Source organism: Brachyhypopomus gauderio, chromosome 7 (genome assembly GCF_052324685.1).
Source record: "Brachyhypopomus gauderio isolate BG-103 chromosome 7, BGAUD_0.2, whole genome shotgun sequence".
Taxonomy (NCBI): Eukaryota; Metazoa; Chordata; class Actinopteri; order Gymnotiformes; family Hypopomidae; genus Brachyhypopomus; species Brachyhypopomus gauderio.
In genome coordinates, this window is record NC_135217.1 from 9,983,695 (window position 1) to 10,055,783 (window position 72,089).

At 42.4% G+C, this 72,089-nt stretch overlaps 3 protein-coding genes across 6 annotated transcripts; 2 read left to right on the forward strand and 1 right to left on the reverse strand.

Moving 5' to 3' along the window:
* Positions 1–3,557: 3,557 nt before the first annotated feature.
* LOC143518772 (V-type proton ATPase catalytic subunit A-like) lies at positions 3,558–11,239 on the reverse strand. 3 transcript variants are annotated; one of them, XM_077011528.1, is made up of 15 exons: positions 11,085–11,239; positions 10,259–10,357; positions 9,930–10,058; positions 9,310–9,524; positions 9,009–9,146; positions 8,624–8,775; positions 8,001–8,163; positions 7,228–7,336; positions 6,661–6,783; positions 6,433–6,547; positions 6,035–6,098; positions 5,480–5,683; positions 5,137–5,231; positions 4,689–4,860; positions 3,558–4,380 (listed from the first exon to the last, which is right to left on the reverse strand). In XM_077011528.1, the coding sequence occupies exons 2-15, from the start codon at positions 10,338–10,340 to the stop codon at positions 4,288–4,290; spliced, it is 1,854 nt and encodes a 617-aa protein (XP_076867643.1). In that variant the 5' UTR covers positions 10,341–10,357; positions 11,085–11,239; the 3' UTR covers positions 3,558–4,287. The 3 variants fall into 3 exon arrangements, with proteins under 3 accessions (XP_076867643.1, XP_076867644.1, XP_076867645.1); XM_077011529.1 differs by having other exon boundaries at positions 11,012–11,091; XM_077011530.1 differs by lacking the exon at positions 11,085–11,239 and adding an exon at positions 10,857–11,001.
* A 230-nt stretch (positions 11,240–11,469) lies between these two features.
* On the forward strand, positions 11,470–25,256 carry srrt (serrate RNA effector molecule homolog (Arabidopsis)). 2 transcript variants are annotated; one of them, XM_077011527.1, is made up of 19 exons: positions 11,470–11,628; positions 12,201–12,337; positions 12,590–12,733; positions 12,969–13,112; positions 13,335–13,523; positions 15,501–15,670; positions 16,147–16,313; positions 16,486–16,599; positions 16,721–16,895; positions 20,270–20,436; positions 20,603–20,664; positions 20,749–20,827; positions 21,913–22,104; positions 22,240–22,410; positions 23,522–23,675; positions 23,840–24,033; positions 24,279–24,435; positions 24,564–24,765; positions 24,879–25,256. In XM_077011527.1, exons 2-19 carry the CDS (start codon positions 12,219–12,221, stop codon positions 24,952–24,954), a joined length of 2,676 nt encoding a protein of 891 aa, XP_076867642.1. In that variant the 5' UTR covers positions 11,470–11,628; positions 12,201–12,218; the 3' UTR covers positions 24,955–25,256. The 2 variants fall into 2 exon arrangements, with proteins under 2 accessions (XP_076867642.1, XP_076867641.1); XM_077011526.1 differs by lacking the exon at positions 11,470–11,628 and adding an exon at positions 11,640–11,718.
* A 1,578-nt stretch (positions 25,257–26,834) lies between these two features.
* On the forward strand, positions 26,835–58,127 carry LOC143518774 (uncharacterized). Its single transcript, XM_077011531.1, has 16 exons — positions 26,835–26,993; positions 27,225–27,311; positions 27,455–27,562; positions 27,802–27,906; positions 28,403–28,507; positions 28,946–29,041; positions 29,220–29,327; positions 29,594–29,686; positions 30,033–30,098; positions 30,632–30,703; positions 30,930–30,995; positions 31,089–31,246; positions 31,457–31,566; positions 31,923–34,562; positions 57,272–57,352; positions 57,497–58,127. The coding sequence occupies exons 1-14, from the start codon at positions 26,927–26,929 to the stop codon at positions 32,062–32,064; spliced, it is 1,383 nt and encodes a 460-aa protein (XP_076867646.1). The 5' UTR covers positions 26,835–26,926; the 3' UTR covers positions 32,065–34,562; positions 57,272–57,352; positions 57,497–58,127.
* The last annotated feature ends 13,962 nt before the right edge of the window (positions 58,128–72,089 follow it).

The window sequence follows — 72,089 nt, forward strand, 5'->3', positions numbered from 1 at the left end:
TTGATGATGCGATAGATTGTTGACTGAGGTGCAATCTTTCTAGCTGCGATACTCTTCCCTGTTAGGCCATTTTTGTGCAGTGCAATGATGACTGCACATGTTTCTTTAGCAATAACCATGGTTAACAGAAGAGAAACAATGATGCCAAGCACCAGCCTCCTTTTAAAGTGTCCAGTGGTAATTCTTACTTAATCATGACAGATTGATCTCCAGCCCTGTCCTCATTAACACCCACACCTGTGTTAATGGAGCAATCACTGAAATGATATTAGCTGGTCCTTTTAAGGCAGGGCTGCAATGAAGTTGAAATGTGTTTTGGGGGATAAAGTTCATTTTCTAGGCAAATATTGACTTTGCAATTAATTGCTGTTAAGCTGATCACTCTTTATAACATTCTGGAGTATATGCAAACTGCCATTATAAAAACCGAAGCAGTAGACTTTGTAAAAATTAATATTTGTATCATTCTCATGTATCATTTTGGCCATGATTGTAGATGTTTAAACCATAGCATTCATTCCATTGACTTCTCTATTTCCAAGAGCATAGAGCAGTTCTTTTTTTCTTTGAGTTTTTCTAACTTAACTGCTACCAATAGAAGCAACTGCTAATGCAACCATATATCATTAATACTAATGTTCATTTGCATTAAGATGCCTTGCCGCTGGAAACAAATCCTTTGAAGGTGTTAAAAAAAACTTCATTGTAAATTCAGTAAAAGAAAATGGCTGCAGTATTGTATAAGAAGTAGGCCTGTGTTGAAAAAATCGATTTTCCGATTCAGAATCGATTCGCATATGATGATCTGATTATCGATTCGTACGTCCAAAGATCGATTTTTTAGTGAACTTTTACCCCCGCCTCGTCACTGAATTCACGCAGGCGTGCTCGGTCTAACTAACTGTAAAACAACATGGCGACGGACAGTGCCGGTAACGACGATAGTCAAATCGGCAATCTAAAAACAGAAGGACAGTTTATCCAGTGTCAGTGACTATTTACATTTAGTCCATGTCACTGACAGTTTACCCAGTGTTTTTACAGTTTAAAAAAGTTAAAAATGCTCTTGTAACGTTGGGCGCAAGGCGATGGACGAGACAGAATCCTTTGCACTTTCCAAATCGTTACGTTTATTACATTTACCGAAGCGCAGACAGCGCACATAAAGTTTATTACATTTACCGAAGCGCAGACAGCGCACATAAAACACGTTTACATAGAACATGTGTGACTCAAACAACGACGAGCACAGGACGCTGCGCGAACGCACATTAAATGGACAAACCCCACGTGATGACGAGAGAGCCACAGGTGAGGATTATCACAAGACGCACCCGCACCCGCAGAGATACGCAGACGAGTAGCCGCAGACAACGTTAACACACGCCCAACAGGGAGGGGTCGGGGACCGTAACGTGACAGTTCTGTTATTATATTCTTACTTTAAAGAAAAATACACGTTTACATTTTATACTTTCAGTTTATTAAGTGTGAGCACTTTTAAAATAAAAATGCATTTGGTAGCAACAGCTTTTGGGTGACTTCTTAATTATTTCAATCATAATAATAATGCACTGGTTAGTGTCCCAGTAGGAGTCCACTGTTGCAGATATAGACACCTCAAAGATGTCCTCTGTTTATTGTCCTGGATTACCTTTCTTGAAGGTAGATTTATGATTACCCTTTTCACCAGTCTTCCAGCCATCAGTAACTACCAACTAGCAGTAACTATTTGCTGATTAATATTGATATAATACTAGTTTTAACATGTTGCTTCTGTACATAGTCAGGAAACAGCTCAAATAAATACATTTTTAATAACACTAAACCCCGAATTGGATCGAATCGGATCGAATCGATTAAATCGGATTAAATCGAAATAAATCGATTCTTAATCTTCAGAATCGGAATCGGATCAATTCTTGGAATTTGAATCGATACCCAGCCCTAATAAGAAGTAATGGGTGATGTTGATCATTTATTTTGGTTGTATGAATATTCATATAACAGCTCTGGGAAAATGTTGCTTCAAATCACTTCAAATCAGCATCTCTACATGTATAGTAGTCATTCCATTCCTGACTCACCTACTTAGAGGTAGTGATTAGGTGATCACCCAAACCAAATCTCAATGAACAATGTTAAGAGTGCTGGAGGACATGCCAACACTTAGCTATAGTAAAACCAAGGAAGCTGATTTTGCAGTAATTGTTTCCAGCACCATAGTTAGTGCATCTGCAGTGATACATGAGATATTGAGGAAAGAGGATCTCTGAAAAGCTGTTTCTTTGGAAACCCTGTGTACTTAGGGAATACACACACACACACACACACACACACATATATATTTGCCAAGTATGCTCACACATACAAGGAATTTGTTTTTGGTCACAACATTACACAAAACAACCTAGACACACACGCACATACGCACACCAGTAAACTTAACATGTGTAGAGTTATGTTGCAAGAAAATGCTAAGTGCATCCATAAAGGACACAGTGCAGACTGCATTAAAGAAGGCGTATAAATATAAATATGGAGTGCAGAAGAGTCACTGGTTGAGAGCGTAGCTACAGATATATACAGATACACATACTGTGAAGTCATTGACGGAGCAAAAGCAGCAGGAGGCGGTGTCAGAGCTGCAAAGTGCTTATTGTCCATAACGAAAGTAAAGCAATCAATACAGCAGCTCTAGATAACCGAGAAAGGCATAAAACACCAGAACAGTAGCCTACTGGGTTATACAAAGGCAAGGCATAAAGCCAAGCCAAAGTCTCCCGCTCTCAAACTCCTTTGGGAACAGACAGCATCCAGAGATCACCACCCCTCGAGAGGATCAAGCAGCACTAGACGCTTGAACCTGCAGATCGTTTTTTTTTAAGGGCAGTGGCAGATTGGACACAGTTAAAAAACGGGTGATTGTGAACGAGGGAGTGACGTGAGATGGTTGCGTCCCCAGAGGATCTGAGCCGGCCTACCACTCACACACACAGATTATGTATATATATATATATATATATATATATATATATATATATATATATATATATATATATATATAATGTGTCTACAACCGCGGACAGGTTGGAAACTATGTCAAGACCATCAAACTCCTCCAGAAAATGTAGGATGTCGCTCCTCCATAATAAGACCCATCATGCAAAGGCTGCACACCAGCCAGAACAGTAGGATGCAAGATGTTGGCAAAGAATGCATACGTCAAGAAACACAACCACGTGGCAGGGCTCATATACAGGAACATGTGATGCGAGGACCTAGACATGCCCCAAGAAGCACAGAAAGAGGTGGAGAACAAGGCTGGAGATTCTTTGGGGCAATCAGATCCAAGCAGATAAAGACTGAACTGTCCTGGTTTAAGTGTACTGCTATTCGGTTATGGTTTGCTGTGTCCAGGTAGGGCTCCGGTCACCCCATCACAGACCAGCTGGAGGGTTTCCCACTTCAGAAACAAACTGAACTGACACATGCACATCTGTCTAAAGACATTATTCTCATTACTGCTGACAAAACTCGAGTCACCAAACTTTATTTTCATTAATTTAATTATTTGGGAGTCAACACATCACTTACAGAACATCTAACATGGAAGCAACCATAATGAAATAAACATGATGAAACGCAAATGGTGCCCAAACAAATGAAACAAAACTTTCAGACGCACACAAATGAACAGACGGAGACTACAGATTGGAAATAAATAGGGGTGCACTGATGGTCCCTTTCTGACCGCAACACTTCTTATTCACTTGATTGTTTTTAAACAGTCTTTCTGTCGGTCGCCGCATGAGACGCTCTGAGCCGTAAACAGTGGACCCCTTTGCGCTCCTCACACCCATGCACGTAGACACACACACACACACACACACACACACACACACACACACACACGGTGTATCTATATATCATATTTCGGAGCTTAAAGTAGGCATGGTTTGTGTGTGAGAAATACAGTACAATCCTAAGGGCCGGGAGGAAAACAAACTTACTGTTTATATCATCGGCCTAAATATAGAGCATGCACGCACGCACGCACGCACGCACGGCCGTAAATGCCGCCCTTACAGTAATCCTACATATACTGAATATGTCCATCCTTCAGCTCATTGTATAGCTGTCTTACCGTAATGTAAATCAGTACACTACAGGCTGCATAATACACACACACACACACACACACACACACACATACACACAAGGGACCACTGGAATGTCCACTGCACACTACAGGAGTGTGAAAGGTTTTCAGTCAAAGGTCACAGTCTAGTCCTCTAGGGCACGGAAGCCATTCTGCATATCCTCTAGCAGCTGAGCATAGTCGGCTTTGATCTTTGCTTCACCCTCTTTCACAGGGTCCTAAAATACACACACATACACACACAACAAACATTTTGTGAAAAGATGTTTCTTTGTCTTTTCAATATAATTACCATCAACAGCATCTGTAGCATACAAGTCATGACTTTGTTGTTTCCCTGCAAAATACGGACTTGAAAATACACATTGGTTTCCCTTCTAAGTGTGCTCAGTGAAAGTGGGTTTTCATTCATGAGTGTCTTGTGCAACTTGGTTGTTCTCATGCTACTCTCATGTACTGCTCTGCAGGAGGGGGCAGTGCTACTCTGCAGGAGGGGGCGGTGCTACTCTGCAGGAGGGGGCGGTACCTTGAACTTCATAGATGAGATTCGGTACAGGATTTCCCCCATGTTTTCCCGGATGATGGCCCAGGTGATCTTATTGTCACTCTGGGCTGTCGTCTCCACCGCGTGACGTGCAAGGTCATAGAACGCTATCATATTAGAGAGAATCCCTACTGTCTTATAGAATGGACAAAACCTTTCAGGGGAGAATGGGAGGGAGGGAGGGAGGGAGGGAGAGAGAGAGAGAGAGAGAGAGAGAGAGAGAGAGAGAGAGAGAGAGAGAGAGAGAGAGAGAGAGAGAGAGAGAGAGAGAGAGAGAGAAAGAGAGAGAGAGAGAAAATAAAATATATAACATTGCATAAACATTGCAAATCTTCAAAACATCTTCAGAAATTTTACATTAGTCATTAGCCATACAAAAAGACTACATATGTAAAAGTGTGTGCCTGTGTGTGAATTCCTAATGTGCTACCTGTCATAGGGAGTGTATCCGTTTTGTTGCAGAAAGTCGTCTTTGATGAGCTTGGCCACTTCTAGTGTGATCTTATCTGTTTCTGCCAGAGACGCCTGGAGGAGAGAACAGAGCACAAGAGACGGGAGCGGTGTGAACACAGGGGGCTTGGGACACCAGGCCTTCTGCACAAGAGCAGCTACACTATATGACCAACAGCTTATCTTAGCAGAGAAAAACTGTCAATCACACAAACATACTTAAACACGTTATTCTAATAAAGATGATCTCAAGAATGAATAATTGATCAAATAAACCTTCCCTATGTGGTTTACACTTACACACACCCCTCCCTCTCCCCTACCTTGCCTACAAGCTGGACGATCTCGGCCAGGTCCTCTTCCTCCTGCAGGATCTCCTTGGCTTTGGTACGCAGTGGCACGAATTCTGGGAAGTGCTTGTCGTAGTACTCGTCTAGCGCCCGAGTGTACTTACTGTAGCTGATCAGCCAGTTCACTGAGGGGAAGTGCTTCCTTTGGGCCAGCTTTTTATCCAAGCCCCAAAACACCTGGGATAGAGGGGGATGGGGTGTGTGAGTGAGTGAGTGAGTGAGTGAGTGAGTGAGTGAGTGAGTGAGTGAGTGAGAATGTGGGTGGAGGTGAGATACCTCCACCCATTAGAGAGACTCATTAGTTAATAACCATTAGATCATAGTTCCCAAATGACTTCTCAGCAACCCCCAGATGTTTTAGATCTGTCCCTGCTCCCAGTTTAATTCAGATGTCAGGAGCAAAAACAAGGGAGTGTTTGAAGAGCCTGAAGTATTGGTTGAAAGAACACTTTAACCTTAACAAACATGATCACAAACTATGACGAGACAGCCAGAGATGTAGAGGGATAGTCAGAATGATGCACCTACCTGCACAATCCCCAGTGTAGCTGATGTAACAGGGTCTGAGAAGTCACCACCAGGGGGAGACACACTGCCAAACCGACAAACCTACAGTCACGTTATTCTGTTGCTACATACAGGATACTACCAGACAATAAAACATGAGACCCTGTGTTGCAAAACCAAGGATTTTTTCAGGAGAGCTAAAAAGTTTATCAGACTTCTCAAATTTTCTTTTGTTGGTAATACTCTGAGCATCTAGTAACACCAATAAACATACTGAGCTTTAAGCACTTCTGATTTACTGCAGTTGTGATTTTGCTTTATGTGCATAACTTTTTTATCCTCAGCCTTTTGGTTTTTTCATGCTGCTCACAGCACTTTTGTGACAAGATCTCCCCCTGTTGTGGGACAGGTGCACTTACGCCCCAACAATGCTGACACTGCCTTCTCTTTCTGGGTTGCCAAGGCATTTGACACGACCTGCTCTCTCATAGAACGATGCCAAGCGGGCGCCGAGATAAGCTGGATATCCGCTATCTGTTAGATAACAAACAGAAAACTGTAACTTGCCAATAAAAAACAAGCCAGTTTGAGTCTAGGATTTAAGGGATACAGTATGTCTTAATCCTCATTGGTTGACCTATGTTTACCGGCAGGCATTTCAGCCAATCGTCCAGAGATCTCCCTGAGAGCCTCGGCCCATCGAGAACTGGAGTCTGCCATCATGCTCACGTTGTAGCCCATGTCTCTGAAGTACTCAGACAGAGTGATACCTGAATGTGTCCGTGCACACACACACACACACACACACACACACACACACACACACACACACACACACACACACACACACACACACACACACAATCTACATAAGTCCCAAATCACAATGAGTTTAAATGTCAACAGAGCAGATCAAGCATAGCTGAAAAAAGCTAATTTGTACTGCTCTATCCAAACACAGGTTTCTTATTCTTAGGTCATGCACTCAGAACTTGTGAGAACGGTGGCAGATTTAGGAGAGAGTTCCTCTTTTAATCACAACAAACCCACCCTCCCCCACCACAGTGTTGCTCTCAGAGCCCCCACCCCACATCAACTGAGCTTCACAGAATACGGACTGATCATCAAATTAGTGTATTGGACTGTGGTCACTAAATATTGTAAATGATGGTGGACACATAGTGGCTTGGCTGAGGCCTGGTGCCGGTCCGTACCGGTGTAGATGGAGGCCTCTCGGGCTGCCACAGGCATGTTGGAGGTGTTGGCCACCAGTGCCGTCCTCTTCATGATGCTCTCCACCTTCCCGTCCACCTCCATGGTCAGCTGTTGGAGAAACGTGCGGTCAGTCAAGAGCGGCCCTCATGTTTTAGGCTTACAGCTGAAAATAGTGTGAAAGAAGCTTCATGTAGATTTATTATTGTGTTTCACAAGTGAGTCCAGTTATTAAAAAAATTAAGCAGATTGAAGTCAATTTTAAAACATTTATAAGGCATTTATAAGCTTTCTGGAAACTAGGGATTATGGATGAAAAATCTACTGAAATTTAAAGCAGATTTAATATATTATTATTAAATATATTTATTAAGGTCAAATTCTGCAAATACTTGACTGACAGTGGCCAAACTCCTCATAGGCTGAATGACGTCTACTCACAGCAGAAGAGAGGGAGAGCTAACAACACAGGAGCTAACAACACAGGAGCTAACAACACAGACAACACACAGCTGTGGCCTACTGGGGCTCACGCAACCCGGCCATTACCCATCTGACAGTGCACAAATCCCTCTGACACACTCACATGCATGCACGCACACATGTATGCATACGTGAACACACACTCATGCATACGTACACACACACTCGTACATGCATATACACACACACACACACACACACACACACACACACACACACACACACACACACACACACACACACACACACACACACACACACACACACACACAGGCATTTCTGCTCCACCAACCTCTGGGAAATCTCGCAATACTTCTGACATCTCATTACCGCGCTCCCCACAACCCACATAGATGATAACATCACTGTTGGAGTATTTAGAGAGCGACTGTGAAATGACCGTCTTTCCACACCCAAAGGCTCCTGGGATAGCAGTGGTTCCACCCTGGACACACCTGGACACACACAGGTATAAAGTTAGGAATTTCAACATGAATCTGCCTTTAGAGCTCTGCGCTGTTCACTAACTGGGTTATATACCGGGGTGCCAGTGTATTCACAGGTTTCATGTATACAGAACTGATCAATCAACTAATAAATAGCACGTTCTCTTGTCACAGATGACACAGTGCGTATGTATGTGTGTGTGTGTGTGTGTGTGTGTGTGTGTGTGTGTGTGTGTGTGTGTGTGCGTGTGTGATTGTGTGTGTGTGATTGTATGTGTGTGTGTGTGTGTGTGTGTGTGTGTATGTGTGTGTGTGTGTGTGTATGATTGTATGTGTGTGTGTGTGTGTGTGTGTGTGTGTGTGTGTGTGTGTGTGTGTGTGTATGTGCGTGTGTGATTGTATGTGTGTGTGTGTGTGTGTGTGTGTGTGTGTGTGTGTGTGTGTGTGTGTGTGTGTGTGTTACACTCACGGGAAGAGCGCATCCAGCACTCTCTGGCCCGTCAGCAAGGGATGATTGGCTTGCAGTTTCTCAGTAACAGGGCGGACCTGACGCACAGGCCACACCTGCATCATGCTGAACTTCTCCTTCAACCCCTCAAACTCCAGCTCCAACACCACGTCCTGACACACACGCACACATACATGAACACACGTGTGTGCATGGACACGTGCACAAATGCTTTGCTTTTCTTAAATCTCCTATTAATGCTTTTGAAATGTGTGAAACTTTTATATGGACGTACTTGTTTGCTATGTATTGACAGTTGAAGTTTCATGTGAAAGTGAGTAAGTGCATGAGTGATAAAGCATGTGTGTGTGTGTCTGTGTGGTGTGTGTGTGTGTGTGTGACTCACAGACACATCGTATTTGCCTGGCGGAGCGACGTATGTCACTGTACCCCTACTGCGGGGGGGCAGCATGATCTTGTGCTTGATGAGGGAGTTCTCAAACACTATACCATAGATATCACCTCCTGTTATGTGACTGCCAACCTGAAGACAGAGAAACAAACACACACAAACAAACGGTGTCTCCTTTATATTCAGTCAGTCTTTGTCAACTCCAGTATGTCAGATTACACTGACATTGTGTGAGCGTGTGATTCACAAATGTGCGCATACACACACGCATGCACACACACATGTCTGTGTCTACCTTCAAGCTCTGTGAGGGTGAAAAGTCCCATTTGAGGTCTCTGTTGAGGGCTCCGATGTTGACTCCAAGGGGGATGTATATGCTATTGGTCAGATCGTTGATGTCTTTGAGGGGCCTCTGGATTCCATCAAAGATAGATCCCATGATTCCTGGGCCCAGCTCCACAGAGAGGGGTTTCCCTGTCCGCAAAACAGGGTCTCCCACACACACTCCAGCTGTACCATGCTGAGGAAAACGTTTTGTACTGTGAGACACACTCTCGTCAAAAACACACACTCTCACAACAATGGCAAAGCAATCCGACTTAGTGTACTATGTTTATCTAACATTCCAAAGCTGAGACAGGCCTTTAAGAGTGTGAGTCTGAGTGGGACGAATGTCTGTGAGACAGGAACCCCTTGAGCGGGTGAGACACCCCTGGAAACTTGTGGAACCTTAGCACCACAAGCAAGAAAAACACACGACTCCTCCACTCCAGTGGATCATTAAGCAACCCTGCTCCCCTGGGATTTCCTAAGAGGAAGTGTTTTTGGGAAGTGAGAGCTGGCCTTATGTGCACGAACTGCAACCGAGTGTATGGCCATGAGGTTAGGGTGGGGCTGGCTGGTGCTGAAGGATACAGGTCTCCTCGTACACCTGGATGGTTGCCATGTCTCCCTCCAGCCGAATGATCTCTCCCACCAGCTCACTGTGACCCACACGCACCAGCTCATACATAGCAGCACCTGCCATGCTGGAGGCCGTCACCACTGTGACAGACACACACACACACACACACACACATACACACTTACTTTGCAACTCAAATAAACAGTCACATGATTTTCACCTGCTCACTTTTAGAACATCACAGCTTGCTAATCAAACCTGGGTCCTGCCACATGCTGAAAAATCTTCCAAATACAAATTCACAATGTTCTAAATAATGATATCCACCATGGTCACATACCAGGACCAGAGACGCCATGCACAAAGCCGAACTGTCCCTCACGGTCCTCATCACGAGTCTTAGGCAGCTTGGAAAAATCCATCCTGAGTCAGAGTGTGCCTGACAGAGAGACAAGAGAATTGTGCTTTTTAAGACAGTCCCAAAAAGACGTTTATGACAAACTTTGTACTAAGTGAAATAGGAAGGAACACAGAGCAGATGTGGTACTGCAACATGATGGCAGAACATAAGCTATCTAGAAAAACTGGAGGCATTTCAACACAGTCTCATCATATCTAGATAACAATTAAGTCTGTTAATACGTGACCTATAATCAGATATTTGGGATATGCACACACAGAATCAATGAATGAAAAAGAAATCAGCATACACATTGTATGCAACACAAACTCTAGCAGATGTGCATTACATACATACATACTTTAGTACATACATTGTTAAGATTTTGATACTAAAACTATAACTAGCCATCAAATGTATATATATATATATCAAAAGTATATATATATCAAAAGTATATATAATATATATAATCAATTATATTATAATCAAAATATATATATATATATATCAAAAGTATATATATATATATACTTACGGATTGCTGGGTAGTAAACGTTAGACAGCTAGCTAGGAAGCTCTCCAGGTGTAACGCTAGCTAGACTCCCCCCCAAAGTCAGGTGACAGATGGATTGAAAGCTGACAAGACAATCTTTAGCAGTAGTGCCTGCTGTGTACACAACAGCTACTTACAGTCAATGCAATCGGTTGTCGGTGTCACTTAAAGAAATTAGTAACTTATGGCGCCGTCCAAGCTAGGTCTTACCTTTTTGTCATCAAATGAAAGACAATCCTTGGTCTGCTTCAGTGATCACGCGACGGAACAGTCACGACAAATGTCAGCTGACACGACGAGGATCCTGTCAAAGTGGTGAGGAACTGCACGCCATTACGGCTCAATGCAGGGCAGTCCGTACCTTAAAAAAACATGAAACAGATCCAGAATGGCGGTTTAGCGAACCTCAGTTTCTCACTGCCTGGACATAGCGCTTGGTAGGGGGCGCACACGAAACACGGGGAACTCGGCGCTAACATTTCACATATTGCATATTTCAAACTTGTCTTGTTATCTAACGCGATAATTAAATATGAAAATGTAATTATATTTATAGCATCGTTTCCAGTGCAAATTAATAAACGAACTGTGTGTTCCTGAAGGAATCGGCATTTAACGGTAGTTCGTCCTGTTGGCCACACGGTGGCGCTGTCGCGATCATTCCGGACACTTTACAGTAACGCAATAACGGAAATCCGGAGACTGTCGTGGGACCGTTCATCGTGGGTGGCGGGATATCAGAGCATATTTACCGGTAAGAGCACTAATACGTGGGTCGTTATTGTCTGGATTGGGTTTCCTGTTCGGATCGGTTCTGTAAATGTTCGTGTGGTAATAAATGAAGGTGAAGTGTTGGTTTAAATCGCCTCGTTTCGCCGTTTGTGTGATATTAGCTGGCTGGGATTAGCCTAGCGTACATAATAGGCTAGCAAGGTCGGTTGGGCTAGTTTATCCGCCCAGCGGAGGGTGTCCGGTCCCCACTCCTGTTATGTGTGTGGTGAAGTCTGTTCCGTGTAACTAGATAACTAAATAACCTGGAAAGTTTTACTTAAATGGTGATCCCTGGCTAGCTAACTTGTTTCCACTGTCCCTCACATGACGGCGTTAGCTCGCTAACTTGGCCATCTGAATAGGCCCAAGTCCACGCGCGCGCGGGCCACGGATGTGGCTCCGGTTAGAGAAACACGTCTGTGGTACCGTTTAAAATACAGTGACTCGTGTGTAAGAGTCCTGCCCGTGTGCAGAGGTGTCTCGGCAAATGTATTATTCTCATTTTTCCAGTTTGTTGTTTTTACCGGTCGGTAAAATGTGGCATGTTCGTTGCAGCATCACCTGGTGAATACAATGGCAGACAGCGACGACGAGTACGACCGCCGGCGCAGGGACAAGTTCCGCAGAGAAAGAAGCGACTACGACCGCTCCAGAGAACGAGAAGAGCGCCGAAGAGATGACTGGAACGACAGGTGAGCAAGAGGGAACACTGTTAGGGAAAACTAATACACAGTACTGAAAAGTAATTTAAATTTGCGAAGTGTAACCATGTATTCGTGCACCATTGATCAGTGCACAGTGCCCTCCTTAGCCACGTAGTTAAGCCATCATGGTATTTGTATCAGTAGGTAAGAGTTTAGTAACAGACTTGTACATGTTTGAACTTTTTGGCTTGTTTCAGTGTGGTTTTCATTTATGTCGTGTGCTATGATTGTCGTCAACAGGAGGCCGTCGGCGAGGGAGTGGGACCGGGGCCGGGAGAGGCGCAGCCGTGGCGAGTACCGTGACTATGAGCGAGGCAGGCGGGAGAGGTTTTCCCCTCCTCGCCACGACATGAGCCCTCAGCCCAAACGCATGAGGCGGGACTGGTACGTGCGAGACGGACACAGATTAACACTTTCAAAGTTATGATTGCCCTTTTCTGTATTTCTACATTGCCTTAAGTAATATTCAGATTACACGTGACACATTCTGGTAAGAGAAGTGATTAATCAAATGTGGGCAGTTTCAGGTCTGACTTGGCCTTTTCCAATTGGTAGCAGTCTTCTTTGCAAATTCTATGTTGTCCCATTTTCATAACCCTTCTCCTGTCACTCCTTCCAGGGATGACCATGGTGGAGACCCCTACCACGGCTATGATCTGGCGTATGGGGGTGGAGGCGGACCCAGCTATGCCCCACCTCAGCCCTGGGGCCACCCTGACATGCACCTGATGCAGCCTCACCATGGCATTCCTATTCAAGCCAGGTGAGGGTGCTGACCAGTGTGTGTGTGTGTGTGTGTGTGACTTTTATGTCACGGGTAATGCAATATTTGTGTAACACATTTCATACAAATGTGCTGCTCCCCTAATCTTTACCAGGAAACAGAGGAAATCTGACATTCAGTGCTGCGGGCCTCTTGATACCGGGTCATGACCTCTGACCTGCATTAGCCTGATGCCTTTCTACACACTTCATCTTCCTCCAGGTTGGGTAACATACATGACATGGAGCTGGGCCCACCAGCACCTGTGATGAAGAGCTTCAAAGAGTTCCTGCTCTCCCTGGACGACTCTGTGGATGAGACGGAGTCGGTCAAGCGCTACAATGAGTACAAGATTGACTTCAGGCGCCAGCAGATGCAGGACTTCTTCCTGGCTCACAAAGATGAAGAGTGGTACGTCTGCCATTTTGGCTCTGTTTCTCCTACGCCCTCTAGTGTCAGGGTCAAAGTTGGTGTTATTGTTAGGCTCAGTGCAATGCTTAGGACTTTCTGCAGAGGAAACGGGTCCTTACACTGCAATTGATTACTTACTAGAAGCAGTCTCTGAAAGATTTAGTAAGTGGGCTTAGTTGTAACTATAATCAATAAACATAAATCTGACGTGGGTTTAGATAATGGAAATACCAGATGATCCTAATTGTGTATGTTACACATAGATTGTCCCTTTTAGCTATAATTATGATTTGTTACTTTTGTCTTTATGGTAGCCTTAAGTTTTTTTCAGGGAATGCAGTCATATGCACTTTAGAATCATTTCGTTTTGGGGAAATATTGTATAAGATGACCAAAACCTTTTGGGGGAGGGGGGGGGATCATCTCTGTAAATGGGAAGCAGTGTCATAGAAAGGTATCAAGTATTAATATTTCTTAATGTCATTGTTCAAGACAATCACTGGGTACCAACCAGCCTGGTATAAGCCATCCTGGCACTCGGCAGCTTTCCCCAGTCTACAGAGCTGCTCTGCCAGACCTTAAGTACTGCACCATGCCTGAATGCTGGTGTGATGTTCAGGATCGGGCTGCTGCTGCTTTCTCTGTCCTGGATTTGCTTCTTGCTATCATTGCGCATGTCGACTGGATAGAAGAGAAAAAAAAGACATGTAGAAAATGAGGTCATGTCAAACTAAATGTGGATAAAAATTAAGTCAAATTCTGAGATGGAATATACCAGGCTGTTTGCACCCTGTAATCACTAATGGTGCTAGTCCGTAAATTACAGCAAGACTTCTGTGCTAAATCCCGCCTGACAGTCTAGTCTGTATCTTCTGTCCTCTTTTCACTGTGAACATTTTTCTCCACAGGTTTTAAAATGGTGTCATTGATTTTTTTTTTTTTTTATTTCATCTTTTTCTTTTTGAATTAACAAACCAAAATGCTTCTTCCCTCCTTTTACGGCAAGGTTTTGGAAGACGAGTGAAACTCTCGGACCCTTCCCAGGATGCACTGGTAGCTAGTCAGGGCTCGCACTGCGCACAATGCAGGTGCTTTTAGAATTCAAGTTCTCAGGGCTCCTAGCTAGACAGTGGAACCGAGCACAACCCCAGACCCATCTGAGCGCGCTCGCGGGGGAAGAGGCCATGTTTTTCTTTAGTGTCTGATGCATTTTTCTCCCCCCCTTTTTTTTTGTTTTTGTTTTTCTCTTAAACCGTTTTTGGTATGCGGACCTAATTGAAATGCCAAGCGTGCAGAAATGGCGCGTGTTTTGCGCCCGTGCGCACACACACACACCCGAGGAGACCTCTCTGTCTGTATGTGTGGTAATACTGGGAGTACCGCAGGTAAATTTAGTTCACACCAAAATGCTTTAGCCAAATACTAAAATCACATGTCTCTTGAATAATTTATCAGTTTTTTTCTTTTTAAAAATGTGGTGAGAGGAACAGTGATTTATGGTGAATGCATAAGACACCTAAACAATAGGCAAGCTGTAGTTGGGAATATTGATAGCACCCAGGAAGAAAGGTTAAAGGTAGACCCAGCTACAGTATTGCAAGTACACACATACATATTTTTATTTATTTATTTTTTACTTGTATATGGTGTCTATAAGCAGGTAGTGGTGTAGGTGTAAGTGTGTCAGTGTTAATTAAGTATTTTGATTACAAAAAAATATCCTGGTTCTTGTGCCAGGAAAATCAGAACTCTAGCTATTTTAAAAACAAGTCAGTTTATAATATGAATAAGGAAAAACATGGATCATGGAAATATTCATCTAGGTAGGGAGAGGAGTAATGTTTTCTTCAGCACTGATAATTTTTTCCCCCGACCCCGTCTTTCGTCCGCTCCCACCCCTCTCCTCTGTTACCTGCTCTCTCTCTCTGCCTCTCTCTCTCTCTCTCCCCCTCTCTCTCTCTCTCTCTGCCTCTCTAGGTTCCGCTCTAAATACCACCCTGACGAAGCAGGGAAGCGGAAGGCAGATGCACATGCTGCCCTGCAGAACCGCCTGGGCGTCTTCATGTATCTCCTAGAGAATGGCTGGTTTGACTCCGTCTGCATGGACATCGATCGGGCGCCACAGATCATCAAGATCCTCGATGCAGGTGAGGACGAGGATGGACTGTTTGGACACGTGACCCCCCCCAACCCCATCACACTCCATCAGCCTCAGAGCAGCACATAAACACTGAAAAATATCAGAATTCTTAGTATGGAATTTAACACTAACTTAAGATTTTATTTGAATAGGAAGGTACACGCTCCTTGACTTCAGATATAGAATGTGACCATAAATACTAAAAAATTTACAATGAGTAAATGTAAACAAATTAATGCAACCTGTTGCATCATATGAATGTCGGGATTGATGGAATAATAGTGGTATTCCGCATCACTGACTTGCTTTGTTCAGGGTTGGGGTGCAGGCATGATTTCGGGGTAGACTACATGCACATCTGGGAGTTTTATTTGACCAACATGGTTTTATATAAGCTCCTAGTTAAATGGAGGGGTATTGGGGCTGGTGGTTTACAATGTAAGAGAATGTTGACAGGAAGACTTAATAATGGTTGTTGTTCAGCGGTAATTAAGATGGAGGGAGGCATGGAGAACGACCTGCGTATCCTGGAACAGCCGGCAGAAGACGAGGAGGAGAGGGAGAGACCACCGTCCGAGCCGCCAAAACGAGACGAGAACCGGCCCGTGGAGAGCGACCGCAAACCCTCCACTGAGAAAGCGGAGAAAGAGGTGCGAGGGCGGGGCCTGGCGTTAGGGCCTGGCTGGCGTGTGTCGGACAGGGCCTTCACCTCTGCCTTGAATTTGTCCTTTTTGAAAATGGTGTTTTCTTGCTGCAGCAGTGTGAGGGAGGCGGAGTCATAGCCGGTGTTTCTTTGCTTCTTTCTTTATCCTGCGTGGGCAGAGCGTGTCAGGGGATGCTGGGGTGAAGGAGGCAGGAGCTGCTGCAGGAGGCAGTGAAGCAGACGACAAACCTGAGAAAGAGACCCCAGCCGGGGAGACGAGCGAGACCAAGAAGGTAGGGCTGCGTGAGACTGACGTTTATGTTCACAGCCAACACGCGGCCGCTCGGGTCATTCATTAACACTCCCAACCAAGAAGGCCATGGCGTCCGTCAGAGCGTCTGTGTGTCTCTCTAGGTGAGTAAGAAGAGGAAGAGGAAGCACAGTGGGGACAGTGAAGATGAAGCCAGCGCGTCAGAAAGCGACTCGGACTCCGATTCCGACTCCAACTCCCATTGCTCAGAGAAGCCAGCAGAGCGTGAGCGGGAACGTGAAGAAGGAGAGGACAAGGAAGAGGAGGAGGAGGGTGAAGGTGGGTGCAATACTAAACTGTTCCCAAAGGAAGTGTACAATTGTCCACAATGTCTTGATCTGTTGAAGCAAGTAGATTTCCCTTCACTGGAACTAGGGGGCCTGGGCCAACCCCTGAAAAACAACCCCACACCCAACTTAACCCCACACCATCCACCCTCCTCCACCAAACTAAACAACCCCACACCATCCACCCTCCTCCACCAAACTAAACAACCCCACACCATCCACCCTCCTCCACCAAACTAAACAACCCCACACCATCCACCCTCCTCCACCAAACTAAACAACCCCACACCATCCACCCTCCTCCACCAAACTAAACAGCCCCACACCATCAACCCTCCACCAAACTAAACAACCCCACACCATCAACCCTCCACCACCAAACTAAACAACCCCACACCACCCACCCTCCACCACCAAACTAAACAACCCCACACCATCCACCCTCCTCCACCAAACTAAACAACCCCACACCATCCACCCTCCTCCACCAAACTAAACAACCCCACACCATCCACCCTCCTCCACCAAACTAAACAACCCCACACCATCCACCCTCCTCCACCAAACTAAACAACCCCACACCATCCACCCTCCTCCACCAAACTAAACAACCCCACACCATCCACCCTCCTCCACCAAACTAAACAACCCCACACCATCCACCCTCCTCCACCAAACTAAACAACCCCACACCATCAACCCTCCACCACCAAACTAAACAACCCCACACCATCAACCCTCCTCCACCAAACTAAACAACCCCACACCGTCAACCCTCCTCCACCAAACTAAACAACCCCACACCGTCAACCCTCCTCCACCAAACTAAACAACCCCACACCGTCAACCCTCCTCCACCAAACTAAACAACCCCACACCACCCACCCTCCTCCACCAAACTAAACAACCCCACACCATAATCCCTCCTCCACCAAACTAAACAACCCCACACCATCAACCCTCCTCCACCAAACTAAACAACCCCACACCACCCACCCTCCTCCACCAAACTAAACAACCCCACACCATAATCCCTCCTCCACCAAACTAAACAACCCCACACCATAATCCCTCCTCCACCAAACTAAACAACCCCACACCATCCACCCTCCTCCACCAAACTAAACAACCCCACACCATCCACCCTCCTCCACCAAACTAAACAACCCCACACCATCCACCCTCCTCCACCAAACTAAACAACCCCACACCATCCACCCTCCTCCACCAAACTAAACAGCCCCACACCATCCACCCTCCTCCACCAAACTAAACAACCCCACACCATCCACCCTCCTCCACCAAACTAAACAACCCCACACCATCCACCCTCCTCCACCAAACTAAACAACCCCACACCCAACTTAATAACCCCACACCACCCACCCTCCTCCACCAAACTAAACAACCCCACACCATCAACCCTCCTCCACCAAACTAAACAACCCCACACCATCCACCCTCCTCCACCAAACTAAACAACCCCACACCATCCACCCTCCTCCACCAAACTAAACAACCCCACACCATCCACCCTCCTCCACCAAACTAAACAACCCCACACCATCCACCCTCCTCCACCAAACTAAACAACCCCACACCACCCACCCTCCTCCACCAAACTAAACAACCCCACACCACCCACCCTCCTCCACCAAACTAAACAACCCCACACCACCCACCCTCCTCCACCAAACTAAACAACCCCACACCATCAACCCTCCTCCACCAAACTAAACAACCCCACACCATCCACCCTCCTCCACCAAACTAAACAACCCCACACCGTCAACCCTCCTCCACCAAACTAAACAACCCCACACCATCCACCCTCCTCCACCAAACTAAACAACCCCACACCATCAACCCACCTCCACCAAACTAAACAACCCCACACCATCAACCCTCCTCCACCAAACTAAACAACCCCACACCATCAACCCTCCTCCACCAAACTAAACAACCCCACACCATCAACCCACCTCCACCAAACTAAACAACCCCACACCATCCACCCTCCTCCACCAAACTAAACAACCCCACACCATCAACCCTCCACCAAACTAAACAACCCCATACCATCAATCCTCCTCCACCAAACTAAACAACCCCACACCACCCACCCTCCTCCACCAAACTAAACAACCCCACACCATCAACCCTCCTCCACCAAACTAAACAACCCCACACCATCCACCCTCCTCCACCAAACTAAACAACCCCACACCATCCACCCTCCTCCACCAAACTAAACAACCCCACACCATCCACCCTCCTCCACCAAACTAAACAACCCCACACCATCCACCCTCCTCCACCAAACTAAACAACCCCACACCATCCACCCTCCTCCACCAAACTAAACAACCCCACACCATCCACCCTCCTCCACCAAACTAAACAACCCCACACCATCCACCCTCCTCCACCAAACTAAACAACCCCACACCATCCACCCTCCTCCACCAAACTAAACAACCCCACACCATCCACCCTCCTCCACCAAACTAAACAACCCCACACCATCCACCCTCCTCCACCAAACTAAACAACCCCACACCATCCACCCTCCTCCACCAAACTAAACAACCCCACACCATCCACCCTCCTCCACCAAACTAAACAACCCCACACCATCCACCCTCCTCCACCAAACTAAACAACCCCACACCACCCACCCTCCTCCACCAAACTAAACAACCCCACACCATCCACCCTCCTCCACCAAACTAAACAACCCCACACCACCCACCCTCCTCCACCAAACTAAACAACCCCACACCACCCACCCTCCTCCACCAAACTAAACAACCCCACACCATCAACCCTCCTCCACCAAACTAAACAACCCCACACCACCCACCCTCCTCCACCAAACTAAACCCCACACCACCCACCCTCCTCCACCAAACTAAACAACCCCACACCATCCACCCTCCTCCACCAAACTAAACAACCCCACACCACCCACCCTCCTCCACCAAACTAAACAACCCCACACCACCCACCCTCCTCCACCAAACTAAACAACCCCACACCACCCACCCTCCTCCACCAAACTAAACACCACCCACCCTCCTCCACCAAACTAAACAACCCCACACCACCCACCCTCCTCCACCAAACTAAACAACCCCACACCACCCACCCTCCTCCACCAAACTAAACAACCCCACACCACCCACCCTCCTCCACCAAACTAAACAACCCCACACCACCCACCCTCCTCCACCAAACTAAACAACCCCACACCACCCACCCTCCTCCACCAAACGTTACAGCTGACACACAATGCAGTCAAGCAGGTACAGAGTCTCCAAAAGAAGTCATTTAATGGTGAAACTCCCTTCCCTTTTCCCCATGTAGCTGATGCGAAGGCACGAAAAGAGGAGAAACAGAAAGAGAGAGAGAAGGAAAAAGAGGAGAAGAAAGTGAAGGATGACCAGCCTCCAAGACCTCGGCCGCTCCACAAGACCTGCTCGCTGTTTATGAGGAGCATAGCGCCTTCTATCTCCAAAGCAGAGATCATCGCTGTAAGGGCGTGTGCAAACGTACACTTTCGCGCATACACTTGATCAACAGTTTCATCTCCCAGATTCAGATGTTCTCCTGTTAACATGCATGTGTTTGCTAACCCCTTGCTAAAAGTCCATAGTTGTGTAAATGCTTGTTTGGTGTAACGTTTTGTGTCCTCTGCAGCTGTGCCGGCGTTATCCTGGATTCATGCGCGTTTGTCTCTCTGAACCACAACCGGAGCGAAGGTAATAAGTGTGTGAACACGTCCTCACAAAGATTTGTGTCCGGTGAGCCACATTTTGTTTTTACAGTTCTTTTCTTTCTGACAGGTTCTTCAGACGCTGTTGGGTGACCTTTGACCGAGGGGTAAATATCAAGGAGATCTGCTGGAATCTGCAGAACATCCGGGTAAGTTCTAGAACCATTTGAGAGATCTTTTTAAAGTGGCTTGGGTGATTTTACTTTGTCCTCAGGAGTAGACTAGAATAACCCCTTGATATGCTTTCTGGTCCTGGAGTGATGTTTACACCCAGCTTCTGGTTAAACTATTATGTTGACTGAATAGCGGTGCAGTGATGATGAACCCCAACACGCAATATATATACACTGTATTGCCAAAAGTATTCGTTCACCTTCCTTGACTCACATATGAGCTTAAGTCACATCCCATTCCTAATCCTAGAGTTCAATATGATGTTGGTTCACCCTTTGCAGCTAGAACCGCTTCAACTCTTCTGGGAAGGCTGTCCACAAGGTTTAGGAGTGTGTTTACCGGGATTTTTTACCATTCTTCCAGAAGCGCATTTGTGAGGTCACATACTGATGTTGACCGAGGAGGCATGGCAATCTCAGTCTTCACTCTAATTCATCCCTAATTCACCCCCCCCCCCCCCCCCCCCCAAAAAGAGAAAGATTTACACTTGGCACAATACAGTCAGTCAAGTACCATTCTTCTGGCAACAGCCAAACCCAGACTCGTCCATCAGATTGCCAGATGGAGAGGAGAGATTCGTCACTCCGGAGAACGTGCAACCACTGCTCCGGTGGTGGCATGCTTTACACCACTGCATCTGACGCTTTGCATTGCACTTGATGTATGGCTTTTATGCAGCTGCTCGAACATGGAAACCCATTTCATGAAGTTCTCTGCGCACTGTTCTTGAGCTAATCTGAAGGCCACATGAAGTTTGAATGTTTGACTCACTTTTACGTGGCCTAGCACTTTGTGGCTGAGTTGCCGTCATTCCCAAAATACTTCCATTTTCTTATAATACAGTTGACTGTGGAATATTTAGGAGCGAGGAAATTTCAAGGCTGGATTTGTTGCACAGGTGGCATAATTGGATGGGCGAGCGAATCCTTTTGGCAAAATAGTATATATCTATTAGAGCAGCTAATTGTATCATAGTGATGGACATTTGCCCTGGTGAAACGGTTTGGAGCGTTATAGAAGTTATTCCTTCTGTCGTCACCCCTCTCCCTTCATCCTGCAGCTGCGGGACTGTGAGCTGGCTCCGGTGGTGAATCGGGACTTGGCCCGGCGGGTGCGGAACATTAACGGGATGACCCAGCACAAGCAGGTCCTGCGCAACGACATCAAGTTGGCGGCCAAGCTGATCCACGCCTTGGACGAGCGGGAGAAGCTGTGGAGTCACCGGCCACGCGGGGAGCCACAGGTCATGGAGGTAAGCGCACACACATGTCTGTTTTTGTGCTGTACTTAATCACAAAATGGGCTCAATATTATTAGAAAATAACAGATCAGAGACATTTGCACTGATCTTGGATCAAAGTGACTTCCTGTTTGTTTCTGCATTCAGCTCCCAGCTCAGAACCCCATTCTAAAGAACATCACAGACTACCTGATTGAAGAAGTCAGTGCGGAGGAGGAAGAGCTTCTGGGCAGTGTGGGCGGGGCTGACTCGGAGGAAGGAAATAAAGAAGGAAACCCCACAGAGATTACTGTGGAAAGGGATGACAAGCTTGTTAAGGCAAGAGCTTGCAGTTACATTTCATTAAAGAGAACAAAAGTGTGGAAGGCTAATCAACATTTGTGTATACACACACACACACACTGGCCACTTTATTAGGTACACCTGTCCAAGTGCTCATTGACGCAAATGTCGAATCAGCCAATCACATGGCAGCAACATAATGCATTTATGCATGTAGACATGGCCAAGACCGAACCGAACATCAGAATGGGGAAGAAAGGTGATTTAAGTTACTTTGAATACTGCTGATCTACTGGGATTTTCACGCATAACCATCAGAAAAAGAAAATATCCAGTGAGCGGCAGTTCTGTGGGCCCAAATGCCTTGTTGATGTCAGATGAGAATGGCCAGACTGGTTCGAGCTGATAGAACGGCAACAGTAACTCAAATAACTGGTCGTTACAACCGAAGCATGCAGAAGAGCATCTCTGAATGCACAACATGTTGAACCTTGAGGTGGATGGGCTACAGCAGCAGAAGACCATACAGGGTGCCACTCCTGTCGGCTAAGAACAGCTAGAATTCGCACAGGTTCACCAAAATTGGGCAATTGAAGACTGGAAAAATGTTGCCTGGTCTGAATCTCTATTTCTGCTGCCACGTTCAGATGGTGGGGTCAGAATTTGGAGTAAACAACATGAAAGCATGAATCCATCCTGCCTTTTATCAATGGTTTAGGCTGGTGGTGGTGGTGGTGGTGCAATATTGTGGGGGATATTTTCCTGGCACACTTTGGGCCCATTAGTACCAATTGAGCATCGTGTCAACGCCACAGCCTACCTGAGTATTGTTGCTAACCATGTCCATCCCTTTATGACCACAGTGTACCATCTTCTGATGGCTACTTCCAATGAGTTAGTTCACTAATCACTACAATGACTTTACTACTCGAATGGCCTCCACAATCACCAATATGGACCAGACTCTCTGAGGAATGTTTACAGTACCTTGTTGAATCTATGCCAGGAAAGATTAAGGCAGTTCTGAAGGCAAAAGGGGGTCCAACCCGGTACTAGCATGGTGTACCTAATAAAGTGGCATGTGAGTGTGTGCAAATGCATTTATGTAAATGTATAAAATGTCTGTGCATGGACGTGTGTACCTCAGGTGTTGGACCGTCTTCTATTCTACCTGCGTATTGTGCACTCCATCGACTATTACAACACTTGTGAGTACCCTAGTGAAGATGAGATGCCCAACCGCTGTGGAATCATCCATGTACGCGGACCCATCCCTCCCAACCGCATCACGCACAGAGAGGGTGAGAACACACACACACACTGTTGGACACCTGGTCTCTATGCACACGCGCCGTGGAGCTTGATACCTGCACTGATACCGGGCGCTGTATCTCCTCACCCAGTGTTGGTAAGGGTGATGTTTGTGCCGGTTCTGCCTCTCTGAGTCTGTGCCTGTGTTGCTCAGTGTCTGACTGGGAGAAGACATTTGAGGAGAAGCTAGGCCCCTTGTTCAGCGTGAAGGAAACGCTGTCTGATGATGAGGCGGTCAAGATGGGTCGGAAGGATCCGGAACAAGAAGTGGAGAAATTTGTGTCGGCCAACACACAAGAGCTGGGCAAAGACAAGTGGCTGTGTCCGCTCAGCGGCAAAAAGTTTAAGGTAGCGTTGTGTATGCGCATGGAGGTGTGTTTTTTGTTTTTGAGAGAAAAGGAAGTTTATCAGGAGATCTAAACTAATTTTAGGGGAGAAATTTCCTAATGCTGAGTTACTACATTGTAAGCTAAATTATTTGACTTCAGCATTTTATAGTTCAGAATCTCTTTCACTGTTTGCTTCCGTTTCCTCTTCCCTAAACATTGCAGTAGATTTTAGGTGTCGTTTATTAATTTAAAACTTTGATCCAGGGTCCAGAGTTTGTGAGGAAGCACATTTTGAACAAACATGGAGATAAGATTGAGGAGGTGAAGAAGGAGGTGGAGTTCTTCAACAACTTTCTGATGGATGCTAAAAGACCCTCACTCCCAGAGATGAAACCTCCACCACCCCCAGGCCCCGGGCAGGGTGAGGCACATGTCACTCATCTTAATGGTCATGCATGCCCGTAACAGGACAATTCCATCTGTAGCACAGAATTCTGATAAATTAGCTTTTCAGCGACATATTTAATGAGTTTCTATGTGTGTTTTTAGGAGTCCTGTCTCCTGGTGGTCCCCCATTCCCTCCTCAGGCCCCTCAGGGTCTCATGGGCTTTGGACAGCCCAGGCCTCCGGTTATGGGCTATGGAGGCGGTGGACCTCCTTACCCCCCAAACCAATACGGAGGGGGGGGTAGGGGCAACTATGACAACTTCCGTGGACAGGGGGGCTACCCTGGCAAACCCAGGAACAGCCGGTAAGGTCTGCCCCTCCGCAAACCCGCCGGGGCTGTGGGAGTCAACTGGGCTTCATCTCGCTTTAAAATACGTAATGCATGACTTATGCTTGGCTGGTTTAACTCTGTTTCAGGATGATGCGAGGGGACCCTCGCAACATTATTGAGTACCGTGATCTAGACGCACCTGATGACGTGGATTTCTTTTAGAAGATCCCTTTTATTTGCTTGTTTTATGACCTCGCTCTCGCTCGCTCTCTCATTTTAAACCTTTTTTGTTATTTTCTTTGATCGCTCATTCCTCAGTCTGGTCTGTGTGAGCACAGCCGCCCTTTGCTACTCACCTCAGGTGCAGTACTAATGAGTATTTGTCCTAAACTGAACTGCACCGCTTCCCCGTCCCTCCCGGTTCAAGGAGATGGTGTGTACAGTGCTCCTGGGTGGATCTGTACTCCTGTACCTTTAACCCTTGTTTTGTTCTCCAATAAACCTTAATGTGGAATACCTGCTCACATGGTTCTTCGTTTCATTCACTGTACACTTTTAGGCTTTTTCTGGAAAATTTACCCTAATTAATTTTTTTTCTCAGATTCAGTCAGTTTTGAAGCATTTTCAAAATGCAATTGTGATTGGTTGTGTAAGAGTTGTACCTGTATTAAAATTGTAAAGCGACCTTGGGTATCTAGAAAGGTACTATATAAGTTGAAACATTCATTCAAAATGCTGACCAAGCTATTTATTTGCTTAGCTTATGTTGATATCCTGACTTGCTGAATATTGTTTAGACTGTCCTCACGAGTTCTTCATCGTGTTCTGGCAACTTTTAAGTGTGTAGTGTGTTCATGTAGAACTGCAGCAAGATGTATTATAGTTATTACCTGGATAATGTAGTTGCACTGCTGAAAAACTGCAGCTCGTATGATTTAATGATGTCTGGTGTCACTTGGCTTTAACACACTGACCATGATTTAACTTACAGTATCAATTCAATTCACTTGAGAGAAAATTAGACTTTAAAGACCTTGTTTGTTTTATTGGAACACTAGAGCGTTTCATTGGAAGTGTTCCCAATTCATTTTGGTTGTTCCTCTTTTATTCCTGCATTTCCTTTTTCTGTGTTGTCATTTTAGGAACATGAGGAGCCGTGGTTTGACATAAAAATTCTAGAGTACCAGTTTCACAGGAAACACTGGTAGTTATTCCATTAAAACTTCATTCGGGGATTTCTGAATGATGGATATGCAATGTGGCATTAATATAGTTCAAAATAAATCTCTTGATGGACAGATGGAAAAATTACCAATTTTTGCTGTGCTGGTTATATTCAGAAGGGTTGTCCTCTTGGAAATGTACCTGCTTACATGTGTAAATGAATATGCTTCTGAAGAATTGTGAGGTCTGAACACCGAGGGAATGGATACACTGCGGACACTGAACCCATGTTCACTCTGGTGGTAGCACAGGACCAAGTGTTGTGTCAAATTAGGAACAATGAGCTCGTGTTTTCATTCAGAGGGCATTTGTAGTTCACAATGAGAATGTGTGAAGTAGGTTGAACGAATAGTAGCAGCCTTAAAGTAATCATCTTGAATGGATTGTGTGCTCAGTTCTACAGCTTTTTTTATATAAGCATGATGGCTGGCAAAAAAAGTGGTTTTGCCATATAGTAGAAGAATAAACCAAATACTTGTTAACAATGAATGCCACATGCGCAGCCTTGTATGCTTATTTAAACACTGGTCTTCATCCACTATCTGAGGTGTTCATATGAATGATACTAACACTGGCCTTCATCCACTATCTGAGGTGTTCATATGAATGATACTAACACTGGCCTTCATCCACTATCTGAGGTGTTTGTGTTAATCATACGAACACTGGCCTTCATCCACTATCTGAGGTGTTCATATGAATGATACTAACACTGGCCTTCATCCACTATCTGAGGTGTTTTGAGTTAATCATACTTCCAGAAATGTAAGGGAAAAAATGTCACTGACAGATCAGCAAATTACTAGGAAAGAGGAAGTGAAAATTCTTCCCATGCTGATCTGACAAAAGTGCCCTGCATCAGGATATTGTGACACTACTGAAGGAGCTTGAGTGCATTTGAACATCCCTCATAATGCAGCAGGCAGCCCACTGCTGTGTACAGTAACTTAATCCATAATCCCAGTGGACGATGGAGGAGTGCTCAACGCCGTACAGCAAAATGGACATGGACAAGGGATGGAGAACCTCATGGAAAGGTTTGATGTAGCATCTTGAACTATGGAGGTTCTTGGCATTGAGTATATAGTGGATTTGAGTATTTGTACGTTAATGCTGGGGGAAGTGGCTTAAGAATGTTGCACCTTTATACCTCAAACTTCAAACCTCAGACTGATGAAGTTTATGGACAAACGCATCAAGTGGTCTGACATTAATAAGTTAGTTTTTTGTAGTCTTTGAACTGTGTAACATTTCTTTGTTATCTGCAGATCATGTCCGAGGGAAATATAATCTCATCCTACTGGGGTTTGGCACTTTTGTCCTCTTTATCCTCTTTGTTATGGTGTTTGTTTTATGTGAGTCACTGGACCTTTATAACCAATTTTTTAATATTGTCATATCAAAAGGGTTTGGCTGCTGGACTTTATGATGTACAAGTTTTTCTGAGATTTCATTTGAAATTTAAAGCCTATTTAATAATTTATTCTTTATTTTAAAGTTGGCCATCAGGAGCGTAAATTTGCAGACTTGGACAATTTCATGATAAGTCACAGTTCCTCCGTTAACTCGATGAACTCTGACCTGAAGGACAAGCTGCAAAACACAGGTGGGTTCAAGCACTTCAAACCCAAAGCTTAATTTCTATTACACTGGGAGTAGAACCTATTTACCAAATCCATTGTTATTCACCCTGAATATTCAAATACTACTAATTTTACCCTCTTGCATAACATCATGATTGCTGAATTACAAAGCTCTTAAGGATCACATAATTGTTCATACTATTAAAGAGAGAACCAGGACTTGCTAGTATCAGTGCTGGTTATCCTCTTTGATACATTGTAGGTACTGAACTGGAATCTAAAGTGACAGAACTGAAGAAGTCTGTGTCCGGTCTGACCTCATACATCGACATGTACACGTCCAGAACTGACAGTCAGTTGAAGAATGGTGAGTCAATTCAACTCACAGTACAATTTCAAATGATCAAAGTATTAAATAAATTATATGTATATATTATATTTTTTATTATACTACATATTAGTGCTGTCAATTCCAGGTGCCGCAATTAAAAGTCCTCACCAGGATTTTGCTCAAGCTTGCTAGATTTTCTAATTAGCAATCCAGGTAAAATTAGTGGAATCAACACAATCCAGGAAGCCTGAGCAAAATCCTGGTGAGGACTTTTAATCGCGGCACCTGGAATTGACAGCACTACTATATATATATATATATATATATATATATATATATATATATATATATATATATATATATAGTTTGCAACTTGTTGAGAAATTGTGTTTTGGAACCCTTGGGAATGAAATTTATGTGCAGGGCACCCCTTTTTTTTAAAAAGGAAATGTATAGTAAAATACAAATAGACATCATTATTTTTATCTCTTGAATCTGACTGTGGGTAAGTTCTAACATGTCCTACTGATAGGACCCCAGATGAAGAAGCTCTCTGATATACAGACCTTAATTAACAATCTGGGATCCTCCCTTGGTTCCCTGTCATCTAAACTGGAGACCATGTTGCAGGATACAAGTAAGGCCTCCCAGTCACACCCCTCAGATTACATATAGATTAGTACAGATTATATATAGAGAATTGCAAGTGAACCTTTTTGGCAGTTAGTTTTTGTTGGCTTCCACAGGGTTGGCAGGATTGGTTGGTGTTAAAGCACGTTGGTATTAAATGAATAATGTGTGAACTTTGATTAATTTATTTGATTTTTATTAATATAAAATTGTACCTTAAATTTAGAAAGATATTTCTATAAACTAATCATGATTATTAAAATTGTACAATAGAAAGTGCATTTATACATATTAATATTATTTGAAATGTATCAAATGCATAATAATACAAAATGTCTTTGGTATAGATTCAAATGCAGACCATTTTTAGTGAATGGTAGCTCTGTAGCAATAAGAATGGAATGTCACACTTTTATCAACTCTAGCATGCACCTGATGTTTACAGCTAGCCAACAAGGAGTCCAGAACACACGAGTGAAAGACCTTCTAGAGAGTTTGAATTCTTCTGTGTCGGAACTGGCAACAAAACTACAGAATACCAGTCAGTAAACATTTTAACATTAAATAAATGCATTAAATAGATGTTGTATACACAGTATGCTTTAAGTATAATTGCATATTATATATTTTAGTGTGTTTGCAGGTTTAGTCTCAATGTTGCAATATTTATGAAGTTCATTTTATAGTTTGTCTGAAGGTTGACTGATTTTTGTTTGCAGTTGTACATGAGGAAAAGAAACTGACTGAAATTGATAGTTCGTTGGCTTCTGTGAATTCATATTTGAATTCTGTTGCCTCTCAACTAAAGAATCTAACTGAGGTATCGGGTAAGGCAATGGATTTGCTCAAGTCATCAGATTTCCATATGGACCCAGCTATTTACATTGGATATGGACAATATGATATTCAGCAAGTGATCAAAAGATGCATATTTGATTTAAAACCTAAATTCAAAATATTCAAGAACACAATCCATAAAAACCATGTTTAAAAAACTAACAAAATGTTCACAAACAATATTGTAATTATTTGTATTTAATATCTGTGTATATATTCAGAAATTCTTGCTGACTTTGGATATGTCTTACTGAAGGGTATCAAAATGGAAAGAACAGGATAGTGGAAAGTTCTATGTTGAATCTCACTACATCCCTCGAGACTCTGGCATCTATGATAAAGAGCAACGGTGAGGACCATTCCACATAAGAACTGTCAGACCACATAAGAACTGTCAGACATTGTGTGTTTCTTACATAAAAGCAAGAAACACACAATGTACATGATGCAGGTATATGAGCACCTGGGCAACAACATATGGCATATGAAAAACAAGTTAACAAATTAATCATTTAAGCTCTAAGGAAGGATAAAAGTTATGCGGCTCTATGTTCCAGCATTAAAACAAAATTTTCAGATGTAGGACATTTTACAGAGCAATGTAGTGATTGAACTACTCAAAGCTGACCAGGATCCAAGCATCCAAGCTACGATGCTGTTGGCTTGATTGCATTCATTCTTTCCCCCATTTTCAGGTGAGGGAGTGATGACTGTTCTAAGTGGTGTGAAGTCTGATCTCAAGAACACAAATCAGTTAGCAGGTAGGAGTTTTATTTTGCAGCAGACAAAGTGGATTTGCAAACATACTGGGCAATGCTAGAGAGTAGTGCATATGTTCAGAGGTCAGAAGAGCAGAATACGTCCTGAGTGCAGGCTGGAGACAGGGAAAGCAGGGTCAGCAAAGGTCAATACACAGATGGGGAATACGATTGAGACAACGCTTGGTAAGTAACATGAGTTAGCATTACTTTTAAAGGACAGGCAGGGGGTGTGGCTAACTGGGGACAGGTGTAAGCATCAGTATTCAGCAGAATCGCAGTGGGAATTTCGGGACGTTGATCCTCTAGGTGGAGCTATAATCTAGCTGGGGTCGGAGACATTTATGACATCTGTACTTTAATTCACCATGGCACTTCTGATTTGTGACACATTTGTTTGTTTTCCAAACAAAAAAAATATTCAATAGCATTCACCAGAAGTCAATTAGATAAAGAGAGGTTATTCATATTAAATATTTATGCTTATTCCGTTTATACTAACATTTTTCCATTGGACACATCACTTCTTACCCAAGTTTCCCAGAACAGGATGTTGACAGGGGTGCAGGACTCGATGGAGTCCCTCTCCTCCAACCTCCAGAAGACTGGTGAGACAAAACAACCTTCGCTTGTACATTGTTATTTTTATACAATGGTCCATCTGAGACTGACATGTCAGACAAGGTCAATCCCATATGTCAGATACAGATGTGTGTGCATGATACATGCTTACATGTTACTTTTAATATAGTGAAAACAAGCAAACAAAACAATCAAATTTCAGTTTTATTCCAGCACTGTTAGCTTGACGTGTGTTTTTCTTTTTCTTCTCAGTTCAGGGAGTGATTACTGCTCTTAATGATGTGAAGTCTAAACTGGAGACCAAACCAAGTACAGCAGGTAGCGACTCTTCCCACATTTCTCTGCACTACACAGTGTCCCAACAGGAGAAGCTTCACCCTCTCTCTCTGTTTCCTTCTCACTGTCTTACAGAGGGACATGCAGCACAGACCAGCTGTAAGCCTGGTTGGGTTCCATATCTCTCCAAGTGTTATTTGTTCTCCAGTGATCAATTGAACTGGCACCAGGCACGAGATTATTGCAGGAGTCAGAATGCTATGCTGGTCAAACTGGAAACAGAGGATGAGTGGGTTAGTCTCTCTCTCTCACACACACACACACACACACACACGCACACGCACGCACGCACGCACGCACGCACGCACGCACGCACGCACGCACGCACGCACACTCTTACTCTTCCTTATTCAGTATATATAAATACATGCTGTCTTTTTAAATTGTTCTGTCTCACTGTTACTATCCACCATTCTATCATGTTTTGTGCCTTGTCTCTGTAGACATTTGTAACTGAAAAGATAATGAAGCAGAATTACTGGGTGGGTCTCACCGATGAAAACACAGGCCAGTGGAGATGGGATGATGGAACACCTTTCCCTATTGTTAAAGAGTGAGTTTTTTTTCTTTATAACAGCTTTCTAGGTCTGCCAATGCCAAGTTGCTCTGCTACACAAATACAAATACAATACACGAATACACTAACAGACTGACAGAGCAGAGAAGGGAGAATCTGTTATATTGGAGCAAGCTGAACCATTTATCATCCCAAACCATGTGAGCATTAAACGAGCTGTGAAACATACAAAACTTTAGCAGTGATTCTTTTCTATCAAGCTTCAATGGTTTAAAATCTAACTTTCAAAGGCCATTACAGTTAAGTATCGCGTGTATGTGTGTAAAATACTTGCATATGCAATAGTGGTGTCAAGCAGCATGCAGTATACTGGGTGTTTTTGCCTGTTGCAGGCAGTGGAACCCTGGCCAGCCAGATGACTGGACGGAACATGGTCTGGGAGATGAAGGGGAGGATTGTGGACATTTGACATGGACTCTGAAGCTGAATGACAACCACTGCTCTGTTAAAATGAAGTACGCCTGCAAGGCATAGATTACACAGCACAGAATATACCGGTATATCTATATATGATGCATGTGATATATAATGCTTATATGATGTATGATATGAGTGTGAATGTGAATTAGTTCATTGGACTGTGTTAGAATGATGACACTAGAGTATTTGTTCCCTGCTGATAAATGTGATGAATGTGTGTTAATAACGAAATGTGAATGTGTGTTCATAACAAAAGCACTGCCATTTCTCACACAAGTAGCTCCAACTCAGGTGTTTATTACAAGCTCCTTACAAACATACCAGAACTCAGAATAGCAAAATGCTATATAATATTCATAGTTATTCATAGTTAAAACAAACAAAAAAGCAATAAAACTGGTCAATTTGTACACATGCCATAACACACCCTTTAATGTGAGGTATAAATATTTTTACATTTCTGCTTAATACAAAAAAGGATTACTCTAGATATCAGCTAAAGAATAGAAATTGTTCTGAGGTGAAGGTAAATGTGAAATTGAAAATCTGAGCTCTGATGACGTGATGTGATGATAAACACAAAGAACGTTAAGTATGCAGATTTACATACTGTTAAAGGTAACACAGCAACGACTATCAATAAGAGTAAAAAAAAAAAACAACTGCCAAAATGTATGGCCTAAAGCCCATTCAATTATTCATTCAGCTATTTAGCTGGTTTCTTCTTTTTAAATTAGCTTTTAATATAGCATATATCATCCAAGTGTAAGTAAACAGCGTTGACAGCAAATAATATATAAATGAGTTGTTTAAGCGTAACCCAAAAGGTTTTTAACTCATGTCTGCTTCATTTATGTAGTCTTAGAGTTGAGCTTCACTACAGAGAGGAAGAAAGTTAATTTTCACAGGTTTTGCATATAATGATTGTGAGGATCTTAAATCATGTTTCATAAGATCTGCATGCATGCACAGTTATAAAGACAGCATATATGAAAAATGTTATTGTGTAACAAAGGAGCCACAGTCTATGATTTTTAAAGACCTTTTGCGAATTGGCTGGGGAGATTAAGTATTTGCATGTCGTGAAAAAAGTTGAAAACCTTTCCTCCTTTTCGGAAAAGTCTTTACTGCCATTTTCAAATGCATGTGGAGAGAGGGTGACAGTTTTACTGATAGAATGAGATACCATTTTATGCCAGCGGTGTTTCTTGCTTTAGCATTTCTGCCACAGTTTCTTCACTCAGCGTGGCCACCATACCACACAGCGACCCAGAAAAGTGACAAACCCCAATAAAGTGTGCTGCTTTTTCAAGGGTGACCACTCTGAGTTCAGTCCTGGCTCTAATGCTGCAGTGGGAGAAACTATAGCAATGTCAGGACTGTCAGACAGCAAGCAAGTTACCCTGTCTCCAAGAAGGACTCTGTCTTAATCAAGTGTAAAGGAGCACGATGTGATTATAGGAAAGTGTCATGAAACCTTAAATGTATCACAAATGTCAAATAGTATTAGGCTTTTGACAGCTACTATTACTACAGGTACTATTATTCACCATTATTGATGGAGGAGAAAGGAAGTATATTGTGAAAAAAAAGCTTTGAATGGCAAGAAAAATGTTTTGTAATTGCCTGAACATTTCATTTAATGTAATTGTGATTTTTACACCGCAATCGAAATTTGTCCTCTGTATTTTATGCAGAACTGCAGTTTTTCTAATGCAGTATATGCATAAAAATGGACACAGAATAAACACAATGATTGAAAATGTTTAAATATAACTACTTCTATTAGAAACAAGCAAAGCATTCATAATATACATTCATACAATATTCATGTTTTCTTCGTATTAGCCATTGTCATGAATGTAAAGATCAGTGTATTTGACTAGCAACCATCAGGGATCAGTGTATTTGACTAGTCTTGGTATTCTCAAAGACAAGCAGGTATAGTAAATACTGACACCCTTCATTTTGTAGGTACAAAAAAACCAAAACAAAACACACATACAATATACATACATGATAGCAGGTACATAATAAATAACTAGTAGTAAATAAATATGATGTGTTTACTTTAACAGGACATCAGACCCTAGAAGAAATCTTCTTATTTAACCGTGGTCTCATGCATTGACAGAATTTATAAGTTTATAAATTTATAAAAACTTTATAGTTTTAAGTATAGTTTTCTACAAAGCAGGAACCCCTCTTTAACTGGTCTTTACCAGAATGAGATTGCATAAGGACGTGGATGAGATGTTCTCACGGCTCAGAGATGTGAACTTGCCCACAATTCTAACCCAACCAAACTGGGGAACTGGTTTACCACACTGTAAGATGGTTAGACAGGCATGTACAAGTGAGTGCCATAAAAAGACCCCACACTGGGTGTGTAAGCACTCCTCAAACAGCACTGCAACTCCACTGTGCACTGGTAATACTAGTGCTATATAGTGAATGTCTATAGAATCTGATACAGAGAACCAGAATGAGTGAGGATGTGTACCAGACTCTACACCGGCCTCCTGTAGTGAAGACCACGCACACAGCACATGGTAAGACATCACAGTGGCATCATTTCACAGCATATAATCATCAGTACAATTATGGCAGTAAATATTTCCTACACAGACGGGCAGCTGTGAACTCTCCTGTAAAGCTGGTGACTTATGTTCTTTAAGATCCTCCATGTTTGTCCATCTCTCCTACAGGACCACTGGTGGGCAACAAGTTACAGACAACACTGTTGATCTTCAACACTTTCTTACTGATCAGTATACTCATTCTAAACGTATTTCACAGTAAGTGATTTATCGGCACTGATACAAATTATGCGAAAGTTGTGTTTATGTTCACAAAAATGTATTGTACTCAAAGAAGTGAGTAGAACAATCAGACCTAACAGAAGGAAGGAATTTATATAACGATGCACTTTTTCTGTGAAGTTCCAGCTATAAAGTATCAGCAAAGTAGTGGAGAGCAGAAAAACGTATCAGAACCGAACTCAGAGGGAATGCAAGGATTGGTGTGTGAAAGAAGACAAGGGAGTTATTCTGATCTCTATGAAGTTATACTGCACTGCCCTACTGGCCCTCCCGGCCCTGCAGGCATTCCTGGCTCTCCTGGCCCTCCTGGCCTAGTCGGCATTCCTGGATCACCTGGTTGTCCCGGTGTTACTGGCTTTCCCGGCCCTGCTGGCCTAGACGGCATTCCTGGACCACCTGGTTATCGTGGTGTTCCTGGCACTCCTGGCCCTCCCGGCCCTGCTGGCTGTGGATGTTCTTGAGGATTTTGCTGATATTGCAACTGTCCTTGTCTTTGTCACTGACCCAGTCTTCCCTCTCGGCTCTCAAAAGGAACCACAAACAGAACATTGTCTAATGTTACATCAGAAACACATCAGTAAATTTACCATCACTAAATTCACTAAACTTAACCAGTAATGTTTCCTTGTTGCCAGCGTGTAAACTTACTTTAAAAAAGTCAATGACATTGTAAATTGATTAATTTAAGAAATGAGCAGAATTACACAGCTCTGGGTGTTTGAGCCCTGCATTAGAGCAGCGTTTCAACCGGGGTGCCGTCAAAATATTCTGATGTGAAATAAAAAACTATAGTTTTAAAAATTGAAGTTATTATACGCTTTAAAAATCATTAAAATGTATTTCATATGACCAGATCTCTCAAGTTTGGTGGGCGTGAGCTTTTTTTCAGGCGGGGGGGATTGGAATCTGTCGCGATGGTTAGTGTAGCGGCTGTGTGTGTGTGTGTGTGTGTGTGTGGTTGGCGGGCTGGCTAAAGTCTACATATGCGTGAGTCTCACGCTCAAAGCGTGCATATGGCCTGCATATGACCAAGGTCAGCACGTGATTACGCAGGTTTCCCACTGACTGTAAGTCACATTTATCTGCTCTCTGTCTTAATAATCACTTATGTTGGCCGGGAGATGGTTGCAGAGAGTATGTTTTCAGGGTTGCCAACGCTCACGCATTGAGCATGAGACACACGCATTTGACCGTTTTCACACGCTCTCACGGCACACTTCCGATATCTCACATCCGAAAAAAAATCTTGTTTATTTATCTGATCCATATCTGATTCAATGAGTTACTAGTTCGCTTTGGCGCCAACCACCCGCGATCGATAGATTGCGATATAATACTTAATTTGTGTCCATTTTACGTTCACACCCCCCCCCCCCCCCCCGTCAACAACTTACGTCTCCACCCCCCACCCCCCAAAGCCTGTGTTTTTTAACGCATTGTAAACCGGGGTGCCTTAAAATTTTGCATGCATATAAAGGGTGCCACAACTGAAAAAAGGTTGAGAAACACTGCATTAGAGTGTCGGTACTGGTGTGATGCTCAATTCAAGAATGTTGTATGTTGTGCATGTATAGATGAATAACCATATATATATATACCATATATGACTATAGAGGCCATTTGAGTACAGTGTCTCATTGTCATGTTCAAGAAACCAGTCTGAGATGATTCGCGCTTTATGACATGGCACGTTATCCTGCTGGAAGTAGCCATCAGAAGACGGGTACACTGTGGTCATAAAGGGATGAACATGGACATGGTCAGGTAGGCTGTGGCATTGACACAATGCTCGGTTTGTACTAATGGGCCCAAAGTATGCCAGGAAAATATCCCCCACACCATTTCACCACCACCATTAAACCTGCCAGTTCTCGAGGGAGAGCCCCTCCAATGTACAGTTTAGTTTAGCTTAGCTTAAATTATTTTCCTGCACATATTCTTCACACATGAGAGCAGCACTGATGTCATGATACATCAACGTTATGAGCGAGGGAGAGGAAGCTGACATGAAGGTTTAAATACATACGTTAACAAGAGACAGTTGGAACAGCTAACAAGGGGGAGAGGCAATACAGCAACAAGAACAATAGCAGCACACACACACACACACACACACACACACACACACACACACACACACACACACACACACACACACACACACACACACACACACAGCAGACCACATCAAATGAGCCTAAACGTCCTGTCCAGATATGTCTTTATAAAACCATACTGTCTCTTATAGACATCGTATCAATAACTGTTTCATGAATAAAGTGTGTGCTTCTTAGTGTATCTGACCCTGTGTCTTCAGGCTGCTTCTGATTGTCCTGTGTACGCACATACCATGAATAGGGATCATATAATCCTCATAGTACCTCAATAAACTGGTCATGTGGTTTTAATGCATGTTGTTATTTGTTTCTGAGGGACAGATAATCAATTCTATAGATATACAACAGAAGTCAATGGATACTTATTATACAAGTTTTATCGTTAAATGACCCTTAAAATGAGTTTAATAATATCCAACAATGAGTTTCTGCATTATCTGTACCACTCTGCCCTCCTGTGGTCCTGTAGGAGAGATTGACAAATGTGGAAGATTTGAAAGTTCACAAGTCACCAGCTTTACAGGACACAATCCAGCAGCCCGTCCCTGTAGGATCTGCAGGACTTCGAATGTTATTACTATAATAATATTTTGTGCTGTGATATAATGTGAAATAATATATAATTTGCAAGTCACAGTGACTTACAAATGGAAGGCAGTGAAATAGCCAAGCAGAATTTTTAAGGAAGTGTGTATGACTGTTTCTCAGCATGTAATACATGACTGAGGGGAGTGAGTGAGATGTGTGAAGATTCTGAAGGTGTTTGCGTTGGTGGGTGAACACATGTAGGTAACATATTACCAGCCTCCCTTAAGATAAACACACAGTCAACACAGTCCTATATCACATGATAGGAACATAGTGTTACTGAGCAGTGTGGTGTGAAAGCAGAAATATTATTATTATTATTATAAATTACTATTTGCTTGCAGCTCCAGTCAACAGAATTGTAATCAGGGTACGAATCCTTAAGGTGATGATTGTACAGCAGCATTTGAGGGTGAGGAGCTTCATACTTTGCAGCTTATGACCACACACATGAGGCCACGGTTATTAAGGGTCATAGTGGATCGTGGAACGTGTACATCACTATAAGTACCTGGGAACAATAATAGACTCAAAACTGAACTTTGAGGCAAATAGTGAGGCTGTGTGTAAAAAGGGGCAGCAGCGTTTGCACTGTTGGAGGAGATTGAACTATTTCCACGTTGATAGACCTATGATGACTTTATTTTATCAGGCTTTCGTAGAATCAGTTTTAGTATTCACCTTAGTGGCATGGTTTGGTAACTTGACATTCAAAAAGAGGAATGGCCTGAATCAGATTGTAAAATGGGCAAGTAAGTTGATTGGTAAGCCATTACCCAACTTGGAGACTTTGTATGGCACACAGGTAAAGCGGGTAACGAGTGCAATTTTAAGGGATAGTACTCATCCCCTGTAAAGTGAATTCAGGTCTCTTCCATCTGGACAAAGGTTTAGAGTACCAAAATGTAGAACAAGACAATATAAGGAGAGCTTTATTCCGGCAGCCATAACTCAAGCAAATAGGACGAATAGGACATAGAGAACTAAGAAATTGTATATGTGGTTCACTGTTTGTTTGTGTTTGTTCTAATTGTTTTTAATTGTTTCTGCTGCTTCACATATTGTAAATAAAATTTACCTTTGGGTAAAAATAACCTAACCTAACCTAACCTAACCTAACCTAACCTAACCTAACCTAACCTAACCTAACCTAACCTAACCTAACCTAACCTAACCTAACCTAACCTAACCTAACCTAACCTAACCTAACCTAACCTAACCTAACCTAACCTAACGCTTTCAGAGTTCTGCATTATTTCCATAGAGATGCACTGATGCACCTGTTACATGGTAAGAACATAAGATGAAATTTTATGTCCCATTAAACAACATAAGGTCCAATTGCAAAGGCACAAATTTGTCAATCTCCACTCTAGTACAATACATTGTGCTCTGTATGGTACATTTATTTTCCATTTGAATAATTAATACCACCTCTCACAACTCATCATACTGGATCCACAGCTAGTACGTACTCCTGTGGCCTTAATATGTTAGTCAACAAGGAGTGTGGTCCCTTAAGGAAGGATGTTAAGGAAGTAAGAAGGATGTTCTTACTTTTGTAAGTCGCTCTGGATAAGAGCGTCTGCTAAATGCCATAAATGTAAATGTAAATGTAAATGTTAATGCTAACTCCCTACCCCATTTACAATCATCAATGAGAAATAAGAACAGAAAGGATGAGCTATCAACACCCCAAAGGCTCAAACAGACTCACTATAACACCTCTAAAATTAAAAGCAAGCACACATGCAAAAAGGTTAAAGAAGAGGCAAGGCAAAAAAAAAAATCTTCCACGTTAAAAATCTGACGTTAGCCAAAAGTTATAACAATAACCGTTTACAACTGCTAGATATTAATGCAAAAAATAGTGATAATTTATACCTTGATTTAAAACCAGGCATCTAACCAGGATGGCTCAGCATGTTCAAACATCACTAATAAAACATTAAATGAGTAAAATACTAAGGCTGGGACACAGTGGCCTACAGGCACCAGGTCCAGATCCATTAATAACTGCACTGTGTGGCCAGTAAACAGCTGGAAACTGATAAAACTCTTAATGGTGAGGCCTATTGCTGTAAAGCATCTAAACCAAAACCCATGTACACCATAGATGAGAGAAATACCATGAGAAATGAGAGTAAAGCTGGAAACCTGTTTTATAACTCCTGAAGCAGTTCACTCCTGATCCATCCAGCACAACTCAAGCCTTCTGGATTCATCTCTCACCGCAGTGACGGGCACGCACGCCAAACCAAAGCCAATTCGGATGTCAAAATACATACCTGTATAAGATCACAAATAAGTGGGTAGTAGGCTTACAATTAACTGCACATAAGCCTCTCATTGATCAAATGACCAAGGTCACGAACAACCCACCAGCACAGCGTCTGTCTGTGTACTCGAATTCATGTGACGATTTCAGTTGCTTCCACTGTTTTTAGGGAAGCAAGTAGTCTTCTAAAACCCTGTTAGGATGTGACAGACTGCAAATGTCCAGAGAAAAAATTCCATTGCCTGATTTAGAACATGAGCAATCCATGGACATTACATCAGCAGTGCTCAAAAAAATCATCATCCGGTAGGGGGATCATGTGATTTGAATGACATGCAGGATATTGAGTCATGATGCTTTAATGGTCAATTTATTTGTGCTCATGAGTACATTTGAATAATGTCGAGTTTATTATAAGTTCAGCACCTTTATATCATCATGCGCTGTGTAGATGACGTATTAGGAACACGCATTTGATGTGAAGTATAAAGAATTGATGTGATGAAACAAGTCTTTTCAGCATCTGTTCTCATGAGAGCTGCCATCGCAACATGCGAAGTGTAAACATGATGGAAGCCGTGGGAAGAGCAGGTCTGACATTTTGAATGTGTAGTCCGGGGGCTAAAGGTGACCCCACGCTGCCGAACCAACAACACTTGTGGCCCCAGTGTATGAGAGAAAACCCCAGCCATCTTTGCAGTCCACGTGATTGTATCAAGAGAGTCCGACTTACAGCACCACCTCAGGACTTATAGTAATATACTCCTCAGGTATACTGCTCAGGTCATAATATGAGCAGTAAGTTGATCAATAGTTGATCATGCCCAGTTAGGATCTCACACCCCTCTTTGTGGCTGGTGGTTTGAAGTCCTGAGATAGTTTTTGACTTCTTTGGACAGAATAAAACCAAGATATGGAACACTAGTTTGACAACATTGCAGTTTCTGAAGCGCTGCTTTGAAAGCTGCATTAGCCAGATGGATCAGCAGCCATGTTGAGGCTTCTGTCCGTCTTTGGTTTTCAGCAGTTGATATTTTAACACATAGTCCCACATGGTCTTTAAACTCAGGCCATTCTTAGGAATCTGGGCTGAATGTTCTCGAATCTGTTGCTGTGTATTTTTTTGCTTTCAATGTTTACAAAGAGCGAATTACTGTGATTAGTAGATTCTTCTTGTCTTGAAAGAGATGGACAGATTTAATTTAGACATCATTAAATTAAATGATAGCTTAAGAATATCCATGAATCTATGCAAAAATTTATGTTCAGATTGCTCAGAGAGAAGCTGGTGCAATCTTTATTTTGTGTCTGATAAAATTGGCACTGTTGTTATTCTACAGAATGAATGATAGGAATCGAAATGGGGCGAAATGTCAGGTCCTCTAGAATATTTAATTAACAACCATTTACACATGAATCCATAAGGTTTCATATGGCTATTGTTAAAGTTTCTAAAAGTATTGTGGTGCTCAATGCACACTGTGGGGTGTAATCTGATCATTACAAATGTGGAAACTGACTGGGTTGCCTCACCGATGGTGTGCTATAAGCAATTTCGGTATTACAATAATTTCCAGTCTAACCAGTCACCACCTCCACAATGTCATTCAATTATTTATTTAATCTAAACCTCCTAACAGGTGACCACGTACACCTTTCCCATTTAAAATGGAAACTATGCATTTTATTACATACACAGTCTTATACATAATCACTGAATATACTGTGACTCAATCCTTCTGAATAACAAATCTTTTTCCTCCTAACTGTAGTCAGTGCACATATATAGTCTCTATTGTGATATGTACATAATATCATATGTATTGTTCATACATTTATATTTATTATTACGTCTCAGTTCTTTTCCTGTACTTGATCTAATATTACACATATAATTATTTGCCCTTGTCTTTTATGTTTATGTATTATTTATATCTAATACACAAATTATTAGTTTATATTCATCTGTCTAACACTGCTTAATATTCTGCTGTAGTAAACAGATTAGATTTATGGCATAGTTCAGACACTCATATAGAGTTACGCACATCTCTAGGGACTGACCCTATAACCTCTGGTGTTTCTGGTACCATAACTGCTCTGAGCTACAGTAGCATTTATGCACAGTCTACTGTTACAGTACCAGATGTGCAGAGAGAGCTGCTCTGTTCGACTTCTACAAAGCAAAATTCTTTCTTTCTTTACCAAGTGTTACTTTACCAGACTGAGATTGCGTAGTGACATGGACGAGTCTCACCTCAGAGACATGAACTTCCTGTCTCAGTTTAAGAGGAACTGGTTATCTGCACTGCATATACACTTGAGTTTATTAGACATCACCAAATATAATGTACTTCTGGTCTTAGAATGCATTGGACCTGTTTTTTTTTAATGGTTTGAGCTATGGTTGTTTTTAGAAAGAAAGAACAATAATAAACTGGGGTTCCCAGGTCTGGGACAGAGAAACACAGGTTTTGTGGGACAGAGAAACACAGGCTTTATGGCAAGGGGACAGTGTGAAGGTTTTCAAGGAGAAAAAGCTTTTTCTTTCAGGTTTCACATCCCATTTGTGAAGCATCATCATCACAGTGTCTCAAATGTCTCTCAATTCAATTGTTATATCAGGGCTGCATTAACATGTAGTGTGGTTCCCTCTTGAACTGTGATTTACCTCACATTTTGCTTATAGTGCATTACATAGTTGTGATGAAGTTTGGTAGTTGGGTGCTCACTTGTTCCAAGGTAATGATGCCATAGTCTACAACTCTGACACCTGGCTAACAGTAGTAACAGAAGTCCTTTTAAGGAAGTACAGACAACTTCCTCCTTATCCTTCCTTTCACAATCTCAGCCCTAGACGTCACACTGGGTGTGTAAGCACTCCTCACTCAGCCCTGCATCTTCACTGTGCACTGGTGTGTGTTGTTAGCAGCCAGGCGTTATACTGAGTTGAAGGCGAATGTCTATAAAATCTGATACACGCAAACAGACTGAGGATGACTGAGGATGTGTACCAGACTCTACACCAGCCTCCTGTAGTGAGGAAGACGCATACAGCATGTGGTAAGACAATTTAAGGTCAACGTTTCAAAGCATATAATAAGTAGATCTAGGTAATCTTTGTTACAGAGGTGTGCATCTGTGTTCTCCCCTGTAAAGCTGGTGACTTGTGTTCTTTAAGATCTTCCATGTTTGTCCATCTCTTCTACAGGGGGCAACAGGTTACAGACGACACTGTTGATCGTCAACACTCTCTTACTGCTTAGTATACTCATTCTAAACGTACTTCACAGTAAGTCATTTATCAGCACTGAGACAAATTATACGAAGGTTGTGTTTTCACAATATTTACAAATAACTAATTGTACTCAAAGGAGTGAGTAGAACAAACAGACCTAACACAAGGAAGGAATTTAAGTAACGATGCACTTTTCCTGTGATGTTCCAGTTGTAAAGTATCAGCAAAGTAGTGGAGAGAAGATAAACTTCTCAGTGCTAAACTGTGAAAGAAGACACCCAAGGAGTAATTCTGATCTCTGTGAAGTTATACTGCACTGCCCTACTGGCTGTCGCGGACTTCCAGGCCCTACTGGTCCTCCTGGCCCTGATGGCCATCAAGGCAGTCTAGGCCCTCCAGGCCCTCCAGGCCCTCTGGGTCCAACAGGCATTCCTGGCTCTCATAGATATTATGGTAATATTGGCATTCCTGGACAACCCGGCCAACCTGGGCGAGCTGGCCATCCTGGGCGACCTGGCCTTCCTGGTACTTGCTGCCTTGATTGACCCTGCTGTTGACCCTTGACCCTGCTGGTATTCCTGTCTGCCCCAATCTGCCCTCACAACTCTGTTTCATGTTACCTAACATTACATCAGAGGATTACTAAACTTGCATCCAGCTTGTAGACTTGGTTATGTTTTGAACAAATCAAAATTTAGAAAATGACCAAAATCATACTGCTCTGGGTCTTCAAGGCCCTCAAGGCCTTGCTGGAATTCCTGGCCTTCCAGGCCCTCCTGGACCACCTGGCCCTCCCTGTACTCCTGGCTGAACCAAATGGCCCTCACGCCTCTGCTCCATGTTGCCTAGCATTACATTAGAAGCTATCACTAAACTTAAACTTGCATCCAGCTTGTAAACTTACTTTAAATGTTTAGATCAAAGAAAACATTAGAAAATGACCAAACTCATACTGCTCTGGGTCTGACCCCTGCATGTGGTTGTGTCTGAGCTGTGGAGCAGGGGGGCAGTGGAACATCTGATGGGTCACTGTCTGTATGCTGAGTGCAGCTCCAGTGTGATGCTCAATTTAAGAATGCTGCATCCTGTAATGTGTGCAAGGGTCTTGATGTAGATAATGTAGATAATTTTTATGTAGATGTTGTACAGTGGTTTGGTTCATAATCATACTTCATATCATCTTCTGATCATACTATATTTATTTTTATCTATGGCAAGTGCTATGCCTATTTCTCCCTTTTTGGCTGCATTATATACAGTATTCAATGCATCAACATATTTCCTGTTGATGTCATCTCTTTGGTTAACTATAACTGTTTCATGAATAAAGTGTGTGTGCTTCTCAGTGTATCTGACTGTGTGTCATTCATATTGAGAAGTAATGGGGCCCTGAAGAAGGAACAACCAGTCAAGGCTGATAGTGGGAACAGAAGGGCTGCTTAAGGAAAACTGTAAATGTTTTCTTACGTTAGGGTTCACCTTATCGCTACATCTGTAGTGTATTCAGACTGCTTCTGATTCTCCTGTGCATGTATACTCACCCTGTGACGACAGGTAACATAATACTCAAAATTTCTTGATAAAATGTTAGTTTTTTAAGAATAGATAATCAGCTCTACTATACAGCAGAATTTATTTGATTGTTTTGTGTTTTCCAAATGAGGTTTAAAATTTTCATCTTACACAAACATCCCTTACGGTTTTATTATTTTAATGACCAATTATTATGTGATGACGTAACTATGAGGAAAATGAATATGTGCAGGAATGGTGAATCACTAATATTGCAAAATAGTCTGTGTGTGTGTGTGTGTGTGTGTGTGTGTGTGTACGCTCATTCATGTCATTTGTTTCTCCTGTCTCTTATCTCGTTTGCTTTGGTTTGCACTTGTGTCTTGTTAATGTGAGTTTATTTAATGTGTTTCAATGTTGTGCTTGTCGCTTATCTTTCTTTTGTCACAGTCTTTACGTGTTGTGAGTGTTTACTGATCGCAAAATGTGCTACATAAATATAATAAACTGTATTATTGTCACTCCTCTTTGTCCAGTCAAATATTAAGAGCTAGTGGGAAGGAAAACACATTTTACCCAGAGCAACCAACTCTCTCATTCTCTCTCTCATTCTCATTCATTCCCATTCTTTCTCATTCTCAATTCAATTCAATGGTGCTTTATTGGCATGAAAAATATGTACATTTGTGTTGCCAAAGCATAGGGTACATACAATGGTAAAATAACTTTACCCCAGTCCTCAGCAGTCCACTCCCTGTACCTTTTGCAGAATATCAGTCTGTCCCTGATGTTTTTCTGGAGAGAAGTGGCTTCTTTGATGCCCTCCTTGAGACCAGGCCTTGCTCCAAGAGTCTCCGCCTCACAGTGCATGCAGATCCACTCACACCTGACTGCTGCCATTCCTGAGCAAGCTCTGCACTGCTGGTAGCCCGATCCCGCAACTGAAACACTTTTAAGAGATGGACCTAGCGCTTGCTGGTCTTTCTTGGGCGCCCTGGAGCTTTTTAGGCAACAATGGAACCTCTCTCCTTGAAGTTCTTGATGATGCGATAGATTGTTGACTGAGGTGCAATCTTTCTAGCTGCGATACTCTTCCCTGTTAGGCCATTTTTGTGCAGTGCAATGATGACTGCACATGTTTCTTTAGCAATAACCATGGTTAACAGAAGAGAAACAATGATGCCAAGCACCAGCCTCCTTTTAAAGTGTCCAGTGGTGTCATTCTTACTTAATCATGACAGATTGATCTCCAGCCTTGTCCTCATTAACACCCACACATGTGTTAATGGAGCAATCACTGAAACAATGTTAGCCGGTCCTTTTAAGGCAGGGCTGGAATGAAGTTGAAATGTGTTTTGGGGGATAAAGTTCATTTTCTAGGCAAATATTGACTTTGCAATTAATTGCTGTTAAGCTAATCACTCTTTATAACATTCTGGAGTATATGCAAATTGCCACTATAAAAACTGAAGCAATAGACTTTGTAGAAATTAATATTTGTATCATTCTCAAAACTTTTGGCCATGACTGTACTGCGGTCATGACTTCTGTCATGGTCCAGAGGCAATGCGCGCTCGCAAGTGAGAGTAAGCACATCTTTACTTTCTATCGGGGGAAGGTCTCAAGTAAACCTACCTATTCAAATAACTTGGGGTGGTATTACTACTGACTTGTCGGAGTTAATAGACTCTGGAGCAGCGGGTGACTTCTTAAACACAGAACTAGCTAACACACTGCACATTCCCACTGTATCTGTGGATCCTCCCTTAAGAATAAACTCCTTGAATGGTCAGCCCATCGGAGACGGAGTGGTAACATTACGCACTCAACCCCTGGTTCTCCGAGTAGGACTGTTTCACTCTGAAATGAGACAATTTTACCTAGTTTCGTCACACTGAGATCCCATTATAATCGGCTTTCCTTGATTAACAGAATATGAGAGATATCCTTGAAAACACGAGAACTCATAAGGTGGTGACCACGCTGTTTACAGCAATGCATGCACTTACCCCTCCATTCTACTTCGATCAAGAGTCCTGACACTCCCCTCTCCGATGTTGTTCCGAAGCAATATCAGGATTATGCTGATGTTTTCAGTAAAAGTAGTGCCAGTCAGCTGCCTCTGCACAGGTCTTGTGACTGTGCCATAAACATCCTGCCCAGAATTCCTCTGCCTAAGAGAACCAGACCTTACCCACTCTCTCACCATGGAGTCCTACGTCAGCAAAGCTCTTCCAAAGGGGTTTATCTGTCCATCGACTTCACCTGTGGTGGCTGGCTTCTTCTTAAGAAAGGAGGAGGATTGCATCGATTACCGTGCCATGAATGTTGTTGCTTCCAAATATGATTACCCTCTTCCCTCCATCTCTGCTTCACAGGAGCGTCTGATGGGAGTGAACACATTTACAAAGTTAGACCTGCATGTGCATATAACCTGATACGCATACGTGAAGGCGATGAGTGGAAGACTGCATTCGTCACAGCAAGAAGTCATTATGAATAACTGGTGATGCCGTACGGGTTATCTAATAGTCCTTTTGTGTTTCAGGCGTTCATGGACGAAATATTCTGTGATATGATCGACCAGTTCGTTTTTGTTTATATTGATGACATCTTGATTTACCTTGATTTACCTTCAGTTGCAGATCACGTTCAGCATGTCTCGGCTGTCTTGCAGCGCTTGTGAGAAAACAATCTGTATGTAAAGGCGGAGAAATGCGAGTTCCATGTCCCCACGATTTCCTTCCTGGGCTGCACGTTATCACCGGGCCAGATTGCCATGGATGAAAACAAGGTGGAAGCTGTAACAAATTGGCCGGTACCCCATTCAACCAAGGAATTACAGCGTTCAAAGTCAAAGTCAAAGTCAAATTTATTTATATATTGCTTTTCACAACACATGTTGCCACAAAGCAGCTTTACAATCGCATGGGTCCAGATCCCTAATGAGCAAGTCAAAGGCGATAGTGGCAAGGAAAAACTCCCTATGATGGTGGGGATTAGGAAGAAACCTCGGGAGGACCAAGACTCAAAAGGGAACCCATCCTCCATTGGGCGGCCCATTAGCACAAGTCTGTGGTGCGCAAGATGGTTCTACAGATAAAGTTAAGGTCCTTGTTCCCCGGCCAAGTAGTCACAGTCCCTTCGGTGTAGATGGTGAGCCTCAGGTAGGAGCTAGCATCAGCACGTCCTCTTGCGGAAATGGCACATCCAACACATCCAATCAGTACATCCACCAGCAAGCCAGACCATCTCCCAGGTGCTTGTAGGTGCTTGCATGCAATCGTCTTGGGTGGAAGCATGCAAAAAGATAAACAATAAAGACTGAGCGTGTGGACATCAATTTAAACCATCATTGATATAAATGTACACAGCTCACGTGCCAGTGATCAGCATGTGGCTGCAGCAGGCTAATCTATAGCAGCATCACTAAAGGGAGGGGTTCAGAGATGACCACAGTCATGAGGGCTCACTGAGACATTGCTTTCCAGTCAAGTCATTGTCACAACTGGGTGACGCCATGACACAGCTGGAAGACAGCATCAACATCTCAGATTACCAGTAATCTCAATGTCTGAGGGCCCCCGAGCCCCACACCTTACAAGGGGAATATTAGCTGAAGGCTTGATTAAATAGGTGAGTCTTAAGTCTAGATTTAAAGATTGGAACCATGTCAGAATCTCGGATTGGAGCTGGAAGGCTATTCCATAATTGAGGGGCTTTAAAGGAGAAGGCTCGGCCTTCAGCTGTAGTCTTACAAATTTTTGGAATTAGGAGAAATCCAGCATTTTGGGAGCGCAAAGGGCGAGATGGGTTGTAGTACGCAATGAGTTCTCTCAGATATTGTGGGGCAAGACCATGTAACGCCTTATAGGTTAACAGAAGAATTTTAAATTCAATTCGATATTTAATTGGAAGCCAGTGTAATGCCGCAAAAATGGGGCCCAGTACAGATCCTTGTGGGACACCATATTTTACCTTAGAATGTTCTGAGCATTCATTATTTACTAGTACAAATTGGTAACAATCTGTCAGGTAGGACCTGAACCAGGAGAGTGCTTGACCTCTTATGCCAATGAGTGTTTCCAGCCTATTAAGTAGAATATTATGATCAATGGTGTCAAAAGCAGCACTGAAGTCTAGCAGTATGAGAAAAGAAATGTGTCCTTTATCAGAGGATATTAAGATATTGTTCAGAGGTGGGCGTGGGTACTGTGCTCTCTCAAAGACAGGGAGACCCACCAAAGTTATTTCCCTGCGCCTACTTCTCCAGGAAATTGAAGCCTGCAGAAGTCAGTTATGATGTGGGAGATCTTGAACTCCTCGCCATGAAACTTGCCCTGGAACAATGGCATCATTGGTTAGAAGCATCGGGGCAACCTTTCATAGTCTGTAATGCATACTACGAGATTCCTGTTTCCTCGCTGTTATTCGGAGGGACATTCAGAAGGACTTGGAAGAGGTGCTGAGTACTGACCCGGGTCCTGAAGACTGCCCAGAGGAAAAACAATAGGTCCCCGTATCACTAAGGGGGTGTATCCTCCAGCTTGCCCATGACACGGTTGTTACAGGACATCCAGGTATTGCCCGTACAAGGTATCTCATCTCTCAATGTTACTGGTGGCCGTCTTGGGAGGATGACATCCATGACTATGTGCTCGCATGTGCTTCAGTACTGCCTAAAGACATGGAATACTGAAGATCGTGGAGTACAATTCACCTCCCGTGTATGGAAACAGGTCTGCAAGCTACTATGGCCAGTGACGGCCAGCTTAACCTCAGGATATCACCCCTGTCTAATGGTGAAGTAGAGCGCTACAACCAGGAGTTGGGTAGGAATGATTGGCAAAAATACCTCCCATGGGCAGAATACGCCCATAATTCCATCATTCATTCTTCCATTAAACTCACTACCTTCCAGTGTGTCTACGGCTACCAACCACCTTTTTTTCCCGTGGGATTAGACTCCCACGGATGTCCCTGCTCTGGATGAATGGTTGAAACGCAGTGCTCGTACCAGAGAGTGTGACTATCCACCCAAAACCTCAACCTTGCCTAGCCATAAAGTCAGCCCTAGATATATCGGGCCAAAATACTCAGCTGAGTCAACGCCGTCACCTATAAGCTTCTATTACTTCTGCAATATCGCATTAACCCTACCTTTAACATCTCTCTCCTGAAACCTGTTCACTTCAATCCCATGTCTACTCCCTCTGTGCTTGCTAGCCCACCAGAGCCTCTGGACATTGACAGTCGACCAGCATATGTGGTTACTCGAATCCCGTCGCTGGCGTGGTGGTCTTCAGTATCTGGTTGATTGGGCCAGAGGAACAAGCCTGGATCCCGGCAAGGGATATTATCTGCCTCTCTCTTGTAACAGATGTTCATGCTACTCACCCACACTTTCCAGCTCCCAGACGCGGTGGTTGACCACCTTCCCATCGTGGAGCGTCAGGAGAGCATCCCATGTGCAGCTTCCGGGCTGATGAGTGTGATGAGTGGAGCCACCACTGCACTGTAGTTCTTAAAGATGCGCCTGTAAAAATTAGCAAACCCCAGGAATTGCTGAACCTGACGGAGCAATGTGGGTTGAGCCATTGAGCTACTGACTGGGTCTTGGCAGTATCCATGGCCAACTTGTTCTGGGCATGACTTATCCCATTTAAGGTATAAGTGGTTTTCTAGCAGTAGTTGGAGAGGGGAATCTGGAGTTCTTTCACAAAGGCAGCATCAATGAAATTTGGCATTTGGCACGTTTGTGACCCTCTTGCCCACAATACAGGCAGCGACCCCCTAACATACGTGCCTGCCTTTCCTGTTGTGTTAGGCGGGTATGACCTAGCTGCATAGGCTGGTTTTGATTGTTCACTCTGGCCTCGTCTTCCTTAGGGACCAGGTTAGCAGCATCAACATACAAGGAAGCTGCGAACTGGGACCGGCGTCACTGTTTACGTTCATGCAGCCTATTATACAATCGAATGGTGATAGCTATGCAGGAGTTTAAACTACATTACAAGGTGTCTCACCACCTTCCCCTCTCACTCTCTCTCTTGTTCCTCTGCTACTTATTCGAGTCTCTATCTCCTGTGCCGTTCCCTGGCCCCTCTCAAGTTTTCCTCCCCCTGTTAAATTCCTATCCGTTATACATTTATTTTGGGAAGGGTGTTTGGTTTGTTGCGACGTTTTCCTGCTTGCCAGCCACTTTCCCTGGTGTCTTTAGTTCTTTTTACACGCATTGAGTTTTCTTTATTATTACCACCCATGTTTCTACAGTTGAGTTCCATTTTGTTACGCCTTGAGTCTTCCGTGTTATTTTGTGTTTGTGCTTCTTCAGGGTTGCCAACTTTTGACGGTCGCTTAGAGTGAGATTTTAACCTGGAGGAGGTGGCGAGTGTAAATTGTTGAGCGGGGAGGGGGGGCGTAAAATGGACACAAATTAAGTATTATATCGCGATCTATCGATCGCCGGTGGTTGGCGCCAGAGCGAACTAGTAACTCATTGAATCATAGATGTGGATCAGAGGTAAATAAACTGGATTTTTTTTTTGGCGTGAGATATCGAAAGTGTGGCGTGAGAGCGTGTGAAAACGGTCAAATGCGTGTGTCTCACGCTCAATGCGTGAGAGTTGGCAACCCTGGAACTTCTTTAGTTTTCTCCCGTATTCTCACGGTCGAGTTTCTTTTGTTTTATGCGTTGACTTTCATCCATGTCTTTTGTGTTCGGTGTCTTTCACCACTGGTGTCTGCTTGCCTCATTCTCTTGCTGACTAGTAAACACCGTCATTGGTTTTGCCAGCTCGAGCCGGCACTTGGGTCCACCTCTCTCTCTGTTTTCACACGGTGTGTACGTTCGCGTACTCGCCACGTTACTATATATGTGTGTGTGTGTGTGTGTATATATACACACACTACAGAGGTGTCAATTCCAGGTTCAGAAAGTAAAAGTGCTCACCAGGATTTTGCTCAGGCTTCCTGGATTGTGTTGATTCCTCTATTTTTACCTGGATTGCACTAATTAGAAGATCTAGCAAGCTTGATCAAAATCCTGGTGAGGACTTTTACTTTCTGAATCTGGAATTGACACCTCTGTGACATTTGGACAAATTTGTCGTGCCGAATTAAAAAGCCTAACTGACCGTATATGGCTGTAGTTTGCCCATGTCTGGTGTAAGAGATAAATAAACCTGTAAAACGACAGTTAGCGAGTAATTGATGTTTAATGAAATGTTTTGGCTATGGATTTACAAATGCTATAGAATTATTTCCGTCCATTTTAATGGACGATCTAGATGCTGAATATTACATTTTTGAAAACAAATTCAGGTACAGCCTTACATAATTTTAAACACATTTTAATCATTCATACATTATTATTTAATTTTACATTGTTAATTATTACATGACTGCATTACATTATTCATTAAGAAGTACTAAGAACACCTAATTTTTCCTGACAAAACAGCTGGTGACTGTCACGTTGAGGACCCCGGCCCCTCCCTTTTGGGCGTGTGTAAACGTTGTCCACGTGCTTTGTCTGCGTCAGTGGATATACGGTTGGGATTTTGTCGTGTGATTTATAAGTCTCACCTGTGAATCGTCTCGTGATCACGTGGGGCTAATGTGTCTTGCCTATTTAATGTGCGCTCGCGCAGTGTCCTGTGCTCGTCATTGTCTAAGTCTGCACGTTGTGTGCCGTGTTCATGTTAATCGTGCGTTAATTGCGCAATATCTGTGTAAATTAAAGAAGTGATTGTGCGTAAACCATCGGACTCGTGTCTCGTCCGTCTCTCCGACGCAAACGTCACAGTGACGCATAGTGAGTTATCATATCTAGCTAGCTGACATTACAAGTCATTAGGACGGTTCTGTACCCTTAATGCTAATGGATTTCTTAAACTAGCTTTTTTTTGCACTAGTTAGATGTCTGTTGGTTACTTACACTGAGCGGTTCCTATTTATGAGCTGAACGCTATTACTACTAAAAAGAATAATGGCGTCTGTAAACATACAGAAACCTTAAACTTATCTAGCTAGTGTAGAAAACTTAACATTAGCAGCTAATGTTCACTTTCATAGTTTACTTTTATCGAAAATTGCAGCTACATCTGGAACAAGCAACAAAGGATACATATATATATACACACCAGAGGTGTCAATTCCAGGTTCAGAAAGTAAAAGTCCTCACCAGGATTTTGCTCAAGCTTGCTAGATTTTCTAATTAGTGCAATCCAGGTAAAATTATTGGAATCAACACAATCCAGGAAGCCTGAGCAAATGAGCAAAATCCTGGTGAGGACTTTTACTTTCTGAACCTGGAATTGACACCTCTGATACACACCAAGTACAAGAGCCAAAATAATTATAGGAAAGTACAACTAGCTATTTGCAATGAATTAAAAACATGGCTTTTCAGCAAGCATATAAATAGCAAGCTAGCTATAAAGGTCCCCATTAATTAGCTGAGAGGCAAGTGGAAAGCAACTTCCAAGCAAGGAGATACTGTACTCTTTATGTGGCTTTGGGAATGTGGAATATATTTAGTTTTTTCCTTCTGTAGATGACTGTTGACTATTAGATTAAACGTATAGGTTGCAGAATTAATGTGTTCTCTTCATTTTAGCTGGGGCAAGGTGAGCAAAAGCCGCAGGTTGGAAGGTTTCTCGGGCCCAGGGGGGAGTGGCCCTATACCGGCATGACTCTGGTGCCTGGACCCTCCAGCCGCGGGGACTATGACTACAATTTCTGTAAAACAGCATATAAATCCAAATAGTACGTCAATACGTCAAAAACGGTAAACCAGCAAAGACTGAATCATGGAACAATGACAAACGGGCAGAACATGACCAAACTACCCACATGTATAACCTTAAGGTCCTTGTTATTTGAACGGACAGCTGCCTGCATTCTGCCCTGTGAAGCTGGTGCTTTCACATCCTGCACCTCTCCAACAGAACCACTGGAGGGCAGCAAATTGCAGATGATGTTGTACATATATATAATAAACTAAAACTGGTACGCATATGTATATTAGGCTTATGTTGTAGGAAATTAACATAATTACTGATGGACCCCTTAGACCTATGGACTCCTATGTCTGCTCTGGGAATCTGCAAGCACTGAATATGAAGAATACTGATAGACTAGCACTGTTCAAGAAACTTTTAACACACAGATAGGCTAAATCATTTCTGCATTTCTTAATGAAACTGTACAGATGACATAATCTTTGAGGGGCATTTTTTAGTCCAGGTTTATGTACTTTTACATTAATAATCACTTCAATACTTGGTGTCATTTGAAGCTCCACGGACAACAGAATTGAAACCACGCTGTGAATCCTAGATGAAGAGCAACCTTTCGAGCTCCCTGGAGGGTCAGGAGTCCCCATAGCTTGCAGAGTATAGGAAATAAAAACATCAGAAATGTTCTGCATTGTTTCCACAGAGATGCAATGTGCCCTTTACATGGTAAGGACATAAAATAAAATTTTATGTCCAATTAATCAACATTTAGTCTCTTCTGTACTACAAAAGGGAAAATGCAAAAGTACAATTTAGTTAGATGTTATCTCTAGTACAACACAAGATGGTCTGTAGGGTACATTTATTTTCCATTTCAATAAATTGAATATTACATGTATGACCATCATACTGGAGTTATCTGTTCCCTCGGAGGACAGGAAGGAGGAGGTATATGAGAACAAGGGGGGGGGGGAGCACCAGGAGCTGGTGTGGGAATACTGCAGGAGTGGAGGAATACTGCAGGAAAAGGTTGTAGAGCGGTCTTTTTAATCTTTTGTATTTAAGCACTATGGCCTTTTATATGTGAAATTAGGAATCTGTACATTAAATCATCTAGTCTTATTCGCTCTTAGTCCCACCTTCAACTGATCAGAAGGGACACATGGCAAATGCATCTGAGCAGTACTTTCTAACTGCCAGTTTAATTGTAGTTAATATAAAACTAATATAGAAATATTTTTATCATAAAATGTATACATTGATTTCTTATGTAAATACTTTTTGTGTGCATTTACAGATTTCAGTATATCCGATATATAATTAAGAACCATTTTTGCTAGGGTCTGTGTCGTCATGAATCAGCAGCAAGGCCTGAGTGAGGAACAAAAAGCCTTTATTTATTGAAATGCACATAAAGATGGAGCACGTCTTTGATGAGCACGCTTGGTACAAACTCTAACAAGTAGCTAAGGATCGTCAATGCAAAGGAACCTGTGGGGATTCAATCGAGAAAGGTAAGTGAGGGACAGGGGTGGGAGATTAATCAAACCCCTGATTGGGACTATATTTGAAATAGCTTCCTACATACTATGCAATGCATACTGCTCTTAGTCCATACTGTTTATTGAATAATGGACCGTGTGGCAGTATGCAGTATAGTATCTGAGATTTATCTAAGTTTGAAGATGCTAAATGACATGACAGGATGCAATATACCACAAAGATAGCTCTGGTCGCATAGTGGAGTATTTGACAGAAGGAGTACAAAAATCCATATGCAAATATTACAAAACAAATGACATTATTAAGCGTTTAAGAAGTTTAATATTTGATTAATGTACTACATTTACTACACTCTACAAAATAGTCACAAAGTATAAAGTCATGCAGACATTATAGAGCAGATTGCTTTGTTCACCACTGTGACCACTGGCCTCCCCCCTTCTGAGTAAACAGCAGGTCCTGGAAACACATTTATACAGCACTGTAGTCTATGTAGAATACCACAGCAACACAACACAGTCTTCTGTGAACTGTATTTCATGCAGAACTGCAGTTTTTCAAATGCAGTATATGTGTTGACGTGAAGACAGTACAAGAGCAATGCTAGCATATAATTCTAAATAATGGCCAATATCCATAGTTGTATAGTTGTTGAGGCTGTAAAATGTGCTCAACACCAAAATTGACCTTTTCATTTGTTTGAAGATAACACCTTTTTTCAAGGATTTTGAGCAAGTTCACAGCTACGTGCAGCGCGGACCGCCTTCCTTCAGGTTTGGACGCTGTCTTTCACCAAATTAAAGACAGCAGAGTCACACATCATCATCACCTCTCACTGTCTTACTGAACCTAGACAGATGCACCGTTTGTTTTAGAGTCTGTAGCAGTTTTCATTGTTTTTTTTGTTGCACTTCGACAAAGCAATATCCCCTCTTTAACCGGTCTTATATAACCAGATTGAGACTGCATAATGTCAAAGATGTAGCAGACATTTTCTAGTCTTAGACACATGAGCTTGCTCAACACCTCTGACTCTGCTTAAGGGGAACTGGTTTACCACATTGTTCAGTGGAAAGTGATGCAAGTACAAATGAGATCCATCTGAGCCTTTGACCTAAAGCAGCTGACAGTGGTGTTTTCTAGCACTGAGGGACGGGTGTAGTTAGTCGACCAGTGGAAATGCTGCTCACAGGTTTCAAGGTAATGATGCTGTGGGCTGTAATGATGCAAAAAGAGCTACTATGTGGCACTGTGTATTAAATGTTGAATGGTTCATAATGACCTTCTGCATAGGCACTTTGGTTTATTAGACATTACCATATCTTGCAACAAATTCTATATTTGTACTTCCTGCCTTAGGACCTGTTTTTGCTTTTTTTCAGCTCAGCCAGGTCTGTTACATAAATAAAATGCTATAATGTCCAATGGGGTTGCCAGGACTGGGAGAGAGAACCACAGGTTTACATCACACTGTTAATTAAAGCAGCACTCAGAGGGTTTTTCTCTTCTCTTCAAACCTTCTTAATCTTCCAGTACTTTTCTGTTTTTGCTGTTTGCTAATAAAGAGGTCCAAAATAATTGATCGAATTGAACATGGAGGAGATAAAAAGATGTTCTAAACCCACCAGCACACTCAGATGGCTTTTATTAGAACGTAATTGAAAATAATATATCTACATATCAAGCCTAATTTTGCTTTTTAACCATTTTAGATGAATTAATTAATAAAATTTGACATTAAAATTACTGAATGGCTTAATCTGTAATGTGTATATTTCTAAGCACAAGAAAAGAAAATTTCTTAGGAAAGAAAATTCATATAGGTTTCTCATCATTCATTTTTGCTTATAGCTGATTACAGAGGTGTGGTGAAGGTTGGCAGTTGGAGTGTCAGACCAACCGCTGCTCACTGGTTTCACTGGTCCACAGCCCAGTTTTCGGACCCCTGGCCAGCACCAGTGGTCTTCAACTGGCAAGGACGTCTCCAGTTTTGATGTTACAGTGATTTATAAATACAAGGCTTTCAAAATGACATACAAAAACAGGACCTTTTAAGGAAGTACAGATAACTTCCTCCTTATCCTTCCTTTCACAATCTCAGCCCTAGACGTCACACTGGGTGTGTAAGCACTCCTCACTCAGCCCTGCATCTTCACTGTGCACTGGTGTGTGTTGTTAGCAGCCAGGCGTTATACTGAGTTGAAGGTGAATGTCTATGAAATCTGATACGGAGACCAGAATGACTGAGGATGTGTACCAGACTCTACACCGGCCTCCTGTAGTGAAGACCACGCACACACCACATGGTAAGACACCACAGGGGCATAATTTCACAGCATATAATCATCAGTACAATTATGGTTGTAAATATTTCTTACACAGATGGGCAGCTGTGATCTCTCCTGTAAAGCTGGTGACTTGTGTTCTTTAAGATCCTCCATGTTTGTCCATCTCTCCTACAGGGGGCAACAGGTTACAGACGACACTGTTGATCTTCAACACTCTCTTACTGATCAGTATACTCATTCTAAACGTACTTCGCCGTAAGTCATTTATCAGCACTGAGACAAATTATGCGAAAGTTGTGTTTATGTTCACAAAAGTTGATTGTACTCAAAAAAGTGAGTAGAACAATCAGACCTAACAGAAGGAAGGAATTTATATAACGATGCACTTTTTCTGTGAAGTTCCAGCTATAAAGTATCAGCAAAGTAGTGGAGAGCAGAAAAACGTATCAGAACCGAACTCAGAGGAAATGCAAGGATTGGTGTGTGAAAGAAGACAAGGGAGTTATTCTGATCTCTATGAAGTTATACTGCACTGCCCTACTGGCCCTCCCGGCCCTGCAGGCATTCCTGGCCCTCCTGGACAGAAAGGTTCTCGTGGCCCTCAAGGCCTTGCTGGAATTCCTGGCCTTCCAGGCCCTCCTGGACCACCTGGCCCTCCCTGTACTCCTAGCTGACCCAAATGGCCCTCACGCCTCTGCTCCATGTTGCCTAGCATTACATTAGAAGCTATCACTAAACTTAAACTTGCATCCAGCTTGTAAACTTACTTTAAATGTTTAGATCAAAGAAAACATTAGAAAATGACCAAAATCATACTGCTCTGGGTCTGACCCCTGCATGTGGTTGTGTCTGAGCTGTGGAGCAGGGGGGCAGTAGAACGTCTGATGGGTCACTGTCTGTATGCTGAGTGCAGCTCCAGTGTGATGCTCAATTTAAGAATGCTGCATCCTGTAATGTGTGCAAGGGTCTCTGTTATGGTTCTTATCTTATTTTTCCTCGTAAAAATAAAACCTACAAAATTGAAACTGCATCTCGACATCCTGCCTTTGCCTTGTGCTGTCGTTACATGTGTAGCAAATATCTGCAGGACATTGAATTTTATTATACTATTATACTACTAGTAATTTTATGCTGTGGTATAATTGTACTGGTAACACTAATTTATCAGTAATTTTCACATGTGCAGTGAGGTTACAATACTAGGTAAGGAATGCTACAAAATGACCTTGACAGGCAAGCCAGTTTACCTGTCATGGTTTGGCCATATCCACCTAATAAAATATTTGTAAAATATTAATATTAAAATATACTACCAAGAGTTTCTGATTATGCCTATGATTATAATTTGATGGAAAGCCTTTAACAGTATTTGTAGTGCACTTAAACCCTTTATTTTGAGTGAGAAGAAACTTCTCCTTGGCGGTCGCATTGCTCCATGGTTCAACAGACACCATTGATGTGCCCAGCTCAGATTAATCTTTGTATGGTTTGTTGGTGACCCCCAGTCTACATGGATTAGTCAATAAGCTGGATATGCTTCCCTTCCCCCAACACATTTTGTTCCTGTCACAGCCCAGGGTGGCCTTACTGATTAAGGATCAAATACAGCTAGAAAACATTGTATCTATCTGCAAGTAGACATGGAGACTTGAAGGATATGCTTTTTACCCTTCTGTCTGTTTTCCTCCCATTCACAACAATCCAGACCTCCCCCCAGGCATGCACAGGGGCATTTCTGAGTGGGGCAAGAAGGCTATTCACACTACTGGTGATATAACTGAGGTTGGAAATATATTGACATTTCATTAAGTGACTGATACATTTAAAATTCACAATCCATCATCCTGTTAGCACTCCATGAAACATTCCAATGTATTTCCATATCAACAGTGGAGCTATGTCTGAGGGAAGGATGGCGTCAGCAGCTAGACTGGGAGGGTGTATGTGAACACCCCTCACATCATCTAGCGTCTAATTCAGCTTAGGAAACAGTTGAAAGAGCTGCATCACCGCCATCTCGGCCAGGAATGAATTACAATTTATCTAACCTTTGCAATAAATGAAAAAAAAAAAAACTCAGAAGGAAATTTGATTAAATGTTTTTCAGACTGTTTGTTGGTCCAGACATTCTGATTAAATATAGTTCAAGAAATAGAAAATAAATTGTTGTTCATTACCCCTTTGGACCTGTGTCTGCTGGACATTAGAGATAAGTTCCCTACTCACCTCCCAAACCAACATTTACATATTATTGTATGTAATGTAAAGGTAAATGTATCCTGCTACACTGGGTATCACTAACAAGTCCCACATTCAGATGATTGTTAATATAATTCCTTATGGTGTATTTTCTATTTAGATTTTAATTTCCACCACAATGAGACCCCTTGATATCTTGGCTCTGAAAATGCTAAATGCTAATAAGCAAACTCTTAAAGGCCAATCATTTAAAAAATCTTCATTGTTTCCTTATGAAAAGCTTGGTATTTATTTTTACCAGTAGATGAACATTCAATGCATTAGATCCTGTGAATAAGTTGTGGGATTCTTCTTCCGTATGTTTTATACATACAGTATTAAGGGGTAGAGGAAGCATATGAACAGTGTTTGTTTATTTTGTACTGTAAAGAAGAAATAACATTTGGCTTAATTATCTTAACTGATGAGTGGTAGCAGCATTCATATCCATTTCATATTCATATCCATATCAGTAAACCTTGACCACTGAAATATTTGTAATTCAGTTTTAGATTTAAGCTACATATCACTACAGGTGTACTAAGCTATACGTAATATGACTCAATAAGCCATGAACTGATCATAATTAAATGAAAATGCTGCTTAAAATGTGTAGAATCCCTGTCCCTCCATAAACAGTTATTTCACTATTACTGTTCCATTTGCCCTTTATAGGGTTACCTTGTGTTTTTGAGTTTGCTTCTGACCTTCAGGCAACAGGCATCGTGTTTGAATGTATTCTAATGTTACAGAAAACTGGGCAGCTCCTTATTTACCAACCACGCTCCTTGTACATGAACCAAGACCACCCGCATGTAAAGTGTGGAGTTCCATTAAATTAGGGGCAAGGCCACAGCCTGTATAATGTTTCTCTTTCTTGCCCAGGACGACTCGGTTTGGTTTCTTTCTTATGTTTCTTTTCTTTACTTTGTTTACTGCAACATCTAGTATTGTGGGTTTGGTAAATGTTTAATGCAGTAGCCTCAGCTACTTTTCTCCATGACGTTTCCAAATGTATGAATTCAATCTTGAGTGCTTAACTCAACCCCCAGACACCTCTCTCCTACACCAGTTGTTGCACGCCCCATTACCCCGGGACATAACGGGACGGCTGGTTGTAGTTACTGGGTTTGACATCCCTAACACCAGGCTGTCCTCACACTCAGTAGAGATCTCCAATGCCAGTGTGCTAACATAATCATGTCAAACACAAATATCTGATTTCTCTTGGCTATTCACTTAAACGTCTGGTACAGCATGGCTGTCATCAATGAACTGCTCATGCACAAGAAACAGTTAGCCAATATCAGCCACGTCATTATACCATTATAAGTCATTATACTGTTATATGTCATTAGTCACCAGTATAAGTCATTGTTTGCAGGATCTGCCTTGCAGGATCATTGTTTGCAGGATCTCCTAAATTCCATCATGAGCTGCAGACTGAGGTCAGCGTCATCCGGTGTGATGACTACTTCTGGTGTGAGAGGCACATCCCCACTTGCAGTCTTGCTCAAGCTGTTTCAAGCTTTCCAACCCTTTCACCTCAGGTGTCATCCTAGAGAAAGCGGTAGAAGTGTGTTGCTGTGATTAATTTCTGTCACTGTTAATTATGGGTAACTAAGTAACTTCATCTCTTATGTCACTCACTATACCAGTCTGCCTACTGTTGTATTCATTTGTCAACAGATGGTTTGATATTTGAAGTCTGAAGAAGAAATCATGGTCTCTGAAGTCTTGGCAGCTTTGAGTTGGTCCCACAGACTTACAGAATGTTGTCCTACTGGGTGAGACAAACTGACCTAGCTGGTCAGGAGTCAGGAATCATCTTTCTTCAGGACTGTAATTACATTATCGAGAGTTGAAACAATGTCCTTGCACAGACTGCTACACCTCAGTGGGATTATAAAGATTCTCAACACTTCATTGCTGCCCCCTGATGTAACCAGTGAGTTATCTCAAGCTTTCAAACAAAGGTTTATCGACCACTGTTTCCTCATTGGTGTACCAGTGCTGTGACCCGGCCATTATATTTTGTAGGAATGCTGAATCACAGCTCTTCATTAAGTCTTAAAGCTTTTGAGTAATGCTATGTTGAAAGGTGATACCAGAACTTAGAATAGATGGATCGTCAAGAAAAATCTCCTGTTATTGCCTCCTGTTGTCAAAACTCAAAAAGCTTAAAGGAGGAGGTCTCTGAACTGGGTCCTGTTCTCCAGCTTTAACTGCCTCCAAGAACATCAGTTACTACCTGTAATATCTTGAACTCTGTGCAGAAGGTACCCCAAAGTCAATAGTGCCTGAGGTTTCACTGGGCATTGGTATCAATGAAGAATTTGGATCAATTATATTAGATGAGCAATCAGTCCTGCTCGAGCAATTCAGTCTGCAGCTAATGGAGCACTAAAGATCATTGCCAAGGTCATTGGTCACACCCCAACAAAGAGCTGACCACACCAGATGACATCTGCAGGGTTCATGTGTTCCAGCAGTAGTGGGAAGGATTATCTCTTGCCTCTCGCTTTCACTTCATTGTGTGTCCCACTTTTGCTCTGCCTTTTAATCACACCCTTTACCTGTGTCTGTTCTGTTTTCTCTTCTATGTGTCTTCTGCCCCAGGTGTCTCTAGTTAGTGTTCAGTGTATCCTTGTGTTTGTTTCAGACTGGTGTCTTGCATTGGTGTTTGTGTTGTGGTCTCCCCTCTGCTCATAAGTCTTGTTTACCCCTTTATGATGGCCACTCCAAATGATCTTGATGGGATATTGTGAGTGTAACAGAGTAGATGAGCAGTTTGAGGAGTGTTAATAAAAATAACATGAAAATGACAGAACTCATCACAAAGAACAGAGGTGACATGACATCAAAGACACAAGGAGCATGAATTACAAAAAGCATCAACAAAAACCAGTACTTACAACTTACAATAACCAACCACTAGAGACCAAACACAGGACTTAAATACACTAACTAAACAAGGAACCCAACAAGACACACCTGAAAGCAATAACAAGGGGCGGAGAACAAGGTAGGGGTGTGAAGACAGAAACTATGGATTGCAACTAGGGATTTCAAAATAAAAGACACTCAAACACACAGAGAACAAAGCAAAAGACATGACTGACAGGGGGGAGGCAGGAGCACGTGACAGTGAGAGGTTTATTTTCCAGTGTGACTGAATTTACAGTTCTTCCCCTGTCCACCAAGTTTAGTCAAAGTTCAGGAGACAATTCCTCAGGGGAAAAACACTGGAATGGGCAGGCACAATCCTCAACACAAGGACAGAAAAGACAAGAACAGTTTTTTTCAGTCTTTTTCTGAATGTCTCAGGCAATGTTTTCCAAGTCATTTTCAGATCTATTTAGGCTTTGCTGTCTTGCTCCTACAGCCCAGCTGGTGTTCTGGACCTGCTCAGCTGGCATCCTGGGACTCTGTCCTACCTGTTTCAAGAGCCGCTGCTATTGCTATCTGGTACCTCAGGCTGAACCTTGGCCGCATCTCCAGGCCCTGCTCTCCAAGAGTCTCCAGTGGCCATCTCACTGCCAGTCTGAGGCCGTTCTGTCAGCCTTCCCTTCTCCCGTAGTCCCGGGTGCCTTCGCCCTGGGGCACATAGTCCTAGTGCGCCTGGCTTTGCTGTCTTCGTCCGTTTATGTGCTCGTCTCCGGCTCAGAAGTCGTCGCCCTGTCCCCAATCTCTAGCATTGCAAACGACCCCCTGTTCACCATGTCCCGCTCGCAAGACTATGTTGCTACGCCCGCCTCCTGTGAGAGCACCGCCTCTGCCACTCCCCGCCCCTGTGATGAAGCCACGCCTCTGGAACTGCTGGCCTTAGCCCCGCCTTCAGGGTCATCAGTCCTGCTGGTTGTCTCATGTCAGATCTCTTCCCACTCTGCTGCCCTCTCCTCTGTGTGTTCACCGTTCTCTCACCAACAATGATGAGTCATGTTATTAGCACGTTATTATTTATTTAGAGGTGAGAATTGCTCTGTGCTCAGTTGCTCTGTGCAGATGTGGTCAAAAAACAGATATTTTGTTGGTGTGGTATTTTTTACTTAGTAGTGACTGTGTGGTAAATGTGTGGGTGGGGGGGTTCCTCTGCCAGGATTGGACACACAGCAGCCAGACATTTATTTATGTCTGGGTTGAGTGGTTTACCGCCCAAACAGTATTTTCTCAGTGATGGTCATGTGGTCTGAAATGGGCCACTGATGATTACAGCATAAGAAGAATCATTTGGAATGAGGTAATCTCTACAGTGTAACTACATAGATCAATGTCCACTGAATGTAGGCTGTAAAGAATGTTATGTTAAATAATATAAAACGTCTGCAAATCCTGCATATGGGACCTGCACCTCTGTCTCAACAAATATGGCCCCTTATCTCCAGAAATTCTTCCAATTTCTAACCCACTTTTCTATGCCTCAGAACAAAAGATGGAGTTGCGTCCAATTTTTACTTATTAAAAGCACTTTTTGCTGTAAAAAGACCTTGTTTTCAGGGCTGAGAACAAATGGGCCTTTTACTGTGAAAACTGGGAAACTACACGTGCAACAACACACTCGAAAAACCCGACTTGCCTAATGCGAATGGAGCAACACACAACACGTCAAAGATGACGTTCTTAAAGGGGCGTTACACTCATTTGTGAAGGACCTGCCTAGCTTCAGTGTTTTGCTGTACTTCTCTGAGTTACAGCTTTGCTACTTCTCTCATGATAAAGGGCATTAATGTGTGTATGTGGGCTACTCACATTTGGACTGTTACATGGATTCATTTTCCTTAGATAAACATCGTTCATCACTTACAATATTGCACGCTGAGACAAGTTAATTAGACATAGTTTGTGATGGTTAATTAGACATAGTGTGTGATGGTTAATTTTTGCATTTAGGAATTTGGAACATGACACTTCAGTTCCGATTGTAGCTTGTAAACTTTAAATAGAATCTGAAAACTAAATGGCACATGAGAAACCTTCACTACAGAGATATCACAACCTGTAAAACAAGAGGAACCATTTATTACAACAGAATTATGATATGTTCGTAACATCATCTCAACCAATGATTAGTGATATTCTCAAAGCCGACTTCAAAAATGTCATTTACTACGTTTACTAAGGAATTAATGCAATATACATTTTGTTGAATAAGATATGATCCTCTTTCGATTTGTGTATTCCTTTTACTACCATTATTTTGTGCGAGTGACTGACCTGCTGAGCTCATATTGTGAGGGCTACATCATGTGGTCTCTAAAATGAGATGAGCAGTGATAATGATAGTGGCTGCAGTGGGAAACAGTCATTTTTGTAAAGCTGATCTTTTAAGATATCCCCAGGCCAGTCATATGTTCTGTCATCCATGCATGAGGTTTACAAATTAATCTTCCTGTCCCTGCATTTTACAATTATTTTTTTCTTAAAGACTGTCTTGCCTTGAGCTATAAAATATGAATATTTATATTAGACCACCTTATATCACTTTCAGTTTCACAACCAATTTACACTTGAAATAAATCCTTAGATGCTGTCTCAAACTTGTTGGCAAAAAATCAATTTACCCAATTTCCACTTACCCCAAATGTAGTCAGTCAGCCAAAACGTTTGTTGTCCAACACTTGCTTCTGTAGGACTGAACTGGGGCCATGAGACATGAAGCTTAACGGTAATGGATGTCTGGCTCACCCAAAACCTTACATGCTGAAATCATCACATGGCCATCTTGGATTGACAAGATGTTTTGTCTTGTTAAGTGGAAATTTATTGTTGTAATTGTAATTGATATTGTGCCTTTAAGATATTTTGTAATTGCAATTCTTACATATTTGTCTTGATGTAATTGGCAGTATAGTAGACTGAGTGACTTCTCATGTTCTTGTTTAACAATGTTGCTGAATAATGCTTTTTTACTCTATATTTCAGTTAGCAGTAGTCTACAAGGTAGTCATACAAGGTCTGATATCTGGGTCTCTTCTGAAAAACGGTACACACACACACACACACACACACACACACACAATGTAGTGTCAGGTGTTCCTTTCCCACTCTGTTTAACAAAACACCAGATAAAAAGCACAACGAAGATACCGTTCACCATATGCACTTGCAGAAACAAAGCAGAAAGAGCTCAGTTTCATCTCTCTGTCTCCTTCCATCACCATTTACACCACTCTCCTCAATCATTTACAATGAACACGGTCTAACCCTTAATATTCATGCTTATAATTAAGATTTTCTACATGACCTCTGCATAACATGTGATCCCTCCCTGCAGTGTTGTCCCTGGGCCCTGTCCTGAGTTGATATGCTGCAGGTGGGGCCTGGCCACAGTTAATCATTGCTGTATGTGAGAGTGGAGTGCTCTGTTCTCCTCCAGGAGTGCTGAGAGGTGAAGAAGAAGGCGGAGGCAGAGAGCACACCGCTCGGACCCATGCAGGCAGTGGGTAAGCGTGACACAAATTCAGAATGAATTTGATGGTGCTGTTTGGTTCCTACTGGGGTTGTTTAGTCAGAATTTACTGATAAATTGTGCCTTGATGTAGGTGCATCTCTCTCATGTTTCTCTCTCTCTCCCTCTCTCTCATCTGTGACCTGTCTTATTATGACCTCTCTCTCTTTCTCCCTCTCGCTCCCTCTTCCTCCGAGCTGTAACCTGTCTCACTGCGACTCTGGTTCACTGTGACCTCCCCATTTCTCACTCTCTCTGAGCTGTGATCTGGCTTTCTCTCTCTCTCTCTCTCTCTCTCTTTTACTGAGCTGTGGGGTCAGTAACTGGTATCTGTCCCTGTCAGAAACTCTAAGAAACAGGGATGACATCATTACTGCCTTCACGGTCCGGATACCTCAGCCACAAGTTGTTTCTCCCTGCTTTACCAGAAAAACACAGCACAGAGCCTGGCTAAACCAGACATTTTATTCCCAAATGTGAAAGAGCTAAAATGCTGACTTGCCGAATTGCTGTCAGTTCTAATAAGAGCTGAAGCTGGTTCAGTGTTAATAGGTCAATAGTTAATAGTGAAGACAGCATCACAGACATAAATCGATACACTGAGGCCACAATGTTTGTCATGCATAAAAGCAAAAAATCCAGTATGCATTCAAATTCACTGAGGTGCGAGAAGAGATATAGAATGTCTAGTGGAAGGAGCATTGCCTGATGAGACTTACTTCTAACATGGCAGTAATGAGATTAGATCAGCTCTAATAGTGTGTGTGTGTGTGTGTGTGTGTGTGTGTGTGTGTGTGTGTGTGTGTACATTTTAAATTGTCAGTAACAATGCTCAACATTTGCTATTTGCTAAATAATGTTTAAATTACAAAATCAGTAAAATTTTTCTGAACTTATTTGAAGGAAACCTACAAATGCCTAAAAATGTGAATATTATTACTGAAAAAAATGTCACACCTGTTATGACTGAAAGGAAAAAGTTGTAAGTTTTAAGTTGTAATTGACCTTTAAGGATCGGTTTGATTTCGTTACAAAGAAAGGATTTGTCATTCAAATGTGTCATGCATCCAGGCTCAAGGAACTCACAGGATAATACACAATAGTTGTTTTGCTGTTTTTGTACATTTGACTCTAGGCCATAAATTATACATAAACTATTTGTGATATGAATGAAAATGTCATTTTAAATTTTATGTGTACACAAACTGCTTTGCTTGTGCATGTCCTTGTGTGTCCTTTCCCACTTAGCTGCTGCAGATTTGGCGTGCTAATCATCCGCCCTGTAATCATAAACTCTGTTAGCTTGTGCAACAGCTTGATGCTGTAGATTTTCTAGCAAGGAATGGTAGGCAGAGAAGGGAGCAGATGGAGAGAAGGCTATCCTTCCCATCCAATCAGAAGAAGAGAAGGCTATCCTTCCCACCCAATCAGAGGGAGAGAAGGCTATACTTCCCACCCAATCAGAGGAAGAGAAGGCTATCCTTCCCACCCAATCAGAGGGGGAGAAGGCTATCCTTCCCATCCAATCAGAGGACGAAAAGGCTATCCTTCCCATCCAATCAGAGGGAGAGAAGGCTATCCTTCCCACCCAATCAGAGGGATGCTGCCCTCTTAGATACCCTGTCACAAATGCCTGTGGCTTTGGAAAGAGATCAATTTCATGGTTTTTGAAGGGATAGCTATTTTTAAATAATCTGAAATGTTATTTTTAATTAATTAATCACATTTATAAAAGTATAAATGTTTATAAAATGTTTAAAAATGTAATGCATATATTGCTGGATACTTTAAAAAGTATAAATCCAAGATTAATCTTTTAAACATTTTCAAAGGTTTTAACTACTACATTTACTTAACTTTTGAAATGTTGACAAATGTTATGAATGTGAATGATTAATAAAATGGACATATACTGTTTTGATGTGGAATATTTTGGCTGCTTCACAATTTCATAATTACCAAAGATGTTAATGTCAGTAAAGGTTTTGATTAAAAATGTATCATACTTCTGTTTGTCAGAACCTTCAACTGAGATACTTTTCAAAATATTTAAAAACCACTTATTTTAAATCTATTCATTTAAAATCTCAACAATGTCAACTCATAACACGTCAGCCTTGTTCAATCACAGTCAAATCTATTTACAAAAGATTAGAACATGGCAATGCTAGCAATAATAAATTAGAATTTGAAGAGAAATCTTAAGGAAACTGTAACCACATTTTTTTTCTAAAAAATTGTCATATTTGGTTTCATTTCTATAAAGCTTAACAGAGCCATGATATTTCCTGGTTTATTTTTGTTTGTTTGTTTGCAAACAACTGTTCTGTTCAGATAGCCATATGTCCATTACAGGGTTGATGTGCAAACATGACAAAACTTACAACTGACATTTATTTGAGAGCAACATACTACACGCTATACACGATATCCTACTATAGCGTGGTAGTTTTTTGTAATTATTTAATATTATTCAAAATATTATGTTATCCTCCAAATGACACAGTAGACCTCATTAGAAATATGTTGTGAATAAATGAATGTCACAATATGACTGCGTTATTCAATGCATATTTGTCATACATTTATATAAATGTTGTAAGATTTTACACAAATCAACAACAAATCAACATCTCAGTCATATGATTATTTCACTCTTCACTTTAAAGCGAAATTCAGGAGACTAGAGTGCAAATGTACTTCAAAGTACTTCAGTCTGTGTATCAGCTGTGAGAGGACACTGCCACCATGGAGAGAAAGGGAAATGATTCTCCTTCTTTTCCTTGAGAGTGTGATCATTTCCTTCATGGTGCAAATGCAAGTGTGTGTGTGTGTGTGTGTGTGTGTGTGTGTGTGTGAGAGAGAGAGAGAGAGAGAGAGAGAGAGAGAGAGAGAGAGAGAGAGAGAGAGAGAGATAGAGATAGAGAGAGAGAGAATAGAGAGAGAATGAATAGAGATAGAGAGCGATAGAGAGAGAATGGCCAGGTGGTAGGCCTTGGTCAAACAAGTGTGTGTGTGTGTGTGTGTGTGTGTGTGTGTGTGTGTGTGAACTAACACCTGCAGAGGAGACATAGTGGTCATTTTCTTACTGGTGTTACGGTGTTACTGACTAATACTGACAAACATCCCCCTGCTGTCTTGTATGCTTTTCTCCTCAACACCACTAGATGGCAGTAAGACAGTCTGGGGGAGGAAGGGGGATTTTGAGCACAATCCATAACTATTAAAGGTGTCACAGCTCCTAAGCCGTGGCAGTTATGTGACTTCATGAGCCCATGGACCTACGTTTACTCTGCTGCTCAGAACAGCTTTGGTGTGGGATTAGGTTAACTAGGCCATATACCCCCATCTACTACATCAGTGCTGCGTTTGCCTCATTCAGGTGTGTTGCATGAGCTCTACAGTATAGTTCAGTTCATACATGCCAGTACATCAATAACACTTTGCCACAGAAAGCATGTATCCGCCATGGTGCTGCTGAATAATGCCCTGAGTGATGAGAGACTGAACACTGAATGCTCCTACTGTTGATGTTCTCTGGTGCGGCTGTGACCTGAAAATGTTCTCACACACAGTAAAGGCTTTTGTTGATGAGAGTTATAATGTGCCACATTTAATCACACACACACACACACACACACACACACACACACACACACACACACACACACACACACACACACACACACACACACACACACACACACACACACACACACACACACACTCAGAGCTTGGAGCCTGTGTTGACACATGCTCCATTCATTGCGGCTAAAAATAAATGGGGCACTTACGGTGAGGGCAATTCACACCTGAGATACACACGTGGTACATGCACGTGCACTCACACTTGCACACATTCTCACACACCTGCCCAAGGAAACACTCCTGAACCATTCACCTCAATTTCCTTTTCTCTTTCAGGGAATGAAAAAGGAAAAAGTCAAGAATGAGAGAATGAGATAGATAGATAGATAGATAGATAGATAGATAGATAGATAGATAGATAGATAGATAGATAGATAGATAGATAGATAGATAGATAGATGTGTGTGTGTGTGTGTGTGTGTGTGTGTGTGTGTGTGTGTGTGTGTGTGTGTGTGTGTGTGTGTGTGTGTGTGTGTGTGTGTGTGTGTGGGAGAAGGTTATGAGCAACAGGAAGAGATTTTTTTGCCTTCCTTGCTTCTCTCAGAGACAGTTTGTGTGTGTGTGTGTGTGTGTGTGTGTGTGTGTGTGTGTGTGTGTGTGTGTGTGTGTGTGTGTGTGTGTGTGTGTGTGTGTGTGTGTGTGTATGGGTGGGAGAGGGGGAATGTATAGGTTGCAAGAAAGATAGTAAGACAGTGTTCTAGCTCATTCGTTATACTTTATTAGTCTTTATTACTTTATTAGTTTATGAGTATCTTTGCTGCTGTTCATATGAATTGTGTTTGCGTGTGTAATTCTTATTATTCTCAGCTAATAATTCTTAATTAGTTTACTTATCTAATTAGAATGCATCTTTCACTAGATCCAACATTTCTTTTTGGGTAAAAAAGGGCCAGATTCTTTTTTTTTTTTTTTGCTATGCAAAATTTCCAACAGATTCATCGCTATTACTATTAATTCATTACTTCAACTATTCATAAAGTTACTTTACCACATGGTCAATATACCCTTTTAATACATGTTAATACCTTTTAATAGCATGCCTGTGTTTATATTAAGAGCATTTATATTAAGCTCACTTTATGTTGTTACGCACATGCCACTAAAACTATTCTATCACCCCTTTTACAATAGCACTAACACGGACGTAATTTTGGGGGGGGGGACGGGGGGGACATGTCCCCCCCACTTTTTCAAAAGCCGGCTTTGGTCCCCCCCAGTTTTTACGGTTAAAACCAAATATTTAAATAGCGACGAATCTATGTCCCCCCCACTTTTGAAATCAAAATTACATCCATGAGCACTAACTCATTATAATTATTATAATATATATAATAGTAATATATAATATATATAATAGGTGCTGAGCAAGACGTAGAGCATTGGCTAACACACGGGCCTCAGCACCCTGCGTAGTGGAGAAAAGCTGCAGTCTGCTAGTGCTCACTCACTTCCTGGACAAATATTTTTTGGGGTAAGCAAACATTAAAGCATTTTTTTGTGGCCGCTAATGTTTTGAGGCCTTTTTTGTACACGAGTGAGGACGAGTATTGGATCTCTCTCTCTCTCTCACACACACACACACACACACACACACACACACACACACACACACACACACACACACACACACACAGACACCTTTTTTATGAAAGCTTTATGGGTTACATGTGATATTCATATTCTCTTTAAACTGTCAGAAAGGGCATTTAATGAACTATATTTTGAAGTCGTGCCATTTGAAGTGAGCAGAGCTCTGGAGCTCCTCTAACAGAGGATCATCATGCTCCAGATCCAGCTTATTTTATTCTGTGTTTACCATCGTACACACATATCACAACCCACATTTCTCTTACTCTCCTGCAGTTGTTTTCTTTTATCTACTGGTTATATATGGTGATAATTAGCACCGTAAGTGTCATTTTAATGCTGTGCTTTATTCACCTGTGCCCATGGTGATAGCCAATCTGAAATGATGTATGTAAATGAGTCCATATATATTAAAGATCCATGCCAAGTGACAAGAATTTATCATAAATTAAAATATGATCCAGTCCACATTGGCTTCTTAACGGGTAATCTGCTGTCAGTCCAGCGTCAGGTGGAGGAGATGTCAGTCCAGCGTCAGGTGGAGGAGATGTCAGTCCAGCGTCAGGTGGAGGAGATGTCAGTCCAGCGTCAGGTGGAGGAGATGTCAGTCCAGCGTCAGGTGGAGGAGATGTCAGTCCAGCGTCAGGTGGAGGAGATGTCAGTCCAGCGTCAGGTGGAGGAGATGTCAGTCCAGCGTCAGGTGGAGGAGATGTTCCCCCCCTCTTGGATTTCTCACCTTCACTCAACTTGACTATGAATTCAAAGTTTTTTTTTTACAGTTTTTTTTTTCTGTCGCTTTGGTGCATTTTTCAGATCAGAATTGAGCTTCTCAAAAAGACTTTGTCCAACCTCCACATCATCTAGTATGCATCATGAAAGCAATTCCTCATTCATTTGAACAAATAACAAAATGCTTGGCACAATCAAGCAAATGATTTTATACAACTGTTGCAACTGTTGCAATCTCTTGCAATTAATCTCCCACATAGAGCATTTTAACTTTCTACTATTGAAATTCACATTGCCTCCATTGTCTTTAAGCCTTAGCCATCAGAAAATGTTTACAATGCA

What these genes read in the sequence shown, in the direction of transcription:
- LOC143518772 (XM_077011528.1), bottom strand. Translation starts at nt 10,340, where the DNA reads ATGGATTTTTCCAAGCTGCCTAAGACTCGTGATGAGGACCGTGAGGGA. An exon ending in AGAGGCCTCCATCTACACCG is followed by an intron (nt 6,784 to 7,227) that starts GTACGGACCGGC and finishes GGACACATTCAG; the next exon opens with GTATCACTCTGTCTGAGTAC. An exon ending in CTACACTGGGGATTGTGCAG is followed by an intron (nt 5,684 to 6,034) that starts GTAGGTGCATCA and finishes CCTCTATCCCAG; the next exon opens with GTGTTTTGGGGCTTGGATAA.
- srrt (XM_077011526.1), top strand. An exon ending in GGCATTCCTATTCAAGCCAG is followed by an intron (nt 13,113 to 13,334) that starts GTGAGGGTGCTG and finishes ATCTTCCTCCAG; the next exon opens with GTTGGGTAACATACATGACA. An exon ending in GGCAAACCCAGGAACAGCCG is followed by an intron (nt 24,766 to 24,878) that starts GTAAGGTCTGCC and finishes ACTCTGTTTCAG; the next exon opens with GATGATGCGAGGGGACCCTC.
- LOC143518774 (XM_077011531.1), top strand. Translation starts at nt 26,927, where the DNA reads ATGGAGGAGTGCTCAACGCCGTACAGCAAAATGGACATGGACAAGGGA. An exon ending in GAATCTAACTGAGGTATCGG is followed by an intron (nt 29,328 to 29,593) that starts GTAAGGCAATGG and finishes GTCTTACTGAAG; the next exon opens with GGTATCAAAATGGAAAGAAC. An exon ending in GAACACAAATCAGTTAGCAG is followed by an intron (nt 30,099 to 30,631) that starts GTAGGAGTTTTA and finishes TTCTTACCCAAG; the next exon opens with TTTCCCAGAACAGGATGTTG.